The sequence below is a fragment of the Bicyclus anynana genome, chromosome 19, assembly GCF_947172395.1.
Source record: "Bicyclus anynana chromosome 19, ilBicAnyn1.1, whole genome shotgun sequence".
In the NCBI taxonomy this organism is placed as follows: domain Eukaryota; kingdom Metazoa; phylum Arthropoda; class Insecta; order Lepidoptera; family Nymphalidae; genus Bicyclus; species Bicyclus anynana.
The window spans coordinates 4440514-4512602 of record NC_069101.1 but is presented as its reverse complement, the minus strand read 5'-3'; the positions used below and the strand labels follow the sequence as shown (position 1 = coordinate 4512602).

General features: G+C 36.6%; 2 protein-coding genes and 1 long non-coding RNA gene across 4 annotated transcripts; all 3 read left to right on the top strand.

Moving 5' to 3' along the window:
* Positions 1 to 33244: 33244 nt before the first annotated feature.
* LOC112051896 (hairy/enhancer-of-split related with YRPW motif protein 1) lies at positions 33245 to 36784 on the top strand. 2 transcript variants are annotated; one of them, XM_024090731.2, is made up of 3 exons: positions 33245 to 33398; positions 33700 to 33840; positions 35106 to 36784. In XM_024090731.2, exons 2-3 carry the CDS (start codon positions 33709 to 33711, stop codon positions 36138 to 36140), a joined length of 1167 nt encoding a protein of 388 aa, XP_023946499.2. In that variant the 5' UTR covers positions 33245 to 33398; positions 33700 to 33708; the 3' UTR covers positions 36141 to 36784. The 2 variants fall into 2 exon arrangements, with proteins under 2 accessions (XP_023946499.2, XP_052743236.1); XM_052887276.1 differs by lacking the exon at positions 33245 to 33398 and adding an exon at positions 33418 to 33526.
* Positions 36785 to 38418: 1634 nt separating this feature from the next.
* On the top strand, positions 38419 to 56555 carry LOC112051894 (uncharacterized). Its single transcript, XM_024090729.2, has 3 exons — positions 38419 to 38796; positions 47302 to 47522; positions 55535 to 56555. Exons 1-3 carry the CDS (start codon positions 38679 to 38681, stop codon positions 56432 to 56434), a joined length of 1239 nt encoding a protein of 412 aa, XP_023946497.2. The 5' UTR covers positions 38419 to 38678; the 3' UTR covers positions 56435 to 56555.
* On the top strand, positions 38807 to 39984 carry LOC128199146 (uncharacterized). The gene is made up of 2 exons (XR_008251825.1): positions 38807 to 38979; positions 39143 to 39984. It is a non-coding gene; the product is annotated as an uncharacterized LOC128199146 (long non-coding RNA).
* Positions 56556 to 72089: the final 15534 nt, after the last annotated feature.

Sequence of the window (72089 nt, the reverse complement as noted above, 5' to 3'; positions counted from 1 at the left end):
ATAACATCTTACCTATATGCTACCTTCTGATCAGTTTGAAGGCGGTGCCAATCTTGTGTCATGTTTTAATTCAAGCCGTTTAAATTACAAAATATCTTTGGTTCTTTCAGAAAGAAACGAAAGTGCACAAGATTTATAACTGGGGTATTACGATAACACTTAAATAGTTATAAAACATTAATTATTCCAAAAATAAAAACAAAACCCACATTCGTTCTTGATGACCGTAACATTTCACGGCGTTTTTTCAACCCGTTGTTAGTTAAGATAGCGCTTTAATTTAGGTACAGTTGTTTAGATCTTGTTAAGTTTATGAGTTCCTAGTACCTTCCGACTTTTGATGAGCATCGTAAGACCAGTTCAAAAAGTACCTAGGTATACCTTATTAGTTAAGATAGCGCTTACCGAAGTGAACGCAAGCGCTTTAAATTAGGTACAGTTGTTTAGATCTTGTTAAGTTTATGAATTCCTAGTACCTTCCGACTTTTGATGAGTATCTTAAGATCAATGTAGAGTCCAAAAGTGATTATTACTCGTGTTTAGTTCGAAATCTCTGAGCTATACATAACAGGGCAAATTAAATATCAAAAATAAAATAAAAAGCAGTATCCTAAGATCAATGTAAAGTCCAAAAGTGATTATCACTCGTATGTAGTTCGAAATTTTTGAGCTAAGCATACATAACAGGGCAAATTAAATATCAAAAATAAAATAAAAAGCATGTACGCTCTATATTAATCCCTTATTAGTTAAAATATAGCGCTTACCGAAGTGAACGCAAGCGCTTTAAATTAGGTACAGTTGTTTAGATCTTGTTTAGTTTATGACTTCCTAGTACTTTTGATGAGTATCGTAAGACCAGTTCTGTGTTATTGCACTATCAGCAAAAGTACCTGGGTATACCTTTAAGAGATACATACATAACAGGGCAAATTAAATATCAAAAATAAAATAAAAAGCACGCACGCTCTATATGGTGGCTGTAACATTTCACGGCGTTTTTTCAACCCCTTATTAGTTAAGATAGCGCTTACCGAAGTGAACGCAAGCGCTTTAAATTAGGTAGGTACAGTTGCTTAGATCTTTGTTAAGTTTATGAATTCCTAGTACCTTCCGACTTTTGATGAGTATCTTAAGATCAATGTAGAGTCCAAAAGTGATTATTACTCATGTTTAGTTCGAAATCTCTGAGCTGTACATACATAACAGGACAAATTAAATATCAAAATAAAATAAAAAGCATGTACGCTCTATATTAATCCCTTATTAGTTAATATAGCGCTTACCGAAGTGAATGCAAGCGCTTTAAATTAGGTACAGTTGTTTAGATCTTGTTTAATTTATGAGTTCCTAGTACTTTTGATGAGTATCATTAGACCAGTTCCGTGTTATTGTACTATCAGGAAAAGTACCTAGGTATACCTTTAAGATATACATACATAACAGGGCAAATTAAATATCAAAAATAAAGTAAAAAGCACGCACGCTCTATATGGTGGCCGTAACATTTCACGGCGTTTTTTCAACCCCTTATTAGTTAAGATAGCGCTTACCGAAGTGAACGCACGCGCGCCCAGGAATTAGCTCGCTCCATTGTAATTGGGCGGCGTTGCGTGCGCGGCCGTGGGAAGCGGTGAAAACGTCTCGGACCGTAGCCCGCAATTTGTGTTTAGTTATGGCCGTGAGATATTTGATTTAAGTGTAACAAAACAAAGTACTGTTTGCTTCGAAGCGAAGTGGGAACTGGGATACTGCGGGAATTTGTTTCGGATCAATTATCAACGTTTGTGTTCTAAACTTCTAATATCACAGGATTTTGGATCAAGAATAACAGCTAGGCATCGTTTCATGAAGCCTAAAACTATGACAGTAATTGGTAAGTAAGTAACTTAGGTAAGTAAGTACGGTAGCCAATTATAGATGGACTATCGTGACTTCTCTTTCCGGGCTTCCCGGAAAGCGCAGTGTTGACTCCATTTCACCATCGCACTGCAAGACACCGGTAGGTACAAGATAGGTTTGCATCCCTGACATTAACATCCCTAGAACTCGTGCCAAGCGTTTTGCTTCTTCATTTGTTATACGCATGGCTAGGGTAACTCTCCCGAAGGCGGTGCATCCTAATTCTTTCAACCTAAGGATCTTTGAGAAAAGAGTGAGAAGGCATTTAAGCAAGCGCGTTCTACCTTAGGCCTGCACTTACCATCAGATGAGATGGTGGTGAAATGCGAGCTTAGACCTTGTACAAAGTAAAGCTTTTTATAAAATTAACTTTAATTTTAACTTTTCGATTTTAACTGTCACTATTACCTACTCGCATCTCATAACGTAACTAGCTGGTCTATTTACACCATTTTGGTCTTAATTAACAACAATAAAAATAAACATTAACTCAATTCACAAGATGGCATTTATCTACTGTGTGATATCCACCAGTAAGCACCGGATGACATTTGTTACATAGAATCTCAAATTCGTATATGTCAACTAGCATACGCCAAACAAAGTGAATGAGCTTGCAGTCGTTTCAAACGTGCTTGTTAACTAAGCCTAATAGATAGAAATGAATTTTAACTTTGTTTTTGAATTTGTAATACAGTTTATCCGGGAAATTATAGCTAATAGTTATTTCTTTTAAAACAATGAGGCTATTTCCATGCAAGTGGAAGAAAACGTAGTATTAATTGTGTCGGGACTGCAATGTTATATGAAACTATTATACCTTATAAAGACATTGTATTGATTAAGGAAAAAAGATCAATATCAAGTCGATCGGGCAAAAATAGCTATACAGCTGTATGTACAACTCATAACATACCTAGGTACCTTTGTGCAATAAACAAAATTTGCTGTTTTAAAGTAAAAGTAAAACCAAATTACATTAAAATTTGTTTCTTTGAGATAATCCCTTACTACAAGCTCTTATATCCGTAGCGATTCCATAATGTCTCGACATTTCGTACCTTGAGGGCGTATCAAGCTTATCGCAGGATTGTTTTATAGCGATTTAGGACGTCATCGACCATTTCATTCACTCAATTCGTACCACTACGAGTTAACATTATTTACGCCCTTAAATAAGATTGCAGGTATCATGATGGTTTTGGAAAAAGTTGTATTAAGCGTGAAGTAGGAGAAAAATGTTATCTTATAAATACTAAGTTTTACAATAAAAAAGTCGCAGATCACCGTTAAAGTAGGTTGGTTGATTAAGCGGAACCGTTTGAGTTGGTTTGTATGTATGTTTTATAAAAACGCGCATAAAGTAAAGTTTAAAGTACAGACTTACTTTAAAAGCCTAAAATGGACGGGGAGGAACAAGAATGAAAACTTTGAACGAAAGTCCCACCTTTAAAATTCCAAACCTACCTTTTACATGCGGTCGAAATCGCTGGTGTTCGCTAATATATAACTAGGTGACGCCACGCGGTTTCACCCGCGTGGTTCCCGTAGGAATATGGGGATAATATATAGCCTATAGCCTTTCTCGATAAATGGGCTATCTAACACTGAAAGAATTTTTCAAATCGGACCAGTAGTTTCTGAGATTAGCGCGTTCAATCAAACAAACTCTTCAGCTTTATAATATTAGTTTAGACGAGGACGCTATTTCGATATTGTGTCTCCATTAGATACATTAGTTAACCTTACGCAAGTTGTCTTTATATGTACCCAAACAATGGCCGCCTCTAATCGTGGTGAAACATAAAAATACAACTAAAAAAGTAAAAGTCAGGTGGAGATATCAAACTGCTACCGATTTTACGTAACCCCACGATCAAAGCTTTATATTACAAACGTAACGATATTACTTTCTGCACTATTGTTAGTCTTGAGGAAACTAGAGACACGATCATAACTCGATATGATCAATACAAATAGATATCTTAGGTATTCGGTATAGCTGGTAGGTAAATATCTAAATTAAATTGCAGTAAACCAACAATTAAAACCGGAGGACACCTGATGAATGCAAAGTTGAGTTTTCTGTATGCTTATATTATTTCCAACAAACAAACTATGATAATAATATCAGTGACTAGCCGACGCCCCGCGGTTTTACCAGCATAGTTCCCTTTCCTGTGAGAAAACAGGGATAAAATTTAGCCTATGACACTCACAAATAACGTGGTAAAAGAATTTTCAAATTTTTAAAAACCTAACGGTTTAGTAGGTCCAGAGACTGCCCTGTACAAATCCACAAATTTACTTTTAATACCACTAGTATAGATTAATGACACGCACACACCACAAAAATGATTTTCTTATGATAATTTTGTACGCAAAATTAAAAAGCATTGCCTATTATATATACTGCATAAAAATCAATGCGTTTCGTCTCGATAGGGAAATTATTTTTGAGATTCGAGAGAGTTTGTTAAGTTACCTATATGGGTCCCCATTCACCATCAGACCCTCTCTATGACAATCACGTCAAACATAATTTAATACTCCGATTTGGAAGTCACCGGGATCTCCTATCAACGCATCGCAATATTAAATAGACAATAAAACATTGTGAGCGGCTTATATTTGTTACCATATACAATAAAAAGCTTTCGATATATTTTAGCAACGATATTTTATAGGTACTATTAGATATGGCACTAGCGGTGGGTTCGAATCCGGTCCGGGGGATGCACCTCCAACTTTTCAGTTGTGTGCATTTTAAGAAATTAAATATCACGTGTCTCAATCGGTGAAGGAAAACATCGTGAGGAAACCTGCATACCAAAGAATTGTCCTAATTCTCTGCGTGTGTGAAGTCTGCCAATCCACATTGGGCCAGCGTGGTGGACTATTGACCTAACCCCTCTCATTCTGAGAGGAGACTCGAGCTCAGCAGTGAGCCGAATATGGGTTGATGACGAAACACAAAATTGAGCACGTGTGCACTCAGTAGAAAAGCTGTTTGGAACACATTTTGCGGCGATTTTATAGGCACGTTACATATCTAATGGTATAAAATATCCTTGTATTTTAAGCTGTGTTTTGGACAGTTTTAGATAAGAAACCAAACCATGGAAAGTGCGTGTTGACAGGTGTGAAATTTATGACTCTGTTAAAATATATCTAGTCGGTAGCTACTTATAATGTGTGTGTAAAACCATTATGTTGTTCAACAAGGTATAGTTGTTGGGTTGCTTGGAGGTCTTGGATTCGATTTTCTTTATTCATCGAGAAGTTTTTCCTTGACTGCAATCTTATGTGATAGTACTTACATCGTATACAGAAATGCTAATTTTGAAACTACAAGAAGTGAAAAATATTTTTTTTCAATTAAATTACGTAATGGGAAATTTAAGTTTTTTTAAAAAACTTTATTTCCTTATTAAGTCAGTAAGGAAGTCTTAACTTGAGACTGTCTAAGAAATTTTTCAAATAGTCGGTATACATCAAAATAATTTAAGGTGACCTAGCATTTTTACTAGAGATGCGCCGAGTAACACTTTTGCCGAGTAACGAGTACCGAGTTTTACTCGGTTAATTTTATTTTCAACCGAGTACTCGGCCGAGTAACTCGGTTTAATCAAATTCCCATTTCGCGCGCGTAAACAAGTATTAATTCAATTCAAAATTGTTTTTTTCAAGTAGGCTTAGTTTACAAGCACTTTTGAAACGTCAAGTTTGACTATTTATAGTGACTCTACCACCAGCTCAGAAGGCGCAGTCTCCTGTTGAGAAGAGCGACGGGAAACTCAACAGTTGCTCTTTTAAATCTTTCATTTTAATTTTATTTAAATTTAATTGAGATTTCCTAAATTACTAAGAAATACTTTTTGATTAACACTGTTGCTTTAATTATATGTACCTAAATAATGCTTTTCTGAAACAAGGTATACTCGGCATTCACCGACCGAGTTATTCGGCCGAGTACGAGTATCAAAAAATCCGCCGAGTACGCCGAGTACCGAGTATCAACCGAGTACTCGGCCCATCTCTAATTTTTACCAACATTCGTGGGTATAAGGAAAAAAATACATGAGAACATTCTATTAGTTCGCAAAATAGCAATAATTCTGGTCACGTCACAAATAAATGTAGTTTTTACCACAGACGTGACTTTATTCTCGTATATTGGTCTCCAATAAAGTTTCCTCTACACGTCCAAACAAGTTGGCTAACTGAAATTTTTATCTGAGTTGGCCAACTAGCATAGCGAAGAAATAAATCTTATTTTTAAAAACTAAACACCTAGAGGTTTTTATCAACGACGTTATTATTTTTGCAGTTATTTTATTATGAATATTATTTAAATTACATACCACGGTAAAACGACGACATTTTTAATGTTATTAGTTATTTTATAGTTTACCAATTGTTTTACAAAAGTAGAAAAAGTTGATATTACACGAATGTTATACTTCACAAAATATTGCCATCTCTAATATTGTAGTATAATAATAATATTGATTCATTAATTAATCAGGATCACATTGACATTCGTGATAGGGCTGGGACCTTCTTGTAAGTACTGAACCTTTATTATAAGGTCCCAAAGTATAACGTAAAGCTTATTTTAGAACATTTCGAGTGGTTATTGTTGTAATTAAAAAAAAATATAATTTTCGATGTTATAACTTTTTTAAATTCTTGTTTTGAACAGTAGGTACCTACTATCTATCTACATGTAAATATTATATTGAAAGTTGCATTGCTTAAGTTAATAATTTTCCAAACGAAAACATCTGACACCATTTTAGCAAGCACGTGTTCTTTGTTTCACACTTTCACAGAATTGGTAATCCTATTTACTGTAAAGTCACAGTTGTTAATTGTTTTTTACAAAAAAAACAATACCGACAAAGCACATTGTCGGCAAAGTCTTAAAGTCGGCAACTTATTTACCTTAGGTACTGTTATCTATTTTTACGAGTATAATTATTATTATGTCCAGGTACTGTATTATATTGTATCGTGTGAATGAAACTTAATAAAACTTCCGTAGGAAATAATTATGAGGTCTTTATAAGAGACTGGCTTTTATTTTTTTTAATCAATTACTTGACTCCGCAGCCGAAGTCCGATCTGCGAAGGCGTCGGCGGTCGGCCATCACGTTTTTCATTTTATATAACTTTTTTTTCACTCAGAAGTGAGATGCACGTTTCTATATAATATTTTAATGCGTAGCTTGTCAGTTAATAGATTTGAGAGACAGCACTTAAAACATCTTGTAACATGTTGTTTATGAGTGCTGAGAAAGCTATTCAGTATACATATCATTATTTAAAAAAGATCCTATAGACTTTGGAGCATGGATGCTTTTGAAAAGAACAGGTAGCAAAGGAGTAGACCCGCAATCGTCCTAAATAAAAAAATCAAGTGTAATATTTTTATATATGAATTATTGAATGAGGAATTCGTGATTTCATCATCATTTTTGATCCCCGGCTGGGCCGATTTAAGGTTTTCTTAATTGGTCCAGGTCTAGCTGGTGGGAGGCTTCGGCCGTGGCTAGTTACCACCCTACCGACAAAGACGTACCGCCAAGCGATTTAGCGTTCTGGTACGATGTCGTGTAGAAACCGAAAGGAGTGTGGATTTTCATCCTCCTCCTAACAAGTTAGCCCGCTTCCATTTTAGATTACATCATCACTTACCATCAGGTGAGATTGTAGTCAAGGGCTAACTTGTAAAGAATAATAAAATAATAAAAAAATAAACATTTATTGATCGTGGTAATCCTCAAAAAAACACCGTTGAAGGTTGGCACATAGGTTACAAATCCCATCCGTCCCAACGTCCCTCCTAAAGAGACGCTCTTAGAATGATTCAGGTTGGTGGGCTAAGTTAGGGCATTAATACCATTTAAAGGTAACCTGCACTATAAAACAAATGTTAATTGTTAATGCTAGTAACCGAGAACAACGCTTTGAAGCGCTTCGAGGTACTGGAGCATCACCAAATTCCCAACTTAGACTGCCACAACTTGACCAGGTCCACGCACCCAGTACCTCCTTAGACCTTATGATACGAAGTCTTAAAGGCGAAGCACTGTACCTTGCATCAAACCAACCAATGCTATGTTGACACATACTCTTACATACTATGTTGATATTTAACTTGATATTTTACAAGTTAAATATCAAAATAATATGATAAACATCTAATATTTCGCTCCGGGGCGCAGATTTCGGTCGCGTCGAGCCACGTCAAGCGTCGTGACCGCGGCGCGCGCCGTCGCCGGCGTCACGCGCGGCCTGCACGAGCGCACAGGGCCGGACTCTACACCATATTTATAAGAAAAATTCCATTATTAGTTTATTTTAACGACCTACTATAGTGCAGCCTGACACTGGAACCAATTTTTTTTTTTAATAAATAAATATACTTAAACAACATCACTATCCAGCCCCAAAGTAAGCATACAGAGTAGCTTGTGTTAGGGGTACTAAGATAGTTGATATTATAATATTCATATACATTTATATACTACATATAAATACTTATATAAAATATATATATATATATATACAGACACTGGAAAAAACCCATGTTCATCACACGAATATTTTCCAGATGTGGGAACCCACGGCCGTGGATGCAGAAAGCAGGATCACTACCCACTGCACCTCGCGGCCGTCAATAGGGATGATGACAGTTTTTTAAATTGTATATAAATTAAGAGTACGCTAATAGTAAAGCAATTTTGTAAAAGTAACAGGGTATCTGCGACCATTACTTTCGGAGCGACAGGGATTTAAAGGGTCAGATTTGCGGCGCTGTCGCGGATCCCTGAAAAACGCCCCATACAAAATGGTACGCACTTATGACGTCGTAGGCAATTAATGATCGTTAGATTTGTATGGGCGTTTGAACAAAATTACTAATATCTTTGTTATTTTTGCGTTTATGTTTATAGTTCATATATTAAAAAATGTTACATTTAATGTAAGGAAGCTAAAACTGTATGAATTTTCATCTAATTACGATAAACTATTTTTATTAGATTTTGAAATTTTATAATCTTATTTATTTTGCAAATATCCAGTCAATCTTTGCTTTTTATGTATAAATTAGTTAACATTGACCTTATTTACTGGAATGTATCATAAAAATCAATATATTCAAACCTAGTCATCATCCCCATTGACCATCAGGTCGGCTTTCTGAGATCAATTCTATCATTATTATCAGTTATCGTTGTTGCGAAGTTATTATTGCATCTTGCCTCATTCAGTATCAGGCCTATCCTGTACTCTAGCAACACCGGAGGGTGTGTTTGGAAGTTCCTTTACGCGACTTACAGTAGATCGATACGATTTATCTTCTCGAATGACTCAATATTATTATTTACGTAATAAGAGGCAATCGAAACGAACTTTTCAATAATTCAATACAGTGGTTTTAACAATGAATTTAACGTAGCTTTACTTATAAATTAACGAATAATCACACCAAAATTGAGGTAATTTTTCAACTTGGACAAACCGGATTTGGTTGAAATAATAAATCCAAGTCCGGCCCTGATCACGCTCGCCACAGGCGATAGTTTTCCCACGGTCTCGGACGGCCAAGTATAGCCCTGCCATTTGCATGTCCGCCCCCCACTGCCTACCGCTTAACACGACCAAATTACGGAGCACACCTATCAAAGCCACATCGCAACAATAAATGCAATATCATACATAGCTGGGTAATACAGCCAATTCATTTGGTACTTTAGATCGGACAGTAAAGCTACTTAAGAGGCGGCTAGATAATATACCAATTACGCGGCGATATATAATGCAACATAATCGGTTTTGGACTTGCTTTTACATAAATTTTATCCAAATTAATGCGTAGACTTTTCTTATAGGTAGGTGACCTATAAGAAGAAAAGCCTATTACGTCATTACTGATTGTAACAATACGTCTAAAGTACCTACATCCGGTTGTCATAAAACAATGAAGCTCCAATAGCTCCGCTGTTCAGGGGTTGGGCTCAACACTGAAAGGTCATAGGTTTGATTATTAGTTCCTATCCACTAGCACAGTATTTACGACTAATTGGAGAGGAAGGTGTTATTTTTTTTTCATTAGATGTACCTAATATCAATCTAAAAAAAATGTCATAATCCCTATTCAAGTCTGTACTCAAACTAAAGTATAGACTAAAGACTACTACCTAGATTAGAATTAGACTAGAATTAGGGTAAAGTATTGACTCTACCACTGGTTAAGAAAGCAGATAGGTTTTTCGTTTTACCTATACGTAGTGCCAGGTAATCTGGCAAGAAATTCAGCAGATGTCTTTTTAGAAATAAGGACTAATGTTACAATGTGGTTCAATTTACAGTTAAATACTAAATATATTATGTCTGAATGAAACTCGAGGTCTGAATATAGTAGTAAATAATAAAAATTTTAATAAAAAAAATACAACCTACTTCAAAACCTAAAAACGTACTTTTTTAAACCTTTGTAAACCTTTTTTACCTGCTGTAAATCGCCGGGGAGTTCCCTCGTCTGTTTTATGACTCCATCATCAGATCGATTTTAAACCTTCATGAAATTGTAGTGCTTAAAAGTACTAAATGGAAAAGTATACGAACACACTAGACACTCATATAATTTTCGAAAGTTCCCCTCAATTTCTCCAGGATTCCATCATCAGATCTTGACATGATGGCAATGGGACCAAATGGGGACTATACCGTTTCAAACAAAAAAAGAATTTTTGAAATCGGTCCACGCGTCTTTGAGTAATCGGTGTAGGTACATACATAAAAAAAAAAAAAAATACCGGCCGAATTGAGAACCTCCTCCTTTTTGAAGTCGGTTAATGAATTCTTTGACACAAGAACTTCGTAACTTTACAAAATTTGAAAGTTCTGTGTACAAAACGACTAGGTCTAACCATCATAAACTCTTTTAAATCGTTCCATCAGAACATCTCTTTCACTTATTAAATTATAATTATTATACTCACGTGGGAAAGCATCCGAACGAACTACAGTAATTAGTGTCTCCCGGTAAACCGAGCCACGAAATTGGACGTAATCTTCTCTGTAACGCATCAACACAGACTAATAGCACGTTCTCGAATAACATGTCTACTAAAGAAGCTTTTCATTATAATTAACCCGTGCCGCCCATTTGGATCCCCTTTCATACTTCCCACACTAGCGTATTCGAAACGCACGTTTTTATTGAAGCGGTTTGATGGAGCTTGCATTTTACTATCGCATAAATGGGTAATAAAGATAAAATGCGCTTATATGAATTTATATAATTACTACTCGTACGTAAACGATGTCTTGGACACTTAATAAGCGGGTTGGTTCGCTGTTTCTTATACGCACTGCAAAGATATGGAATGCCTTGCCAGCTTCTGTTTTGCTGTTAAAGTTCTAGAAGTAAACTTGTAAATCAGTATGAGGCACGTGTAGTTACTTAATCTGCATAAATTGAAATCTACATTTCTTTAGCGGATAGATCATAGTAGGTATAGCTAAATGTCTTATCTGTAACTCCAACTTCACAATGTACCTAAGAACATTAACTTAGCTCTTAGATGTCGTTTGGGCTACTGCGCCTTCTTTCGGGAATATAATTGTTACGAGTATAACATAAATATGAAGACGACAATATAATACATAGGTTAATGTAGACTCCGCGCCATGAAAGAAGTCCCACGGCTTCAAGCTAAACTAAAATTGACACCTCACACAAATGACAATAAGTCCGCCATTACCAAATAACAATGAGCGCCAATATGACATTAGCGCCGCGTCTACGGGACTTGTTTCGTGGCGCTGATTATAACCAAATGATTATGAAATAAACAGCTGCGGTTTATAACGCTAGTGTAACAAGGTATTCCTCCATAATCAGTAATCACATATTAAATTAACGGTTAGCATCTTTCTAGTAGATATCTGCCATCAAATTTATTTTTAATGAATTATACTTACAAAAAATGTTTTTGATTAGTTACCTAAACGTTTTTCAAACGCCATCTTCATTATATGTTATTGAGTTGTAATGCAATTATAAATTTTACAGGTTTCAAATAAACTTTGATGCCTGCCTAAGTTTGGTTACTTTTTTGGGTTTATGTATGTTTGCACCTATGTATGAAGGGTGGGTTATATGTAGGTATAATAAATAGCTCAGGCTACATACCCCACATTGTTATCCACCCATATTTGGCTCACTGCTGAGCTCGAGTCCCCTCTCAGAAAGAGAGACCAAATAGTCCACTACGCTGGCCCAATGCGGATTGGCAGACTTATCACACGCGGAGAATTAAGAACATTATCAGGTATGCAGGTTTCCTCACGATTATTTTCCTTCACCGATTGAGTCATGTGATATTTAATTTCTTAAATTGCACATAACTGAAAAGTTGGAGGTGCATGCCATATTCGGATTCGAACATACACCCTCCGGATTCGGAGGCAGAGGTATATCCAGTTATCACGGGCTATCACGGGTATATCCAGTTCAATTTCCCTCCCTCCTCCTCCTCCAAAATCCCTCACGAACCAAGACCTTGTACTAAAATTGACAAAAAGCTCATTGTTTTTAGACTTTTTTTTAATGTCGAGTCTAATAAAGAATTACACTCGACATTAAAAAAAAATGACTATTTTATCATCATCGTAAATTACCAACATAAAACAACACATCATCGATTTAAATAAAATATTAAAATGAAGTCTATACAAATAGCAATCACGGACAAAATCTCAAAGAACGATATCCACTTCACGCTAAAACGATTCGTGGAGCCGAAACGTATAAAAAAGGATTGAAAGTATCACTATTAAAAAGATACATTCGCGATTTATTGAGAAAACTGATCGCCTCCCGTTCCCACGGCTAAGTTTCCGGCCGCGGCGAATTTTGACAGATAACCACAGACTAACTGCGCCGGTACAGATAACAAAAAAGATAACGCGAGTTTATATTAATTTTTTTTCATTGTCATTCGAGATAGCTGTGATTCATCCTATTTACTAATAAAATGTTCAATGTTTAAATGGATTTTTTTACATGGCTACGTGTAGGTAAGGTAAGCCGTGATAGCCCAGTGGATATGATGGACCTCTGTCCCGGAGGGTGTGGGTTCGTTGTGTGCATTTTAAGAAATTAAATATCACGTGTCTCAAACGGTGAACGAAAAATATCGTGAGGAAACCTAGCATACCAGAGAGTTCGCTTAATTCTCTGCGTGTGTGAAGTCTGCCAATCCGCATTGGGCCAGCGCGGTGGACTATTGGCCTAAATCCTCTCATTCTTTCAGACTCGAGTTCAGCAGTGAGCCGAATATGGGTTGATAATGATGACGACGTCTAGGTAAACAGCTGATGTCTACCACTATACAAGATTCAAGTCAAATCTATACTACTATTATAAAGCTGAAGAGTTTGTTTCTTTGATTGAACGCGCTAATCTCAGGAACTACTGGTCAGATTTGAAAAATTCTTTCAGTGTTAGATAGCCCATTTATCGAGGAAGGCTATAAGCTACATATTATCCCCGTATTCCTATGGAAACGGGAACCATGCGAGTGAAACCGCCCGGCGTCAGCTAGTTAGAAAATATAAAAACCTGAATTGATCTCCCATCTTTACGAAATTTTAGTATGTAGGTACCCTTCCTGATATCCTTTAATATTTATGTTATAATATGTATTTTCAAATATTTCATTTTTAATATTTTTTTGCTATCGCTCAAATCAGAGAAGAATGACCATCAATTAAGTGCACGGGCGCCGCAGCAAACTAGTTCTGTAAACTATCGTCGATACTCTTTTTATTGTGAACGAACGATACATTCGATTTTAAATTTTTAATCGATTTTTTTGTTCAAATCTGCCGGATAGTTGTCGCCTTGTCTCATCATAAGTGTCTACAGTTGCACGCTTGTATTTTTTACAGAATTCAATGTATTTTAATGATGATTAAGCGATAAATGGTAAGTAATGTATTGGAAAATATAGTAAGTGATACTTGAAATTTTCACTAAACTTTTTAGCCGACTACTTGCTAAATGGCAAGATCGTATTTTGAAAAATCTTTTTAAGTATTTAAAAAACTAACGACTAGCAAGACTTTTACCGCGTTCTTAAGTAAATTTTGAAAAATAAAGCGTTAGATAACCTACTATTTATTTTCGTGGTGCGTTACCGTAGTGCCTTGATCTGTTAAAGAGATTTTTTTTTATTCTTTACAAGTTAGCCCTTGAGTATAATCTCACCTGATGGTAAATGATGATGCAGTCTAAGATGGAAGCGGGCTAACTTGTTAGGAGGATGAAAATCCACATTCCTTTCGGTTTCTACACGGCATCGCACCGGAACTCTAAATAGCTTGGCGGTACGTCTTTGCGGGTGGTAACTAGCCACGGCCGAAGCCTCCCACCAGCCAGGCCTAGACCAATTAAGAAAACCTCAATCGGCCCAGCCGGGGATCAAACCCAGGACTTCCGTCTTGTAAATCCACCGCGCATACAATGGCCACGGAGACCGTCAAAAATTCCGCTTAGAGGTTGCGTTTTTGACAGGTTGTGCGAATAGTACTAATATATTCAATTACAATAGGGTAGTTGACTACTCAAATTTAATTAATATAAACAATGAGCGAATATGGGTTGATAATGATGATGATGAGTAAATATACTCAGCCCGAAGTTGGGAAATCGGTGGTGCTACCTTGCCCCGAAGAGCACTTTATTCCATCGGTCCCGGATATCATTAATATCTAGACGTTAAAGTGTCAAACATTAACACCCTAAGCACGCCAACCCCCATTGAAACAGCGTGGTGGGTCTAACCCCTCTCCTTCGCCTGGCCCTGTAGTCGCTGTTAATGATGAATAATGATTTTAAGAACATTGATATTTAGCACCCATGACCCATTCAAAGAAATAACATGATTTTTATGGTTGAGTCGTAAAACTTCAAAACTTGATTTCAAAATTCAAATCCATCGGATATTAATATGTATTGCCTAATTCCATTTAATTTATGAATTAATTTTTAACCTTACGGCAGGTACGGAGGCTGTAAAGCCTTAGGCCTATCGCGGACACGCGTTGCTCAAATTAAAGCCACTTTAATTTATTATTTATACTTAACGTTCATTTAAAAACGGATGTTCTCAATTACTTGGTGCTATTTTACATATTTTTTTTTTAAATCAAAAGCAATGTGAATGTCACTTAACTATCATAGATACAATGGTATTAAACAGAGTAGTATTAGAGCTCTTAGAACTCTAGCAAAATATCTTCTACCGCCATGTTTAGTGCTTACTTCTGTCGGTTAAAAGTATTGCTGTATTCATGTCTTAGCCCTCATTCGCACAAGTGCTTTTATAACGGACGCTAAAAAAGCGTTCAAAAATTAAACAAATGCATTTAGCGTTCAGGTACGGTGCCGTGTAGAAACCTTATTTTTATTATAAATTTTAGGTACGTGTCCTGGATTGGTCTAAAAATATTTTAGCTTCTTTTTCTTTCTCAAAATACTCAGTAGCAGAAAGTTAGTAGGTAGTTACCGCTGTACCTCCTGTATGTTACGTCATCGGTAGTCATTTATCTATAGTTACATTTTTTTTATTGTTTATAAGTTAGCCCTTGACTACAATCTCACCTGATGGTAAGTGATGATGCAATCTAAGATGGAATCGGGCTAACTTGTTATGAGTAGGATGAAATCCACACTCCTTTCGGTTTCTACACGACATCGTACCGGAACGATAAATCGCTTAGCGGTACGTCTTTGCCTGCAGGGTGGTAAGTAGCCACGGCCGAAGGCTCCCACCAGACAGACCTGGACCAATTAAGAAAATCTCAATCAGTCCAGCCGGAGATCGAACCCACCTCCGTTTTGTAAATCCACCCCGCATACCACTGCTCCACGGAGGCCGTCAAAACAGGGTCAAAGTACCAATTCTCTAAGCTATGCCAATCTGCAACAGCATAACGGGTCTAACCACCAAATCTCCTCTTTCATAAGGTAGGAGCCCTGGGCCTGAAGTTGTTGAGGGCGATTAAAACAGTTATTCTGCCTCATGGACCAAGAGGAAATATTGATTAGATCATCATCATTATATCATGGACGTCCACTGCAGGACATAGGCCTTTTGTAGGGACTTCCAAACATCACTGAGCCACCTGCATCCAGCGAATCCCTGCGACTCGCTTGATGTCAGTCCACCTGAAGCTGCGCTTACTAGGGTCCGCCAACACTGCGCTTACTTTCGCCAACTTGCGTGGTCGCCATTCCAGCACTTTGGGTTTATTAATTAGATATACCTACTTATTCAAGTGAAAAAGATGGTGGCACATATTAAAACACAAAACATTGGAGCAGCGTCTCATAGGTTGCTCACAGCTCAATCTCCTTTAGAACGCCGGGCCTTAACGAGGAGCATTATAAAGTTTGTCTTGGGAAACGAGAATCGAAAAATACCACAGAGGCGCTCTTTGAATATGTACTATGAACAACATTTTAGTAGGTATTTTATAGTTTATCACGTGGATAGGTAATAAATTGAATATGCAGATTATGAATTAACATTGACGTCATAGCAAATGCCACGTCTGATATATCTGCTTGATTTACTAAAGCCTACAATATTTGTTTGTAAAGCAAGGTTTACATTTCAAGGCGAGGACGCACGTCACCTTCAACACTCAGAGGGAGACGAATATCTTGGCAAGGTTAATAATGTCCCCGGCCGACTTTCCGGCTGTCCAGTGACTTCCACCAGCCAGCTTTCCGGGCTGTCACTTTTAACCGACTTCCAAAAAGGACGAGGTTCTACGTTTGGCTGTATGTATGTTTTTTTTTAGTGGTCGAACGTACGTAGTACAAAAACGGAACACTTATAATCTCACTTGCACACATTTTAATTTATGACACGAATATCTATATCAGTGAATTACCGTGCAGCGTGGCAAAGAGAAAATCTCCGAGCAGAGCTCTGAACTTGTGACCAATTGTTGTAGGGTTAAGGATAGCCATGGACTTGTGACCAATTGATGTAGGGTTAAGGATAACCCTGGACTTGTGACCAATTAATGTAGGGTTACGGATAGTCCTGGACTTGTGACCAATTAATGTACGATTAAGAATATCCTTTACAGATAAATAACTCTCCCCGTCTCCGCTCGTGCTTAAACCTACAAGTATGTATCGAATTTATAATTTCAAGTAGGTACTTTTAAAAAGTCAGGTTTCTTCTGTCTCTCGAACTTTTTGCAATGACTCATATATCAGTAGTCCGTAGTAGTAGTAGACTCTGTTAGTAGAATTATAGTAGTTTAAGAGTATTAATAGAGGGAGTCACAGTATGGCACAATCAATAGTGAAACCGGTAAGAAATACAATAGTTGCTCATCTATATACTTAGATTTAGTGTCCCATATAGGAAGTGGTTCAATTTAGAGTCCAAATGTGACCCATATCCAGTTGGTATGGGTCACATTTACTGTCTCATTAAATACACTTAATTAAGAGCAAGTTAAATAAAAGTTTATAATAAAGTGCATCGCACCTCAGAGTCTGTAATACCTTAATAACTAATGCATTCACAAAAAAAATCGTAATAGATTTAAATGTTGGTTACCTTGAGGCGCGATGAATATTTAAATTCTTATTGTTTTTATATTAGCAATTATAATAAATATTTATTATCTATTAAGCAGAATGACGCTAAATTCGCCACGAGATTATCCTTTTCCTTTTCACCTTATCCTCAATAAATGAGTAAAATTTAAACTTCTAGCATATTAATGTCCGTATTTTTATTGTCAAGGACAATATTTAAATTTTAGTCACCATCTTTATCTTTATAGATAATAATTCTATAAAACTGAATATTTTATCTATGAATACGATAATCCCAAGAAAACCAGTTCGATTTGAAAAAATATTTTTGCCTTAGCCTTACTATACATTTATTGATCCTAAAATCTGGTTTCTTGTGTAACGAGCGGCTCAATAGTTCAGAAATAAGAAAGGAAGAAGGATTAGTAGTAGCACCAGTAACCTAAGTAACAAGCACGAATAATGCAATCTTAACTGAACGAGGAGTAAACGCGAACTTTTTTAGTCCTCAAAATGAACATCAATAAAGTAAAATAAAGTAAGTGTAAGCAGTGAACATCAAGTAAAATAGCCGAATAAGATCATGATTTTTTAACCCTACTTATGACCTGCTTGTAATAAAATTGGATACATCACTTGAGTAAACGCGAACTTTTTTAGTCCTCAAATCAGAACACCAAGTAAAATAGCCCAACATGATCATGATTTTTTACCCAACCTCAGACCTGCTTGTGATAAAATTGGATACAATCACCAAACGGGATGAAGTTCTACACTGACAAAGACTGATTAAGATACAATGGTTGGACCTCAACACGTAATAGAAAAACTTGCGGATAAAATCGCAGTTAAAATAAAAAGATACATAAATCCTATTCTTAAGGAATAAATCAGAAGTGGTTTGATTGGAAAGCCTAAACGTGATTGCGCAGTGAATTTGAAAACCAAAAATCTTGGAGGTGAGGGAATATTTTGTAACACTAAAGCCGTTCACGAGGCACTTTTAACATAATTAAATAATAAATCGTCAGCGTGCGTCATAGTTTAAAGTACTGGGCCTGTAGCCATGTGGTACATCGATTCTCTTTCTACAAACGCTAACGCTTCGTAAATTAAAAAATATAAAAGTGACATTCTCTATCGACAAGTCACGTGATCAAGTTGTCGATCGGATCTGTCATTCACATGCATTTTGTTAGTTTTTAAAGCGTTAGCGTTTGTAGAAAGAGAATCAACGTGCTCCTTGGCTACGGACTGGACAGGCAAAGTTAAGGCGGAATTACATTTGTCTGACGTGTCGTGTCGTGACGCATCAGAACAGAATCGGTATCATACATTTTGTATGTGACACATCAAAAGCCATCACGATATGTCACAACACATAAGTGTAAACGTTGCCATACAAATGTATGATACCGATTCTGTTCTGATGCGTCACGACTGGATAGACAAATATAATTCCTTTAAATATAAACCTTTACGATAGAGATGCTTTGAGTTTTGTAAAAGATCTAGTGAAGATTGCTGAGCGGAGCAACCGACGATCCGATTTGCACAAGGGTGTTCGGTCTGTCCTTTATCCTACCTATATTATAATGTTATAAAGCTAAAGACTTTATAATTTATATGTTTGTTTAAACGAGCTTATCTCAGGAACTACTGATTCGAATTGATACTTCTGTAATGAATAGTCCATTTATCGAGATATACTATACCGCTATTACCTACATGAGCGGAAGATATCCAAAATTGGGATAAAAACGGGACGAAAATAATTAAGAGCTTTTAAGAGCTTAAAATTACGCAAAAACTAAATTATTGCCCTCAAAAACTTACGGAAAAAGTCCTCTATCAAGGTTTATTTCTATCTATCTTTCAAGGATGATTGTCGAGAGATTTCACGCGAACGAAGTCGCGGAGATAGCTGATGATAAAAAAAAAACTAGTAATTTCTGTCTACTAAGGAGTGTGTAACAGATACCAGCAGCAGAGCATCGTCGAATGATAAAAGAACATGGTTTGATGGTTGAAAAAATTAATCAATACTAGTAGATAGGTACGGAAGTTTGAAATCATAGGTACCTATCCAATAACAAAACATTGTTATCAGTAGCACGCATATCAAAATATTTTTTGTTTATATATAACAAGTAACTGTAACATGATCCATCTGCAACCCACAGCCCCGTACCTATCAAACGTTAGCAAAGGTATCGTATAACATTCGTTTTGCTACGAGTATAAATATGATAGTGGTTCATGAACGGCGTTTCGTGATCATCGTCATCATCATCATCATCATCATCATCATCATCATCATCATCATCAATCAAATCAAATGTACGTCTACTGGACTTGCTTAGACATTCAAACACCACGGTCTCGAGCTCCAACCATCCAGCGGCTCCCTACAACCCGCTTGATGTCTTCTTGATGTTTCGTGATCACTGGTCCCTAAATGTACCTACTTCTTTAAGTAGTAGATGTGCCGAAGAAAGGATTTTGATTTACGTACTTAAACATGTGATAGTGAAGTCCTATAAGGGTTAAACAAGATACCTAAACATTACTAAGTAGTCTTTGGCAAACATTTTGTAACATTGTTTAAAGACCTCCTAAACAATTAAGATCAACTAGTCTATAAGATCCTATGCAGAACCTCGAGAACCTGCAGTTCTGATTCCCGTGGGAATAAAGGGATAAAATATTGCCTATGTTATTCCCCGATAATGTAGCTCTCTATTGGGGTGAAAGAATTTTTTAAATCGGTTCAGTAGTTTTTTTTTATTCTTTACAAGTTTGCCCTTAACTACCATCTCACATGTGATGATGCAATCTAAGATGGAAACGGGCAACTTGTTAGGGGAAGTATGACACACTCTCTTTTCGGTTTCTACACGACATCGTACCAGAATCATACCAGATCACAGTTTTTGAGTTTCTTCGTCACACATACAAAAATACAAATCTTTCCTCTTTATAATATTGGTGTAGATTGTAGTGTATGTAAGCTAAGTATGAACGCACAGACGCATCTACTTATTATTAGTATGTATAAGCCACACAAAGCGGTGTTTACGTTTCGTATCGAACTTCAGACACGCGATGTGAGAATGTCAGCCGTGGGTTTCCCACGCGACGGAGATTAAACAAAAACTCTCGACTGTCGTCTTCGGCTAATTATAATGAAGCAATTATACCCCACGTGTGGACACCGTTACGTCAAACTTGGAACATGATCTAAGAGACTGTAGCAGCCAGATCTTCTTCAATACAATCTGAAAACAGCAGCATGTTACGAAAGAAACAGAGTCTTGTTTCTTGTTCTGTGGCTCCCAAAGGTACTTAAAAAAACGTACATGAAAGTAGTTCAGGTAGTTAAGTTACTCTATGCTCATTAGTAAGGTGGATAAGCAAATTCAAATTCAAATTCAAAATTCATTTATTTCAATTACGCTTAGTTTACAAGCACTTTTGAAAAGTCAGGTCAGGAAAGCGTGAAGTTTGAATCATGGTTTCTTTGGGATGTAGCAGGTTTCAAAGTTCTGGTGTAAAGTGTATTTTATATTTTCTTCGGAGTGGTAAGGGGATTATAAGATTTAGTTTTGTGGCATACTTTCAAAGAAACCTCGTTAAACTTTAGCGGCTATATTTATAAAAATGGATTGAAATTTAAACCAACAACTCTACCATTATCCAAACTACAAAGTAAAAAGAAAAACTACCTACATAGTAAAACTAAGGACTAATAAAAAACTATATACTAATATTACAAAGAGGTAAAGTTTGTGGTATTGTAGGGGTAATCTTTAGACCTAATAAACTGATTTTGAAAATTCATTTACGTTAGAAAGCCACATTTTTAACCGACTTCCAAAAAGGAGGAGGTTCTACGTTCGGCTGTATGTATGTTTTTTTATGAGTGTCATAGGCTATATTTTATCCCCGTATTCGCACAAGAACAGAAACTACGAGGGTGCAACCGCGGGCGTCGGCTAGTTATCTATAAATTTACGGAGGTCTGACCATCACAGTTCCTCGTTCTACAAGTTACTTGAACAAATAGTGGCGAGTTTTATTCGTGTTAATTCAAATTCACAATGTTTTATTCAAATAGGCCTCTACGCGTCGGTGAATTATTGTCATGCTATTTGTTATTTTACAACATTGACTGTCTATTTGTAAGTATATGTATATTACGTCCTCGATTAATTATTGTGATCGATGTCTAAAAATATCTGACTAATGCTAGCTGAGCGAATGCTAAAAAATCTAGGAAGAATCGCTATACATCATCGGGTTAGCACCGCCTTCAAAGTGATCAGTAGGTGATATGATAATGAAACAATATGTATAATTTATTGTAATAATATATATAATTATTTTTCGCTTTTTAGTCAAGTCGGCACGTTTTATGTTTTTGAAGTCGTTTGTATTTTTTTATTATTTATTTTTATTTTAAGTGATGTTGAATCTAAGGTCTTTAATCTTTGAGCTCATTGAGATCTTTGAGACACTTTTGAGCGCTGTTTAATCCAAAAAAAAAACATCTTTTGTTACAGTAATAACTAAAAGCCAATATGCTCCACATAAGTGGGATAACATCGACGGTGGAAAGGCAAAATATTAACCGCCACTTTATGCGTTACATACATTATTTTTTAATAAATGTATATTTTTTATATAATGTGTATATTTTTTTGACGTTTTTCAAACTTTAATTGTTTCTCCTGAATATTTTAGTAAATGGCGGTTAATACATTTTGCCTTTCAATCGTCGACATGACCTTTATGAGCAACACTAAACAGGAGATGCAAGGGACATGTCAAAATGCCGTTGAGTGTCCATCAACCTGCGTACTTACGTTGGTAAGTGTTATGGCTCAAGGCTAGCTAATCTATTTTATTTTTTTATTTTTATTTTTATTTCTTAGGGATAGTTAACATTTACATATTATTTCTTAAATCTAAAAGTAAACGTAAAAATAGTTTAAACATGTAAACAACAATACTATCCACGAATACACATACGAAAATAATGGCGTCACAAAATACACAAACAAATCTATTACAAAAAAAAAAAACAAACAAACATAAATCTATATAAAAAAAAAGAGAGAATTATAACAATAATAATTAAAAATACAATGAAACACAAATAGGTAAGAAAAAAAAAGTAATAATAATTATAATAAGAGATCTAATAATAAGAATTAAGACACTATTACTACTCAGGTACTTAATTTTTGAAGAGTGATTGAGATGGCCTTTTTATATTGGGGTTCGGACAAGGCAAATACGTCCACATCGTCAAATAGCTTGTTGTAGGTGTCCACAAGCCGACGCACAGGCGCGCGCTTTCCAGCGTTGGTTTTACAGAAATTGACAGCGAATAAATTATAAGCACGCACCCGACGTTGACCTGCGTACTTCAAAACATTTAGTGATAATTTACATACTAAGTCAGGATAATCGTATTTATTATTGATGAGTCCATGCAATACCATTGCTTCAAGCAACTTGCGTCTAGATTCAAGAGTAAGAAGATTGTATTTAGTTAATAGCTCAGCGTAAGGGAGTCTTGATCTATAGCATCTGTAGTGCATTGAACGGAGGAACTTCTTTTGGACCATTTCTATCTGGTTTTTGTATTTGTCGTAAAAGGGGTTCCATATACAACACGCATACTCTAACTGAGGCCTTATTAAAGACTTGTATAAAGATAAGTAAGTCGAGGGTTTTGAAAAGTCTTTTGTTGAACGCATCACAAACCCATATAGGCGGTATGCATTATTTACGATTTTATTTATGTGTTCGTCGAGGTGTAATTTGGAGTCGAGCTGAACACCGAGATCGCGTACGGAAGAAGTCTTTTTTAAATTTACATCGACGAGCATATACGAAAAATCAATCGGGGTTTTTTTTTTCGTAAACGTAATGGCGTGACATTTTGGTAGACTTAAATTTAATTTATTCAGTATGCAGTATTCTGTCAAACGCTTTAAATCCTCTTGAAGTAGATGACAGTCTGTTTCTTTGTTAATTTCTTGGAATATTTTTAAGTCATCAGCATATAATAAGAATTGACTATGTTTGAAACAACTATGAATATCGTTTATGTATATTATGAAAAGTAAGGGCCCTAATATGGAACCTTGTGGTACGCCAGACGTCACGGATACCCAATTTGACTTGAAACCATTTACTACGACACGTTGACTTCGACAAGTGATGTAAGATGCAAACCACCGCAAAAGATTTCCTCGGATCCCATTAAAGGCAATCTTTTGAAGCAGGAGTTCGTGATCTACCTTGTCAAAAGCTTTACAAAAGTCCGTATAAACAGCATCAACTTGTTCACCCTTGTCCAGGCTGTCAAAAAGGGCGTTAGTGAAATGTAACAAATTTGTGACGGTAGATTTCCGTTTAACGAATCCATGTTGTTCGGGTATGATAATGTTATGAAGTAATGGGTACAAAGCATTGTGCACTAATCTTTCAAAAACCTTCGATAAAATACAGAGCAAGGATATGGGTCGATAGTTAGCAACATCATTCTTTGGACCACTTTTATAAACGGGTACTACATTTGCTTGTTTCCAGATATGAGGTACGATCGACTCCTTAAGACATTTATTGTAGATGAGACCTATGGGCCAGCATATAGATTTATATGTATTATTTAAGAATATTGCTGGGAGGTGGTCAGGACCCGCTCCTTTGGAGGTATCAAGATATTTCAATTCTTTACAAACTTGTTCTAGGCTAAACTGTAAACTGTCTATTAACAACTGGTTGCAACTATCGCCATCAGGAGGGGTCCAGTTCTCCAAGCATAGTGATCTAATTACTTTAAGTACCTATACGTACCTGATACTGCAAGAAAACCAAAGTCATATTACCTACACATAAACACAGACAAACCATTTAGAGCAGGAGCTTCCAAAGTATGGGTCGCGCCCAAAAACTAATCTTAGTGGGCCCTGTAACACAAGATAACTCGACCCATCGGGCTAACAAGCGCAATGCCACCTGCTAATTATAAGTAAACTAGCTGACGTCACGCCGTTTCAACCGCGTGGTTCCCGTTCCCGTAGGAATATGGGATATATATACTATATAGCCTCTCTCGATAAATGGGCTATTTAACACTGAAAGACTTTTTCAAATCGGAACGGTAGTTCCTGAGATTAGCGCGTTCAATCAAACAAACAAACTCTTCAGCTTTATAATATTAGTATAGATACAAAAATTAAATTAAATTAAAATAAATATTAATTGTTGATGATGAAAATTTAATGACAAATTAAAAAAAAAAGTACTTCTTTGAACGGAAAGTATATCAACTATTGTTATACTTTCCGTCGGCGAATAATTTTTATCCCTGACCATAAAGCCTAGAAATCTGGTGTTACCAATAAGTATATTTTTATGCCCCCTTTTTAAGTCTGCTTAAACTTATTTCATTTTTGTTAGGTGGGTCGGAGCCCAATCAAATTTGGGAACCACTGCTTTAGAGTATAAACAACTTTAAATGCCAAGCGCTTGAAGCGTGTGATGGCAAGTTTTTACGCCTACGTGCATGCATGCGAGTCAATCAATAGTCTAGCTCGCGTTCAAACAATCCTCAGATAAGGATAGGCCGGCTACTTACAGCATAGCTGCATGATTCGTTTTTATTAGGCCATAGTACCATAAGTTATGTATTTTCCCATAACATTGGACAAAGTTTACATATCAAGCAGTTAGGCTTTGTTATTGTGTAGTTTGTTTTCAAATGGAGATTGGTTGTTAAACTTTTGAAGGGCTATCCTCAATATCTCAGTATCTCTATAGTGGACGGACTCAAATTCGGTCTTAGGCAGAGATTTTCAATTATTAGATATGTTACGTGCCTACAAAATCACCGCAGAAAGTGATCCGAACTTAGCTACTCCACTGAGCGCACCGACACCTGGCTTTCCGGTGCAGGGTCGCCATTCAGCACCTTGGTACCTCAACGTCCATCGGCTCTTGTGGCCTGCCCATTGCCACTTCAGCTTCGCGACTCGCTGAGCTATGTCAGTGACTTTGGTTCGTCTGCGGATCTCCTCATTTCTGATTCGATCACGCAGAGAAACTCCGAGCATATAAGCGTACATAGTTTTTACATTTCTTTAACACACAACTCGACATTGTAGACAATAGGTACGTATTATTTTTTAAAATAAAATTTATATAATGATTTATTTATTTTGCTATCATCCGCGAAAATTCGGCGAACCCATGCGACAACGTCACCCAGGTCCGACAAAATACTCTCTACGTACGTTTCACTCCGAAACCGGAGCATCCTCAGGAGATGTTGACTCTACAACATGCAATTGCACGTTGTAGAGTCTATTAGCGCTAGTGATTTAGGTAGCTATCAGGGGCGACGATCCCTAACAACGAGCTTTACTGACGTAAATAATTTAACGTACTCAGCCAAACACATTCAGTCTAAAAACCACATGAACGGGTTATATGTATAAGAGAGAATTTCAGTCTTCGCTACTGGTAAGTAATAATATAAAATCTTTGGTCTTAGGTTCAATATTTACCCATTTGAGTATTGTCATATTTACACGTCAAGGTCACTTAATATCTTCCTTAAATCTGCTGTTAACTTTTGTCCTCTTGTTAGAATAAGGAAAAATGGCTGCCTCGTGCCATTAGGCTCTTGTTTATACAGGGTGTCGCAAACGGTAGATACACTTAATTATCTAAAACTAATTTGAATAGTTTTCCAAAAATCCGTAGGGTGCCCAAGTAATATTTTTTTTTTTCGAATTTTTCAATTTTTTTTATCTTGAATCACTTTTTTCAATGCTTGTATGATATGATAATATGATTTGAAAGATCTGATTTTTATTAAATACTACGAAATAAATTAGCAACGTACTTTAATACTATTTTTATAAATAATGTTTTATTTGTTTCGTAGAAGAAACTTTGAGTGCAATAATTATTTTTCCTTCATTAAGATGATACGTTTAAAAAAAAATATCCTGTTAAAAAGTGTATGGGATTGAAGTGTACCATCATTCTAAAAACTATTCAAATTAGTTTTAGATAATTAGGTGGTGTATACCATTAGCGTTTTATCCATCAATTACGGGACACCCTGTATTTAGCATTTGAAACTGTAAAATAGTTTTTCATAATTATAAATGCAGTCAATTTGGTTACCATGAGATTTTATAGGTATCGTACGTATCGGGTGCATCGCATCAAACGGATTTACGGTGGATAAAATCCATTCGATGCGATCTGTACTATGGGATTCAGTGGACGCATTTGTAGACTTAAACAAGCCGTGATAGCCCAGTTGATATGACCTCTGTCTCCGATTCCGAAGGGTGTGGGTTCGAATCCGGTCCGGGGCATACACCTTGCTGTAGTAACTGCAAATTTAGCATTCCGGGCTCCCTACTACTACTTTTACTATATCTTTTCTAACGTCGCTATTCACTTTTATTAATTGATAGCATATAATACCTTCCTCCGCTTCATTAAAATCTATTTATATATTAGAATGCGATACCACAGCAGGTTTCTTCTGATGGATTTTGAAGTTGTAATAAAATCTTGTTATTTAAATTACTTATTTTCGAGTCGTATTTATAGAGTCACAAGGTTATCTAGACTAAATTTAGAAATATCTAATCTTGGTGATCGAATTGCAATTTTGAAATTTGAATAGTATATCGTCCACGTTTATCAGATACCGGTTTAAATTATTTTTGTTATAATATTGGAAAATATTTAAGCCAAACCCATATGATGTCACAAACATTTGGTATTCTGCTTATATACCTAACAGATAACATCCTAGACCCTAGAAGAATCAATCCATATTCAGCTCACTGTTGAGCACGAGTCTCCTCTCAGAATGAGAGGGGTTAGGCCAATAGTCCACCACGCTGGCCCAGTGCGGATTGGCAGACTACACACACGCAGAGCATTAAGAAAATTCCCTGGTATGCAGGTTTCCTCGCGAGGTTTTCCTTTGACACGTGACACGTGATATTCAATTTCTTAAAATGCACACAACTGGACTGTTGGATGTGCATGCCCCGGACTGGATTCGAACCCACACCCTCCGAAAACGGAGGCAGAAGTCATATCCACTGGGCTATCACGGCTCAACTTATTTATTTATTTACTTTAATTAATTTTATCAATTTAACATATAATTAACTCTTTTTAACCGACTTCCAAAAAGGAGGAGGTTCTACGTTCGGCTGAATGTATGTTTTTTTTTATGTATGTCCAGCGATAATTCCGTCATTTATCGACCGATTTTGAAAATTCTTCTTTTGTTTTAAAGGGTTTGATTCCAGGGTGGTCCCATTTTTTTCACGTTAGGATCGAAAATCGTAAGATGGCTAGTGTCAGTGATCAGTTTGAAGGCGGTGCCAATTCAGTGTTATGTTTTAATGAAAGCTGTTTTTGAAAGAACCACAGAAATTTTGTAATTTAAACAGCTTGAATTAAAACATCACTGGCTTGGCACCGCCTTCAAACTGATCAGAAGGTAGCACATAGGTAAGATGTTATTTTTTGCTTTTTAGTTTAGGTTAATTTATGAGTCGGTTGATTTTTTTCTTATTAAAATTTTTTGTGTGTCTACTTTGCAAGGACTATGAGCGAACACCAAAGCTAAAAATAAGTTTTATTCACTGATTCTTGATTCTTCCTGGCTATAAAAATATACTTTTAATTAAGACCATTCATATTTGAAAATATCTCCATAATGATATTGAAATTAGATTCATCTATATTTAGCTCAAATTGTTTTTTGTCACTAAAAATATACGAGCGTGTTTATAAATATTCGAGTAAATGTCAAGAGTTTAGAAATGTCGTTGCAGAAATGTCAAGATATATGCTATTTTTGGATGACTTTTGAAGTATTTATAGTTCTACAACAAACAAACAAACAAATAAGCCTTTTATTCGGACCTTATTAAGGATATCTTACAATAGTATATACAATACAAAATATTACATACATTTAAATACTATATCGTTTATACATTTAAAATTTTTCGTATATTTCGTTTTTATTTACTTTCTGTAGGTCCGTTTGCCAATCGGCAAAGGCCTCCTCCAACCTTCTCCATTCAGTTCTTTCTCTGGCTACTCTAGTCCAGGTTTTCCCAGCAACCTGTCTGATATCATCTTCCCATCTTTTTTGTTGCCTTCCTCTGTTCCTTTTCCCTTCTCTTGGATACCACTGTGTAATTATTTTGCTCCACTTGTCCTTTCCTCTGATCATGTGTCCCGACCACTTCCATTTTAGCCTTTTTACTTTTAAGGTCACACATTTATAGTTCTAAGTCATTAACAAGTGTTATTAGTCTATCTTTAGGTACCTCACTATAAGACTTTAGCGACTGAATGGTGACTTTAAATAAATAAAGTTAGTAATAATATAATACTTAAATCTTCGTCGTCATCAACCCATATTCGGCTCACTGCTGAGCTCGAGTCTCCTCTCAGAATTAGAGGGGTTAGGCCAATTGTCCACCACGCTGGCCACTTAAATCTTACTAATTTTATAAAGAAATAAATAGATTTAGTCTGGATCTACCGCCAAGCAATTTAACGTTCCGGTACGATGACGTGTAGAAATCGAAAGGGGTGTGGATTTTCAACTCCTAACAAGATAGCCCGCTTCCATCCATCCATCCATTCCATCTAAGATTGATTCGAGGGTTACTTTGTAAAAAAAAAAAACGTTTGGCACTCGGGGGTTTTCGCGGTTATACTATTGTATAACATAATTATTTATTTACTTTATCTATGCAGTATTTTTTTTTCCTTGATATTAATTATTCCACTGACTGATAAAATAAGATACATTTTTTTTTTGATTGATATATTGATTAAATGAGAAATAAAATAAAGTCACTTAAATATAACATCAAAAAGAATAAATGAATAAAAAATAAATAATAAATGTCTTTACGTTTAGTTGTTGAGTTTTACACCACTTGTCCAGTTGAGTCGATATGATAATGTCGAAATGTGTTAACTTGATGCACGACTTGGGTGTTAGGTTACTTTCGTTACGAAATTTCTCGATTCGGTCACCGCGTACAAAGCTTGAAAAATAAAAAAACCGATATATTTTCGATGTGTGAGTTTAGCTTGTCGCCCTCAAAAAACGACAAATAATTTTGTTGGTGAACGTGAGTGAGAGTATCTCCATTTCTAATTCCTCTAAGCTGCCACTGGACTCTCTATGGGTACTAATATTATAAAGCTGAAGAGTTAATTCAAAATTTCAAGTAGGCTCAGTTTACAAGCACTTTTGACACGTCAGTTGACTATTTGTAAAGATTCTACCACCGGTTCGGAAGGCAGGTTCTGCTGAGAAGATACCGGCAAGAAACTCAACAGTTGCTCTTTTGAAATTGTTAATTTGGTTGAACGCGCTAATCTCAGGAACTACTGGTCCGATTTGAAAAATGATTACAGTGTTAGATAGCCCATTTATCGAGGAAGGCTATATGCTATATATTATCTCCTAATTCCTACGGGAACGGGAACCACGCGGGTGAAACCGCGCGGCGTCGGGTAGTCGGCTATACTTAGAATTGAAATGTATTTAGTAGGCAGTCTTATACCTATTGTTTAGTCTATACCTAGTTATCATCACCGACTCCACATCCTTCTGTGCTAGACAAAACAATCGCATTACACAGTAAGCTTTGTATGCACAGGAAGTAGTGATGTACCTACTAATGTTATTGTTGAACGATTTTATACCGCCGTGGGCGCGTTGAATTTATCTTGACCACTTAATAAAAAGAAAAAAGCATTATGAAGGGCGAATGGTGGTTTTATGTAACGGTGCTTTTATCTAATGATTATTAAATATTTAATATTAATCCTACTAATATTATAAACGCGAAAGTTGTGTTTGGATGTTTGTTACTCTTTAACGCCGCAACTACTGAACCGATTTGGCTGATATTTGGAATATAAATAGATATTAAACACATGGTTTTCTGAGATTTGCAAAAATCTGTCGATTTTGGTGGTATGAATGTTTGTTACTCTTTCACGCCGCAACTACCGAATTAACTCAAATTTGAAATAGATATAGATTATAGACTGGATTAACACATAAATTACTTTTTATCCCGAAAAAAAATAAAGTTCTTTTTTATTTATTATTATAATTATTCTTTACAAGTTAGCCCTTGACTACAATCTCACCTGATGGTAAGTGATGATGCAGTCTAAGATGGAAGCGGGCTAACTTATTAGGAGGAGGATGAAAATCCACACCCCTTTCGGTTTCTACACGGCATCATACCGGAACGCTAAATCGCTTGGCGGTACGTCTTTGCCGGTAGGGTGGTAACTAGCCACGGCCGAAGCCTCCCACCAGCCAGACCTGAACAAATTAAGAAAATCTCAATCTGCCCAGCCGGGGATCGAACCCAGGACCTCCGTCTTGTAAATCCACCGCGCATACCACTGCGCCACGGAGGCCGTCAAGTTCCCGCGGGATTTGCGAAAACTGAATTCTACGCGGACGAAGTCGCGGGAGTCTGCTAATTTTTTATAAGTTTCGTCATTCGTCTCCTTGACATCCGCATATACAAACTTTTTTCATCATTTTTATTTCAAAATTTAACACTAACAACAATTACGTAAATGAATTTAATAGGTAATCATAAATTACCAATAAAATAATAATATCGTCGAAGCCATTGAACAATTTTAAAATAAATAAAAACAATAAACAATTAATTTAAATAAGTACCCCAACATTTAATTCTATTATCCCATAGAGTTTTAAACTTTTAACACAGCACAGGCACAGGCTATTTGAGAATTCGGGTCGGCGCGCGCTAATTTCTACCTGCTAAAAAAAACCGAGGACCAATTTAAACTTGTGCCTCCTTTCTTGCATTCATTTGTTAAGCTTTTTTGTTGCCTTTTGTCCTTTGACGCAGCACGCCGCCAAAGTAAAGCGGCCTCTTAGATTTTAAAACCGTTTTGAAAATCGAATACCTCTTTCTACTCTACTGTCATTCGTTAAACGTTTACAGACATTTGTGTAATTACGGGTGATTTGTTTTTATTTAACTGCGGTAATCAGTTTAGGGTGGAGGTGTCATAAAATATTTATGTTTGGCAATTATTTTACGGTTATTTTTAAAAAAAAAGGCTTCACCGACATAGATATTATTGCTCAGGCACAGCAATAAAAGCAGTAATATTTTTGTTTTTACAAAAGGTTTATATAGTGTGCTAACGGTTTTTAAATTTACATAGGACTAGGTACTTCCTAGTAGGTAACAAAATAATCTTAATATTTACTTGCCTTTTATAAAAATTACTTTGTTTCAAAAATCGATGTTATTATTTAGTTTAATGTAGATTTTAACTACTAAGTATACGGAGTTTTATTGAGCCTGCACGGAAGCCTCCAGACATGACTTCATGCCTTTTTCCGACATTTTCATAAGTAATTTTCAGCCACTAAAATGAAATAAGTACATATATAAAGCAAAAAGCACCAAAATATACGTAAATAATTCATGAAATTGAAAACAGCAGGAAAATCAATACAATTAATTGTTTTAGAGTTTATTGGGTTTACATATGCGACAGAAAGTTTTCAACACTGATATCTATAGATGAAATATTTGTATTTTTGTATGTAACGAATAAACTACTGCATTGATTTGAAAAATTCTTATCAGGGATTAAAATAGGCTACATTTTATTCCCGTATTCCAACTGGTATAGGAACTACGCGGCTTATACGAGGTTGACATGACATTACACGTGAACGTATATTCACGTGCCCACTAAGGTGTTACAATGTGTTATTGGGTTAAAGATTACTTGAACGATGTCCGATGAAGTTAATTTACGTGATATTTAGGTATAGATATCAAATCATTATGATAATTGTCTTCCTTTGACTAAAATAGAAAATCTCAAAATGTTTGTTTGGGTAAGTATATTAAGTAACCTGGGAAATCGAATTAAATCATTGATGACTAATAAGTAGGTCCATAAGTACGTACTTTATGTACCTAATCTGTGTCAGGAAATGCAAAAAAAAAAATGTTAAAGGGGTTTTTAAATGTTTTACTTTTTTTTTGTTTTATTTAATATTTTTTAAACTTTTGCTATGTATTGAACATATTCTTAATTTAAAATTATTTAACTACCTTTAACAGGTTATTTTAAAAACTATACTACAACCTTTCTTGATGAGTGTTTCCAACAAAAAAATTAAAAATGAAATTAGAAAACGCATGTCATTTCATAACTTATTTATTTTAAATTATGTACGGTTTGCTTATAAAATGTTATATAAATTATATTAACCATATCTAATTGGTTAAAGCTTACTAATCAAATTTATTTTCATTCATTTACGAACTAGTTAATTATAATTATTATTAGGTGTGAAATGACTGATTTATACCCTCATTTCTAATTTGTTTGTTGGTAAACATTATTCATCAAGAAAGGCTATTTATATTATACTAGGTATATAACAAGGGCATGTCCAAATCTACAAAAAAAAAAGAACGCTAAACCCAAGACAGTAACTCCTTCAAAGCTATTTTATGGGTACCCCAAACAGCGCTCAGGAGACACGCACGGTAAATTGATCCCATGACCACACGTGGCTATGAATGGCAGGGATGGGACGGGAGGCACGGGACGCGGGGAGGGTGAAGGGAAGGCTTTTTTCAGGCAGTACCACTCGAACCTCGGTCGGCGACGCGCGTGTCGTACGTAGAACTAAACGGAACATTTAAAATATCGACGTGTTTGTAACAAGGTTAGCTCACTAAAATTTCTATACAAACTTATATCTGAATGAACTCGATCAGTGCATATATTTAAAGGTTTTTCACTTTTGATAAATTATAATCGTTGTCGTATTTTATATCAGTGAATTTTAATATTGTAAGTGTTATAGACGTATTTAAAGACGCGCTCCAAAAAGTAGCCTAACAACTTTTAATACATTTTTAAGAGCTGAATTTGTTAAGTATAAAAAATAACTCCCTGAGGAATTTGGAATTTAATAGTGATTATAATTAAGGTTAATAATTAATAATAAATTACTGTGTTGTCAGGTAAATAAAATGGATCCGGCGCCTTTGTCGAAGACGGCGAAATACAAGAAAATAACGAAGCCTTTGCTCGAGAGGAAGCGACGAGCGCGAATCAATAGATGTCTCGACGAGCTAAAAGATCTCATGGTCGGGGCTTTAGAGGTAAGTTATTTCAATATATGCATTTCTATACTATGATATGTTTATTCTATATATCTTTTAAATATAACCAATATTAATTTTTCTAACTAGTCGTAAAGACATAGAATTGAATGCTATACTGGTGTAACAGGATGGTTTCGAACCTATGATCTTTAGGTGTTCAGTCCGACCCCTATTACCATAAAGCTAAGGTTAATAAATACTAGAAAATAGCAGTTTTATAGATTATAGTTTAAGCTTTATTGGGGGAATATAATGATTGTAATGTTCTAACAAATAATGGAGTTGAAATGTTTCTTATTAAAAATAATGAATTTGAAGATTACAAATTTTTTTGAAGCATAATAAAGGGAAACTTTGCTACGCGAATCTCAGTGTTTGCTAAATATGTGATTATAATTCAAGATAAGACTTTCATATTTAGGTATACCTACCTACCTAATTTTAGAAATAAGCATTATATACATTTAGTGTTGTGTTGTAGAGATCATATTGTTAGTTTTTCAAATATAAGGTAAAATTAAATGGGACGGACTGACGGGAATGTAACAATAGCGCATTATTTATGTCCCTTGGAATTTTTACCTGAGACGCCATTTTTATTGTACAAGTCATCTTCAACGTTTACGAAGATTTTGCAATGATTGTAAAATAAAATGAATATGATCCATTAAGTATGCATATTCTATGTATTTAACTAAGACAAACGAATATTAGATATACCTAAATGCGGAAGTATTTTAATACATTTCATCTCTTAACCGTTTTTAATGAGTTTTGGTATGGAGATAAGTTGGATCTTGAAACAGAACTTAAGCTACTTTTTATTTCGGAAAATCTATACTTAACATGGGATTTGTTAAAAACAGAATCTCATATGAAACGAGCCGCAGGCTTCCACTAGTGAAACAATAAAGCTCAATTCAAAAACTTAAATAATTCCAATACAAAAGTTAACAACAATTCAAAATTCTTACTGCCCATTAGCGGAGACAGCCGTAATTTATGTAAACTTATTAAAAAAACACTTACTCGAGTCGTCAAAGCGCAATCCATCTTACGTTCGCACGCCATTTATTTATATCAAGGACCGGTTGTCCTTTTGTTTATCCGAGAGCCTATTTACAGCGAGACCGTAGCAAACTGGAAGCAAGCTTAAATGTCCGTTAATAAACAGGGCAACAGTTATATTAATGTGACGTTTAACTCCCGTAACATGAGACGCACCTGCCCTTTAGTTCAATCTATTTTATTTTTGTCCCCAGATCGATGACGACAACCTGAGCAAGTTGGAAAAGGCAGATATCCTTGAGTTAACTGTTAATCACCTCACAAAGTTGCACAGGCCTAAAGATCCCGTTATAGAAGCGAAGAAGTTCCAAGCGGGGTTTGGACAGTGTGCTGCGGAAGCATGCAGATTTATAATGTCAGTTCCTGACTTAGATTCGAAAGTGAGTCAGAATCTGGTCGGACATTTATCGAGGCTGATTACGTCAGAGCCTTTGACTATTCAAGTACCAGAAAGACCCACGTTTTCACCACCCGTTTCGCCATCCTCTGTTGTGTCTGACCGACATCATTATTACAGCGACCACGATAGATCTTCTTCAGACGCTGAAGATTCAGTTTACTCAGACAGCGCTTCCAAACAGTGGTCGTACACGCGCCAAAATAAACAAAACGCGCCTATTGCTGGCCTACTGACTACAGTTGACAAATTGGCACCACACCACACAGAACACGGCCCAGTGAATGGCCACCGAAACGGGGCGTACTTCAACAAAGTCCCAGCTGAAGCCAAAGACATTATATTGCAGAAAATCAGACAACACATAATGGACAAACGCGGTCATGAAAACATTTCAAACATCGACTTGAACGCTATCCCCGAAGTACATCCAGAACAGAGATACGTTCGCGAAGAAATGTACAGAGATGACGCCGCGTATTACCCGCAAAGTTACCCGAACAACAACGACACTTTGGATCTAAGGAAAGTCCGCTCACCGGCAAAACCAACGAACGTAACACATTCGCCAAAAGAGCAAGCTGCATACGAAACGATCAAAGAAGTAGAACCGACAGTAGAAAGAAAATTACCTATTCCAGAACAATGCGAATTACCTATGGATTACAACAATTTGCCGCCAAAAAAGAAAAGGAAACTGATCGAGTACCAGGAATACAAAAAACAAGAGGAGGCGAGACGGCAATTAGACGCTTACTACGCAGAGAAAAGAGACCGACTTGAAGGACCGGTGGACCACGACATAGAAGCCAATAAGTGGCGTCCTTGGTAGATCTTTCATATAAGTTATCAACAGTAATTTGAGAAACTAAAACTCAGCATACCACTTGAAGACTGAAGTCCGTTATTTAGAGATAAGTAATATAAATGAAGACCCGTATGAGGTTTATTATTTAGGTTCGTCCCTTCTCGTGCGAGGAAACTATTGCGGCGATGATATTTAAGGGATGATGCCATACAAAATCCTCACAATTCTGCTCTTGTTAATGTTAATATAATGCGATGTTTTATTGAATCGATTGCATTATTGAAGTTGACTTTTACATTGTGATAATAATTCTTCCATGACAAAGCTTTAATTCGTTATAAATTATAAATATTAGTTGTTAGTTCACAGATGTGCCTTATTTAAGAAATTTAATTTACTAAGTTTAGTACCTATAGTAAGTTAGTTGTATAAATTAAAGATTTTTCACATGTATATGTGCCATGTATGTTGATCTCTATGTCTTCCCAATAGATTTGAAATCATTTTACTATGATTGAGAATATTCTTGTGTACTTTGTTATATTGATTATGTTGAATTAAATCTCGATATTGATGATTTAGACAAAAATGATAAATGTTTTTATACGATTGTGCTATTCATAATTTTTGATGTGTATTAAAAAATACAAAACTAATAACCTATATAACTATATTTTTTTCTTTCCCTATCTCCTTTCCTTTTCTGTAGTTACCTACCTAACTACTTTACTATTAAAACTTTGTAAATTTCTTATTAGTTCCCATATTTCAAGATATTAAATTTTTGGCTGAGTAGGTACTTGAAGAAAGAAATTATACTATTATGTACTTACCTATTCTGTGGTTAAAGTTTAACATTTTAGTAAACAAGTTAAAACTTATTACCTATGTAGATACCTATACTACAACCCTATTTGATGTGTACTTACTGATTACCAACAAACATATTAAAAATGAGGGTATCAATCTAGTAATTTCACACCTAAAAATAATTACATACTTAAATTAATTAGGTACATCATAAAATAGGTTGTTACAAAATACAATACCTAGCTAAAACCAAATTGAGAAGGTAAGTGATACCTCCCTATTCTGGAGTCGGTTTATACCTACGTAATCTAATTTATAAAGAGCATTGCTATCGAATTTCACACACAAAATATTTGAATTAATACCTTGGGCACCACAACCGTAGGTAAATACATCGTTGGTACGATGTAGTACCTAGATCTCAAACAAATAAGCTGAAAAGGAAACAAGTATGTACATAATGCGTATAATGTAGGTATACTTACAAGAATATAATTGATATTAGATAAATCGTTAACACAAAGTCATCAACAAAACTGTAATTGCAAATAATCTTGAAAAAAGATTTCGAAGACCTACGTATTTACCAAACTAGGTAGGTAGTAGGTACTTAATTTATAGTGGTAATCTAGAGTACTAATTACCACTATTAAACATATTTGGAGTCCCAGATTGCCTAAACCGATATGAAAAAAAACCGTGCTTACCGAAATGATCCAAAACAGTAGTTAAATTAAAATCAGTGAGACAGTGAGGCTCAGGCTTAACTATGTAGGTTTTGTTCAAATTAATACTGCTAGCGGCATCTGTTATTACATCATGCCGAAATGTTATTTGGTTAATGCTGCCATCTACATGAATATTTCTAAATTTCAAATAACAGCAACACTTTTACCACCACCTAGTTTGAAATAAAATAACTACGTCAGCGAGTTTGTAAAAGTGCCATCTGTTCATCATTGTTTACACTAAGTTATGAAGGTAAAATTTAGTAGAAGATTGGTTCACTATTTAACAATAGATGGCGTTATTTATAATAGTTAATAAATATAATATTATTAAAAACAATTTATACGCATAATATTTAAAAAAATAATGGTATTGTTTGTAAGACTTATAATTATTAAAATTTTAAAAAAGTTGGATTAAAAATAAATTGTTTAATTGTTTATTGTTTATTTGCAAGAATACAACATTCCACTAAATTAATAGTGTGCAAATATAAAAAAATACAAATAGTCACAATTACCAAATAAAAGGAAATGAGATTAAGAAAAAGATAAATACAGTCACAATTACTAAATTAAATTAAATGAAATTACAAATAAAAAAGAAAAAATAACACCAATAGTCATAATTACCAAATTAAATTAAAATGAGAATACCAAAGTTATTTCTATTATCTACTCGCTCATAGATGGCGCTAAAATATGAATTACAAATCGTAACGTAGAATGGAGGGGCACGACCGCACGAGATCACAACACAATTTCATTCATTCAATAACATGACGGTTTGTCGGTTAGTTGGTTCACGACTTTTTTCTCGTTCGCGGGTCGCATAAATGACAGGCGAAATGAACGCGCAAAACATAACGAACTTATTCGAAATTTAAATCGATTTGACAGTTGATTATTATAAATATAATCTGACGTTTGCAATCTTGCGTTTTTATGTCTTGAAATAACTTATTTGTGTCGATATTTGAGTGGAAGTGGAGTGTTTATTTATAAAATGTTATGGTGATTGGAAATGCTTGTGGGTGAACAGTCTCCGGCGCCCAGGGTGGTAGCCGGCTTGCTGAAACTTCGACCTGAACTGACGCCAGGACCATTTCCTACTCCTGCAGACCCAAATCTTCGGATATCAGGTTAGTCTAATCACCTTGGAACGTTTATTTATTTTTTAACCCTAGAAGCCCAATCTACGTAAATTTTACGTATACCACGGCGAAATATCTCTGTCTCTTTCACGTTTACCGTCCGATCGTCGCTAACTTCTGAACCAACTCAGTGGCCATTAAGACCTCGCAGGACGCAGTTGCGTTATCTCGGTAAGTGCCGCCATTTTGTTGTAATAGAGAGGTTGCACGTAATTTTGACGTATAATTGGGCTTTGTGTAACTTTTGAAATTGTTTCTAATTTTTATTTTTGTGATTTATTTGAGTTAATCTTAATGCTTCGTTACATTTTTCATATGATATTAATATTTTCAGGTTGAATACAAAATGGAATCCCGTCAACAGCTAAACCAGGACGAAATAGTTGCAATTTTAGAAAATGATGACGATTATTCTCCGCTGGATTCGGACTCCGAGGAAGAAGATCTTGTAGTTGAAGATGATGTCTGGAGTGATAACGAGGACGCGATGATCGACTTCATTGAAGATACAAGAAGGCAAGAGGGCTCCGATAAAAATATTGCTTCTCGGAAATTGCCTAATCTTGAGGTAACTTCATTGACTAGACACAGAATAATTTGTTTGCCTCAGCGGTCAATACGTGGAAAAAACAACCATATATGGTCAACTACAAAGGGACGTACGACGGGAAGGACTTCGGCTATCAATATTATACGCACAAATAGAGGACCAACGCGAATGTGTCGGAATATTGTTGATCCATTGCTCTGTTTTCAACTTTATATAACAGACGAGACAATATAACAAATGTTTTGAAAAATGTGGTACCGCCATCTCCGGAAAATATTAGTGATGAGCCAGAACCAAAGAAACGACGCTATTGTGGATTTTGTTCATATAAAAAAAAGCGGATGACCAAAGCGCAGTGTTGCAAATGCTTAAAGGCTATATGTGGAGAACACAATATTGATGTTTGTCAAGACTGCATTTAAAGACTGTTTTTTTCTAAGAGACTTATATAGTATTATTACAAGTTTATTTGATTTTATGAAAACAATTAAAACTACTTGATTTTTTTTTATAATTACGTAATTTTAAGAAATAGTGTTAGAAGCTTGATGTTTTTGTTGATTTTTTTCCAAGATTTGATTAAAGTGCCATAATTATATTAATAAAGAGTATTTTTAACTTAAAAAGTATTTTATTTATTAATTAAAACTTAAATTATGATAACTCATGCAAAAATATAGTTCATTACCAGAAAAACATTGGAAAACTCTGAAATTTATTTTTACACGTAATTTTTACGTATGATTGGGCTTTATAGCTATTTAAATATGATTGGGCTTCTAGGGTTAAGGTACCCTGTATTTTATTTATTGCTGACTCGGTGAAAACCTACCTACCTTTTGACTAACTTTCTTGTTTATAATTACCAATATGTATCGATTGTTTTGATAGGTAAGGTTGTTTTTTTGGTTTCCATAAGTTTTTGTTTATGTAGGTAAAGGTAAACGACATAAAGTAAACAAAACGTAAAAAAAACATTTATATCAGTGTAGCTGTTTTTGGTAGAACCACTGTTAAGTAGGTACCTATGTAGATAATCTGTATTAAATGTTAGAATTACGAGTACCTCTATATACATAGTATCTGTTACTTATCTGTTACCTATCTGTTGAACATATTACTATTTTTCAACTGTAATTTTGCTACAATTTAATCGAAAGTTATAAAACTTAATTAGGCCAATTAGATTATAATAATTATAAGTCATCGAAAGAGTGCATTGACCTTTATTATGCCAACTTAGTATTGTATGAATGATTAATTATGATTAAGTATAATTTACATGCATTATACTGCATACAATACAATTAATTTTAATTATTTATTTTGCTTATTTTATTACGTTAACCTATACCTCCATTTACATACAAACATACCTAGGTGCCAAGGTAGTGGGTCGTCGTCGTTATCCAAACCCATATTCGGCTCACTGTTGAGCACGAGTCTCCTCTCAGAATGAGAGGGGTTAGGCTATTCTACCAAGCTGGCCTAATGCTGATTGGCAGACTTTATACACGATTTGAGGGACAAGATGTACCTAGGTATATAGATTTTACTCTGGATTAACACATAGGCTACTTTTTATCCCGGAAAAATCCATGGTTTTGCGAGATTTGCAAAAACTGATGATTTTGATCATATGAATGTTTGTTACTCTTCACACACACACACACACACACACGCCTCGACTACTGAACCGAATTAGCTGAAATTTGGTATTGAGATATATTATAACATAGGCTACTTTTTGTCCCTGAAAAATCCATAGTTTTCCGAGATTTGCGAAAACTGATGATTTTGATCATATGAATGTTTGTTACTCTTTCACGCATCGACTACTGAACCGAATTAGCTGAAATTTGGTATTGCGATATATTATAGCAGGAATTAACACATAGGATACTTTTTCCCGGAAAAATCCATGGTTCCCGAGGGATTTGTGAAAAACTAAATTCCACGCGGACGAAGTCGCAGGCGTCTGCTAGTGCATTATAAATCTCAATGCATCTCCGTGGGCAGTTTATCGCGGAGTGGACAAACTCAAACTAGCCCAAGAATGCTAAAGGGCGCCTCAGAGAGCAGCTGTTAGTGATAACAGTGTAAACAACTGTGATAAGCGCTGGCTGCGAATTGCAGTGGGTCCATACATTCGTCTAACTTATACAAACTAAATAAAAACTTAACTAAATAAAAAAAAAAAAAATTAATAGAAATATCCTGTGATTCAGCATTGAAATCAAAGAATCAAGTTACTGGTTGAATGTAAAGACAGATTATAAGGAGATATCGGACGAAGCACTGAAACATTTACAGCTTTTTTCAACTACATACTATGTGAAAAGCATTCTTCTTTTGTATATACATATATACAAAAAACAAATACAGAAACACATTGCAAGTAGAATCTGATTTGAGATTATAACTTAGAAGCAACGCCAAACTTCACATATTTTTTTTTTTCATATTTATCATAATAAACAGCTAATAAGTATAAATAAGTACCTATTTTGTATCTGTAATAACTAAACTGAATACTTACTAATCGGAATTTTTTTTACTGATTATTTTATTAAGGGGGTGCTCGATTACCTAGGGGTACGGAAAGGTTAGAAAACGCTGCTGTAAGCTTGCGATAACGACATAAGTAAAGTATTTACCTAAATCTCGTAATGAGAAAAAGACACTACCAGACCGACCGGCTGCTTATGCTAGCGACTCACTATCCAATAAGTCCACGTGCCTGCAGCGCTACCAGCAGGACATTCGACCAAACTGATCGTATGTTGATCGCTATCAACACACGATTATTGGGAGGTGAGTAGCTAGCAGCGGCGAAGAGTTTTTTCAAGCTGATTCTCGCCGGGTTACCTAAAAATCCATTCATTGTTTCTATTGTATCTAGATATGTGAGAAATCCGAGTTTGTCACGCTGTATGAATTTCCTTTTAATGGGACTTCATCTAAATTCCATCATCCGCCACTGGTGGTTAGCTATACGTGCTCTACAAGGCACGGGGATATAACCACAACATCCCAATTCCAAGCTGAGATCTAATAATGATATAACCGAAAGAAAATCTCAACATTTCATAGTCCGACTCAGGCTCTCGTCATACGAAAGCACATACTAACTACCTAGGTTCTAGACCATTGATTCCCAAAGTGGTCCAGGTGGAGAAACTCCTTGGGGGTCTACGTCAGCGTGTACAAAAAATGGGGGTCTACAATTCGTTAGCGGGGGTCCACGAAAATTTATCTGATTTTATAATCAGAATTATGGCTCCTCATTTCAATGAATTGATTGATGAATTGATTCCTTGTACTGTACATAAGTAGACATCAAATAGTAAAGTTGACTGGAATCACTTTTTAGATTGGCAAACATTATTTTTTTTTTAATTAATGAAGAATTTTGGAAGGCAAGATTTTATGTAGAAATATAGCAGAGGTCCACCGGAACCACGAAAATTTTGAAAGAATGATGATAAAATGAGAAAAAAAGTTTGGGAACCTCTGTTCTAGACCAACAAGGCAGTTTGGTTCCGCGATATTCTAAATGACGTCACAGTCAAAACTAAAAAACCATAAACAATAAACCACCATCCAAACGCCATAAATCGCATCGTTTTGTACAGAACATCTGTTCGCAGTGGGGCGGAAAGGGATATTAACATCTGGTTTCGTTTGTACTGACTCATTGTTTTATTATTTTAGATCGAACTGAGACTCCTTATCGCTTGGGGTCATGGATATTTATTTATTCAGTACCTACTAGCAGACCCCCCATATGAGTGACAAAGCCTATCCCACAGCTAGCCTATTCACTAATTTTGTAACTTTAATAACAACCTATTAAAATAAACATCAAAAATCTATTATAATGTCATTTACGAGTACCTACATACAGTATGATATCCACGAAGTGTTGTCAGTAAGCACCGGATGACATTTGTTACATAGAATCTCAATTTGGATTACTTATTTTTTCTATTCTTTAAGTACTCTTGACTACAATCTCACCTGATGGTAAGTGATGATGCAATTTAAGATGGAAGCGGGTTCACTTGTGAGGATGAGGATGAAAATACACATCCCTTTCGGTTTCTACACGACATTGTACCAGAACGCTAAATCGCATGGCGATACGTCTTTGTCGATAAGTAACTAGCCACGGCCGAAGCCTCCCACCAGCCAGAATTAAGAAAACCTCAATCGGCTCAGCTGGGGATCGAACCAAGGACCTCCGTCTTGTAAATCCACTGCGACACGGAGGATGTCAACTAACATACATCAAAGTTAGTCAATTAGGCTGCTAGTCGCTTTCTTAATGATGGTGTAAAAAGATGAAAGAATGAAAATAAAGTGTATAAAAAATACAAGGTAACTACAGAACCCTATTGCGGCTAACACAATTCGCACTTGACTTCTTTATTGTTTCGGTATGCAGCGTTATGTGCTTGCATATTCGAGTAATTTTTTACTTAAATTACGCAGAAGACAAAAAAATTACCTTTTATGATAATTTTAAACCGACTTCCACGAGTCATGGAGTCATGACCCAAATATTTGTATTATCTTAATAAGTAAGAATTTTAATAATAACTCTATTTAATTATGCAATTAAGAGACTTGTAATGAGTAATTATGTTTATAGTACAGATAAGAATTTTTAATTCTGTTGAAGTAATTTATGCGGAAGACCCTTGATTCTCAGCTTTTACTAAAATTTGACCAGTTTTGGTTTGAGGAAGGACTGCGCGGGTGTGAGGTCGTGCGCGCGGGGGAGGGTAGGACTGCGAAACAGGTCCATAGTCTAAGTAGTCAAAGGCTTGGCTAAGTTTTGAAATTTCCTCCAGATGTCTGTGATTTTACAACAAGAAATATTGAATATATACTAGCCGCCGTACCACGGTTTCACCCGTGTAGTTCGCGTTCCGTGAGAATACTGAGATAAAATATAGCCTATGACACTCACAAATTACGTAGCTTTCTAGTGGTACAAAAATTTTCAAAATCCATTAAGTAGATCCAGAGATTACCCTCTACAATAACACAAAGTTTACTTAAGATCGTAATGAAACATGTTTTCATATTTAAAAAAAAATCTTTGAAAATCACACTTTCTTTAAATAAAATCAATCTCTTTTAAAAGCCGTGATAGCCCAGTGGATATGACCTCTGCTCTGCCTCCGATTCCGGAGCGTATGGGTCCAGTCTGAGGCATGCACCTCCAACTTTTCAGTTGTGTGTATTTTAAAAAATTAAATATCACGTGTCCCAAAACGGTGAAAGAAAAACATCGTGAAAAACCTGCATAACAGAGAATTTTCTTAATTCTCTGCGTGTGTGAAGTCAATCCGCATTGGGCCAGCGTGGTGGTCTCCGGTTTTCCTGACCCCTCTCATTCTGAGAGGAGCTCAGCAGTGAGCCGAATATGGGTTGATATTGATGATGATGACGAATCTCATCTGTTAAAGATCGTACCTAATTGAGTGTAAATAAAACCAATATCGTGTCGCTCGCCGCCTCCGCGCTGCGTCCAAACCAAGGCTTAAGTGGGTTAAGCTGACATTTGCTACGTCATCATGTTGTCGTCTAAACAGCTCCTTATATAACAATCATTTGTATTACGGTTTGTTTACAAACAGTTTAGCTATTTTTGCGTATCTAATTGATTCGTTTAAGTTTGTTATGATTTAAATAGATGTAAGATTAAGAGGTGAACAAAATTACGCCTACTTATGATACTACATAATTGTAATGTCAATTTTCGTTTTCAAAAATACCATTAATCTATTAAGTACATTTGAACTTGGAGCTTGCGACTACCACACTTATTTTTATTATTACTTATTATTTACAAGTTAGCTCTTGACTACAATCACCTGATGGTAAGTGATGATGCAATCTGAGATGGAAGCGGGCTGACTTGTTAGAAGGAGGATGAAATTCAGACCCTTTTCGGTTTCTACACGACATCGTACCGGAACGCTAAATCGCTTGGCGGTACGTTTTTGTTGGTAGGGTGGTAACTAACCACGGCCTAAACCTCCCACCAGCCAGACCTGGGCCAATTACAAAATAGTCAATCGGCCCAACCTTGGATAGAACCCAGGACCTCCGTCTTTTTTTATGAAATAATAATATATTATTTACTTATATATATAGTTTTACAATCACTGATGTGGCTGAGACCTTATTCCAAGTAAATACCTGTGTCAGAAAGTCTCATATCAACTCATATGATACGTCTACGTCATACGATACGTCAAAAATTTTAAACCTCATTTTATAAAGATTGAAAGTTTGCTTGCTAATACGCAAACTTAAGGGCATAACATATTTAAGGGCTATAGCCTATTATGGAGTTGAAACAGTTGTAGCCCCAAAGGTCGGGGGCATTCACCCTTAGATGTTTGCTCAAAGGGCCATGCTTGATCCTAAAGAGCCTCCTATGTTGTGCATCCGCATGAGTCCATCGCCAGTAATTGTATTAGGACGCGGAGTCAGTAATATTTTTAAAGGTCGGGCCGGGAGCGTTTACTCTTGATGGCCTCCGTGGCGCAGTGGATTTAAAAGACGGAGGTCCTGAGCTCCATCCCCGCCTGGGCCGACTGAGGTTTTCTTCAATAGTCCAGGTCTGCCTAACAAGTCAAGGGACAAGGAGTGAAAAGAGAAAATAACTTGTAGGGAGTCAAGAAGACGTCGCGGGAACACGCAAAGAGCAAGTACCGGGTTCGCCCTCCCTCGATTCGGCCCAAATTACCGAGAGGTTGAAAGGGCCATGGGAGGTGGTGGGTTGTACCTGAGGTCTGCCTAACAACTTTCTTAAAAAAGTCCCGCCTTGACGCACCCAACGCATGTTGTTATTGTCTGCAGGTGTCCTTCGTCGTTCACCAGTAATACAATCAAGACGCGGGGTCAGTAATATTTCAAAAGGTTGGGCATTTATCCTTAGATGTGTGCCCAAACGCCCTGGCCTGAACTTAAATATCCTTAAGAGTCACCTACGAGTAATAGATATATTGTGATTGACGTTTCCATAAGTCTGGAACCTTTACCCTTAGATGTACAGTAGAACCCGTATAATACGATTTCGCAGGGACTCAACTAAAAACGCGTCTTAGACGGGGTATCATTCTAAAGACTTTCTTGGGAACATTAGTTGCAGTGGTTTCCCCTTGCCTTCTGCACCAAACTTTTTGGAGATGATTTGTCTCTCCAGGCTGTTGAAACCTCATCTGACGGGGTATGAAGTGGCGAATGCTCGTGAGGCGTATTACATCTGCCTCCAACACGTCCTAAAGACCACGACCGCTCTGTCAAGAGCGCAGCGACAAAGAAGAAGACGGGGTATGGTTGGGCAATAGTGGAAAATTACGTAGTTATAAAAAAATGTGTATTTGGTGTAAAGACTACATAATTATGCTACATAAAGTACCTAATCACTTATTTTAGTAGGTATGACAAAAAGATTTTGATGCATTAGCAATTTTCAATTTACTTTTGCAGTGCGTCTTCAAAATTTTCAGTTCAGAATCGCATCATCATGTCAAGGGTCGTTTGCTGTTAGAGTCTTTCAGTTCTTTAAGGTATTATGTATTAGTCTTGTCCTGCAACCTTGTTTAAGGACCTTTATGATGTCCTGATCTATCTGTTGTAATTTATTTGTCGCATTTGGAATCACACGCGTGTGACATGTAGGCGTATTAAACGGGATGACGAATCGTTAAGCGTTAGGAAATGTATGAGAAAATGGTTCTGTGAAATTGAATCAAATCAAATTGATTTGTGAAGGGACTGGCGTAAAATGACGTATTATCCGAGAAATCGTTTTAAGCGTGATCGTCTTAAGCAGATTCTACAGTATTTAGCTGACACGCGTTGTAGGGGACCTCTACGTGCGCAAAGAGTCCACTAACGTATGTTATGGTTGTCCGCAGGAGTGCTCCGCCAGTACTACAATGAGGACACCCAGTCGTGGGCGTGGGTGCACGCGGCGGTACGCGGCGGCTGCCTGCTCGCGTGTCGCGACGGTACGCTGCCCCGCCGCTCCGCTGCTCGCCTGCCGCTGCGTCACCTGCACCTGCGTGCTGCCGCCACGCTGCCCAACGCCTTCCAGCTGTCGCGACTGCGGGACGACGCCTCCATTGCCACGTTCCAGGTAATGAACAGCAAAATGATCATTATTTCAGTATGTCACACATGAGCAGAAATGGTAACATGTGACCATCATCATCATCATCTCCTTACCCTTATCCCACTTAAGTGGGGTCGAAAAAATATGTCAATCTTTTCCATTCGTGTCTATTACTCGTCAACTCATCATCCACTCCTTTTACACACATGTCCTCTTTTACACAATCCAACCATCTCTTTGGCCTTCCTCTCCTCTTATGTCCTTCCACTTGCACATTCAACATTTTTCTAGTAATACGACTTTCCTCCCTATGCATTACATGTCCATACCAAGCTAACCTTCTACTCCTCAATTTTTCTGTCACTTACGCCACCTTCAGACTTCCTCTACTCATTCCTTATTTTATCTATTCTTGTCACACCACACATCCATCTCAACATACGCATTTCGTTCACATGCATTCGTTTACTATCTGTCCCTTTCACCGCCCAACATTCTGATCTATACAGTACGACATCATCATCATCGAGCCATATTCGGCTCACTGCTCGAATCTTCTCTAAGAATGAGAGGGGTTAGACCAAAATAGTCCACCACGCTGGCTCAATGCGAATTGGCAGACTTCACACACGCAGAGAATTAAGAAAAAAAACATTTTGACCAAGTGAAGAGAAATAGACAAACTGTCGTCCAACGGCGGAGTTTTTTTTCTTCTACTACCAACAAAATGTATGGGAATAACAGATCCGATCGACAACTTGATCACGTGACCTGTCGATAGTGAATGTCATTCCCATACATTTTTAATTTTCGAAGCGTTTGTAGACAGATAACATGGCTGCTGGCCCATTTCCTAAAACGTTATGCGAAGTGTTGCTCTTTGTTTTTGTCGATGGTTTTGCATAGTAGGTATGCCTATTTGTGTGGTAGGTACACTTTTACCTACTAAGTAGAAATACCAAATAATTTTCCTTTTCCCGAGGAGGAGACCAAACACGTATAACACATGCATGAAACATATGCACAGCAATTTTATTCATTTCATACATGTATATGTACATAAATGCAAGACCTATAGACTACAAGCCCTTGAACAAAAATTACCTGTGAAATGTAATGTGTAATGTACTTTACCCGTAAACACCGTACATATTTCTAACGCAGGAGTCGAAAGATAAGGGTCGCAAGCCTTATTCTTCACTCGCGTACTCACCTGTACCGCTCAGAAATGACGGCATAGTGCTCAGAGTTATTTTCTGATATAGTAACAGCCTTCTAAGCGATATTCATGTTGGTTAATTTCACATGTAATTTTTGTTCAAGGGCTTGTAGACTATTACTCTAAACATTTTCTTTACTTCCTTATATTCCAATATAGAATTTACATTCTAAAATGTAATTTATTTTCCTTAAATAAAGCACGTACGAATTACAGTTTTGCTTAGCCACAAAAGGAAAATTTCCCAAGTGAACAATTTGTTTACTTAATAGAATAACATGCCACATGTCACGTTTGAGATCATTGCGTGTTATGTGGATGTTTTGTTATTAACTACATACCTAATTGCATCTTAATTGTAACATATAAATTACATATACAAGTAATACATTTAATTTTTTTTCGCTATAGCTTGAGCTCATTTTTAATATTGCTAAGGAGTTTCTTGTATTGGGCACATAAATGTCGCGATGGTTTACAGACGCGGCCACGGGTACGGTGTTGTTCAAATCCTTCAGTACCTGATCTAGGTATTAAAAAAACTGTCAATGTCCACGTCTAACAAAAGTCGCAGTGTAATACGTACATAATCTGTAGTCTATCTATTCGCAAGTGGCAATAAAACTATCAGTGCACAGTATTGGTTCATTTAATTATAAAAATCAAAAATCAAGAAATTCAAGGAACCTACAGGGCCTATACAGGTGTATTTACAATATAGGTATTTACCTATTTTTCTTTTTAAGCAATTGACTTAATAAGAAATTTCCTTTCGATCTGACTTTTAAGTTGTTCACAATTATGATCAATGATTATGCGTAAACTCAAAATCCTTTTTTTACTTTTAAAAACGAGGATCTTTATTCAACCACTCGTATACCAGAACGAAAATGTCAGCGATTTTGTTTTGACAAAAACTGGTCTGACACCTATATTATTTATTAAAACGTGAATATATGTAACGTTAAAGAACAATGGGCAGAATCTGACCTATTTTTTTAATGAAAGCCATAATTAAATAGCCCCGATAATTAAATTCAGTAAACAAAAGTCAACCAGTAGCGGCCCATAACGTCTTAAACTAAAAGATGATTATTATTATATCTGTAGAGGTGTAGACCATTGGTGTATTTTTTCATACTGAAGTGCCAATTAATTTTTAAACACTTCTCATTTTGTGTCCTATAATTACAAAGTTCTCTAGCTAGAGCACTCGTCAAGGCTCTAATTGTACAATTACACCTTAACGAAAGCTATTTATATAACATATTTATACCTACGTTGGTGGTTAGTTGAACAATTATGTGTTTAAGACGATCGCACCTTGTTAGTGGTTACCAAACGATTTCTTCATCAGGCGACGTTTTACCGTGAACCGAACACCGGTTTCGACACTATATGTTTAATAGTATAGGAGACAAAGAGAGGATTTTAGGATTTACTAGAGCAAACATAAGGGAAGATACTTACACTGCAGCCTTTCTTGATGAGTACTGTTTACCAATAAACAAATTAAAAATGAGGGTATAAATCACTAGTCATTTCACACCTATTTTTAATTATAATGAACTTGTTCTTAAATTACTTAATGAAAATAAATTTGATAAATAAGCTTAGAACAATTAGATATGGTTAATATATTTTATATAAAATTTGTTAAACAAACCATACATAATTTGAAATAAATAAGTTATGAAATGACATGCGTTTTCTACCTTCATTTCTAATTTCTTTGTTGGTAAACATTACTCATCAAGAAAAGCTGTAGTATAGCATGTTGTTGAGTACCTCTAACAAGTATGAGCCTGACAAGTATGAACAATATTAAGGGCTTAAGGCAACCCAAAAAAAACAACTTAAAAAGTATTCCACCAACTCGTTAGTTTATTATTTACCCTAATAGGTTAATTTAATTGTTATCTAAATAGCATTATTAGCATTTCGAAAATCCAATAATTTGAGTATAACTTAGGGGAGTTAAGAGTAACAAAGACCCTCGAGAATCGTTATTTTTTTTTTATTTGAAGTAAATAACCCCAGATTATTTTTGTCTGTAACTGGTGTAATAAAAATTGTATTTTAATCTGCAGATGCTTTTCGTACCATTGAAATCGGAATTATTATTAGAACCATTTATTTTTCCTATCTTCAAATCTATCAAATATAACAGTCCCCGCCGCGCTTCAAGTAAATCCTTATTTAGAATCATGGGCTCCCATACTATAAGGGCAATTAGATCCACAAGTTTACTTGGTTGTGCATTTTTCTTCTTAATTTCAATATAATAACAGGCGGCAAAAACTTGTTCCGATCCGTCACTGTGATACATAAGTAGCGGAATATTTTTTGCATACAAACAATTAAGTGTTTTTGCATATTCACAACAAAGAGGAATGAGAAAAATCGTTTGTCGAGCAAGTAACATGGCTAGAGCGCTGCCATGTTACATATAGATTCTGTTTCTACAATAGCTATCGTTTCGAAAATAAAAACAAATAGGAATAACGACTGATAGGTTGATCAAGTGACCAATCGATGTGTATATATACACATACTATACATTTTTAGTATGGGTATACGAGTATAAACGCAATAGCATTGGATAACCTTATTTTGATGTAGGTGTCAAATTTGACACGTAATTTTGAAAGAACTTGAGAGTAAGATTACGAGTATATTCAATATTTGAATGGCCCAGATGCTATTGGACTGTAATGGCCACACCTTCGACATTTTGTCAAAGCTAAATGTTTGTCGACTCATGCTCCGACCATAGGGTAATTGACCACCGATGTAGTGATCAGGACCTACACGTGTCACGCAAACCACCAATTTTCCTTAAAGTAGTTTTTCCTGATAAATTCTTGAATGAAAGAAAAGCTTCTTCAGAGCATTGATCCATAGCCACATAGGCTAACAAAAAGATCAACGAGGCAGTCAAATAAATTTTGAAAATCTGCACAATTCTTTAAACTTCAGCGTGATTATTGTATGTTGCAATTGATACATACTTAATAGTCATGAGAACAATATTTCAGTTATTCCAAAGCCATTTATCGTTTACATGACACAAGAATCCACCGCAAACCGGCACCCATTGTCCTTGACGACCAGTTTAATATTGCAATTATTTGATATAATAAATATGTTGTACACGTGTGTGCACTAGTGATGTACCTTAGCGCTTAATCAGACTAATTAGTCGAATATGTACGGTTACATCTAATTGCACACATTTAATTAGTTTCCCTCGCGTAATTATTTTAAATGGATGCATTTTCTTGAGATTTCTTTTTATGAATACAGGATGTGCCTAATTATTTTTCCAATATTTCATTTCAGTTATTAAATAAAAAAACAGTTTGTTGTGCATATTTGTACATTATTATTGATGTAATTTATCTCCATATCCAACTTTAATTAATAGAATATTTCCGATTACGTATAATTCGTTTTGAACTCACGATAGCATACATAATTAGTTTTGATTTTAATTAGAATTGGACCAATATAAAAAGATGCATAATTGCAGGATGTACTAGTGATTATCCTTCATATTGCTTCACATTCAAATTTCTAAACAAAATAATTCTCAATACATATACCTACATACTTAATGTATTTTTAAGTGACTAGCCTCGACTTCAAACTCTCGTGTTTCGACTACGACGCTGAATAATATGTCTATGGTACATCCCTAATAGATGATCTAGTCACTCATTGTCTATGGTTTACTTTGCAATTAACCATGATTGTACAGCTATGGCATTAATGTAGATGTTAATTATATTGTTAACATTCCCATCACATAGCAATAAACAAGTATAAGTCATAACTCAATTAGTCATGAAGCAGGGAGTTTACATTTTGAGCGACGCTTCCGATCTTTAAGCAATATTGTGTTACATAATATCATATTACGTTACAAAAAATTATATTCATTAAAAAGAAGGGGCCTTTGAACTGCTGTGGGTCATGATCATGAAGCTACTGAACTATAATAAAAAAAAAACTTATCTGACATCTCTGGTACATTTGGTAATGCTGTGGTTTTCAATAGTGTCCTGGTCCATAATGTATAATGCCGATGTACGTCTTTTAAAACAGTCAAAATTTACTACCCAAATATGACCACTTACAATGAAATAAATATTATCATCTGAAGTTGTTTCTGAAACTTAAAAAAAGTCGTGTGAATTCATCAACTTACTTGAAGTTTTATTCCTAACTAGCGGACGACCGCGACTTCGTCCGTGTGAAACTCGATGTAAACTTTCAATTACCCCTACCCTACCTACCCTACCCCTACCCTACCCCTACCCCGTTTTCTAATTATTATTAATATGAACTTTCTACAATAACAATATCAAATTGACTACGTTTTAGTTGGAAAACATTTGTATGAGAAAAAGAAAAAAGCTATTTTTATAGTTTTTCCGGCTATTATTCGAATTTTTCTCGCCGTAAAAACAATCCTAGAACTTCAACGAACATTTTAAAAAAAGAATTGGCCAAATTGGTTCAGACGTTGTTGAGTTATGCGCTTCCCAACGCATTTGGCGATTCAATTTTATATTCCTAATATTGTAAAATACCGTTAGTTTAATTTTAAGAAATTAAGCTTATCAGACGAAAAAACTAAAAATGTAAAGTTGTGTAGGCTTAAAAGTATACAATGAATAAATTGATATTCTAATAATTCTATTTTTATTCTCTCTAGCTCTTTATTGACTGTAAAAGGACAATTGTCTGACTGTAATAAAGACCGTTACGAAAGCCAACGAACTTTGCATAAAGGGTCCGCGAGCGTGGGTGAAACACGAGACCAAAAGACCCCTGAAAGTAATAGGAACTCCCTCAATCGGGCCTTAAGAGGAATAACAGCTTTGTTAGTATATAGCTTATTGTATTGCTCACAACTGAACCTGAGTCAGACCCTTTTTAATACAACAACTTTGTATGGTCATTTAGTTTTCTGTTATTTTATGACTAGCAGACGCCGCGCGGTTTCACCCGCATGGTTCTAGTTCCCAAAGGAATACGGGGATAATGTAGCTTTCCAACAGTGAATGTATTTTTCAAATCGGTTCAGTAGTTCCAGAGGCTATTCAAAACATACAAACAGCAATCAAATCTTTTCTCTTTATAATATTAGTAGAGACGCGTAAAATTTTCGTGTTCCATAGTATTCATCCACCTGCATAGTTTCCGTTCCTGATGGAACTATCGGGAACTAGGATAAAATATGACACTCATAAATAATGGGCATTCTGCTGGTAAAAGAATTTTCAAAATCGGTTTAATAGATCCAGAGATTAACTGTACAACTTTACAAACTCACTAACTCTCTTATGAAAATATAACTAAAATTGTTCATCTCTTTGTTTATTGATAAATTGAGTAAATTCATGCCTTTTTTATTCAATGACAAGCTCTTGAATGATATCTTACCTGATAGTAACTGACGATGCATTCTAATAAATAATATGGGTTAATTGAAAGAGGTACGAGTTTACTCTGTATATACTCAGAGGCACAATTATCCGCCCACTTTATTATGAAGCGAGTAGTATAGTAGTGGTAGTAGAAGTGGGCGGATAATTGTACCTCTGAGTATACCTTGGATGGTTTCTACGCGTCACTATATAGGAAAGATAAATCCCTTGGCATACCACCTTGGCAAATCAGATTTGAGCTAATTTAGAGAATATAAAATCCCATATTGAACTGAGCTGGGAATTGAAGCCAGTCAATGAAAAATCACAACATACCAACTGCAGAAGTAAAGTAAAAAAATGAGGTCTAGCTTGAATTCAGCTTGTCCAGAAGATACCTATTTCGCATAAAACGGTATTTTTAAAGGGGAAACTATTTTAGTAGGATTTTAAACACAAGGCCATTGAACAGTGATCAGTAAATGTAGCCGGTACTTGATCGCACGTTTACTTCAAACAGAATATACCACTGTGTGGCATTCAAAAAGTCACGTTTACCAACAATACATCGCCAATAATTTATGGAAGTATTGTTGCTAAACAATGCCCTGGACATGACCATAGCGCATATTGGCAAACTGAAGATAATTCGTTACGCACGCCACGGATCGTATTATTTGTAATTTGTTAACAATCATTAGTATCTAACAGATTATAGAAGCAACTCGTGATCCAATAACTACTTGAAACAACTTAACACATTGAGTAAGGCACCACATGATTGGATATATTACGCGGCATTGAGAGGAAATATTGCTAGATACGAGTGGATACTAGATCTATACTTAGACTAAGTAAAATGATTATCAATAAGGAAACAATATAATATCAAGAATCTAAACGTTAAATGAAATAGTTTTCAGATGTATTTCTCAAATGTAAGAATTTCTTGCACAATAGGACAACAACATCTTGCAAGAAGTTGGAAGCCCCTTCAAAATTCACCTTTCTCACGACTCGCTCGATTTAATAGACCTCAGTAATGCGCAACACTCGTAAATCATAGCTTCTTTGTATTCCGCGATCCTTTGATGGCCCTGTTTAACATAAGAAGGGCTAGATAGCGAAGGTGTTGACACGTAAAGAAACACGTTATGACGAGAGGAAATCCTTGTCCCTCTACATAATGGTACAAATAGTCTTAAACTAGTTCTTGAAATGCACACGAAGCTACCCTTCGATATTTTTAATCTATGAGACTATTATACGTTTCACTTGTAATTTTGGGTACCATTCACATAGGTTTAACGATTGTGCTGCTCGTATAATAAATCTTACGATACCATTATGGCTGATAATAATTTTATTTTCGTTTGTTGCAGGCTTGCAATGCGACGGATTACGCCCGATGGGTACGAGCACTGTGCGTTGAAATACTTGGGCAGACACCGTTACCACAAGTTAGATTTTTGGACGTGTTACCAGCAGCGGACACGTGTAGTAAGGAACCAAAGAAAGAACCCCTTCAGGAGACGCCTGCCTGTCCTCCTAGACCGCCGCCGAGGGCGCGGAGAAGGCTCCTGGCAGCCACAGAGACGCAGCTACCTCGGCGAGACCACTCCCCTGTCGCTACGGACGAGGGCATCGTAGTAGAAGACTACGATTATGATTCATCGTCCGATCGCAGTCTCGACCTATCCCTTTCTCTCGACGCTCTGAAAACAATAGACGTTGTCGATGCGCCCGTGCGGAAAGCTGAGATCATCAAATGCGACAACTGCAGCAAATTGAACTCGATTCCGCCGCAGCATCACACGTTACCGCGTGCGAGGGCGAACGATAATGAAATAGGTCGACACCGGTATCTGAAAAGATGGGAGGGTCCAATGGGCAGACCGGACAGAGGCAGATTTGTGGAAGCAGCTAGGAGAAAGGCGGCTTCGTTGGAGAATCGGGCGAGGTCGTGTTCGCCGAATGCTCACGAAGCTGTGTCTCAATACGTGCCAGTGCGGGAGAGGCGCGCCTTGTTCGAATCGTTGTCGCAGAGCGGTGGTAGCTTGGCGCGGAGTAGCGAGCAGCTGGCTCGGCCGCCGCCGGCGATGGAGACGACGCCGCGCCGTGCCGCGTCGCTGCACGACCTCCAAGCACCGCCGACGAGGTCAGTGAGCGACTTGCGGCAGTTCTTCGAGGCGGTGGCGCGCGGCGCGGGCCCTTGCCTGCAGCGTCACAGCGCTCCCCCCAACCCTGTGCCGCGCGCCTTCACGTCGCTCACCTGTGCTTGATCGAACTCTTTGTACATATTGTATATAGGACTCACGGCGTTGACCGCCGCTCGTCTAAGTCGTTTGTTTTAAGACTGTTAAAAGTATTGTTATAAAGTACCTAATATAAACGTATTAACTATTATGTTGTTTCTCTTAATATACCTACCTACTTACAAGTTCTTTTGAAACGTCAAGGTTGGCTATCTGTAAAGACTCTGCCAACATTTCGGAAGGCTATAAACTCAACAGTTGCGTTGTAGGGACGCTCGGCTAATCGTTTTTATAACGGGCAATGACCGAATACAGTAATTTTAATAGAAACTAATCATTTTTATTGCGCACTGCAACGTTCACGCATTGTTTGCGAGTAAAGTACTGATGTTCTTAATAGTGTTTTGACAGCAATAGTCAGTTAAAATGTCACTCACCGAGTCTCAAAGGTCGAGTCACGGCCCGTAGTCCTTCGCACGATCATTGTGTTGTAAATCTATTACAAAACCTATCTAGTAGCACGTTCTGCCATTGTTAAAATAGTTTGTTAGCCTATTAGTATGAGACCATGTCTCTATAAACGTATAAAAAGTACGACTTTCTGCTCGCCCACTGTTACCTCACAAGGAGAGATATCTTCGCGCCGTCATCTTTTTATCCTTGATCTGAATCACATAACCTTTTCAAGCTAAACGGATATGAGTATGTAACAGGTATCTGAAATAAACAATAAACACAGTAGTTTTTTTACTTTCGGAAGTTAATTTGGCTTTATATGTTAAGAGTAAGGACTCAGGAGTAAATTGGAGGTAAATGTTGATTCGCACTCTGCAACGAGAATGATCTACATGGCTGTTTACGAATTTACGAAAGATTTTTTACGAGCTATACCTACTCCACCTGGACGTGGGCTATTTAACTCGCGATCTTCGGGGGGCCCGGACTGATCCACGTTTAAGTTGAGGTCCATGTCTCAGAGAAGACGCCCATAGAGAGTCGTTCCTCCTATCTCTTCTGCTTCTGTCTTCCATCAGGCGATGCTTCGCCCAAAACCCCCAGTGACGTCCCAGTAAACTATAGCACTTATATGATCAGAAACAAAAAGCTTTTTTGCGCCGTGAATGTGGAGCGCCTTTAATACCCATGGCGCCAAAATATTCGTCATTTTGCAGTAGAATTTGTAAGTACCTATTCAAATGAATCAGTGTATAAGAGACCTCGTCCCAGTCACCACATATACATGCGGTCAGTCATCACTGAATCCGCTGGTTATCACCATACGTAATGACAAACCTTCCGTCAAGCGCTTATTATTCGGAAGCATTTTGTTGTATAATCTTATCTCGTTTCTATCGTTCCCACATACCAAGTGTCTTTGTTATTTTTAGTGACGCTAAAACTGCTTAATCAGTTATCTGTATTCATTAAAAGCTTTTATTTGACTTGCCTTGTTAGTAGTTAGTGTAGATTCATCATCATCATTACCTAACAGCCGCTTGACGTCCACTGTTGGACATAGGCCTCTTTCATGGACAAAACTGCCTCGAGCCGCCAGTTTCCTTCGTTTTATATAAGTCATTATTTTAGTACGATTAAACTATTTACGAATAGAACCTTTTTCGTTTTGTAGTAGGCTAGTACTCGTGACAGACAAAAATTAAAAAACAAAATTATATTAGACTTGCTGGCTTTGTTAGGCTGAAGCTCGTTTAGCCCCGCTGTGAAGTGGTAATATGACAGTGTTATTGAACAAGATTAGTGTAAATATCTATGTATTTGCCATCACTGTTTTTGTGTCATTAAAGTTTTCAAAATCTGAATGCTACATTGCCATTTGTTGCTAAACAAATTAACATTCCCATAGTTAATTCTAAACACGACAAGATCAGAAGTTAAATTGAAGCAATTACGTCCCTAATTGAGACATAGTATCTACTGAGATGGGACCAACCTATGAGACTGTTTACGTAAATTTAATTGATGTGTACCAACTAGGAAACATTCTTCATTCGCACTAATTAGCGAGAACCTACCATCACGTATAATCCTAATAGAGCTTCTAGTGCCTTTTTACGTAAATACATAAATATGTTTGGAAAACACGAAAATTTTCCAGTTGTGGGAATCTAATCCACATTCATGGAATGTTAAATGCACCTACTACTCGTAACGTCGAATGTTCGTCAAACTACGGATACGAAATTGGATCGACTGGACTGAAATCGAAGAAATATTTTCTGTTCGTTTGATTGCATTGGAATATGTTCTTAAAGTCTCGTTGGATTTTAGGTTTTTTTTTATCATCAGAACTTTTTCATCAGCCTCAAATAACATTAAAAATATTTTAATCAAGTGCAGAATCAGTAGCTCTATACTGAAACGATGTCTTTTTAACTCGACACGAATTTGACATTTTCGATTAAAACATAATTCTTTAGGTACTTGTAGGTACTAACTAATAGGCATATATAAAAATTCATTACTTTGCTATTATCCGAAGAACCCATCTGACTGATGTTGACTCTACAACGTGCAAATTGCACGTTGTAGAGTCAACATCTCCTGAGAATGCTCCGGTTTCGGGGTGAAAAGTACGTAAAGAGTATTTTATCGGACCTGGGTGACGTTGTCGCATGGGTTCGTCGGCTTTTCGCGGAGGATAGCAAAATAAATAAATTATTATATATTCATGATTCATGATGAACTTATCTATCCAATATATAATAGGCGTTGTTTATGAAAGCAAAGAGATTACGAGAGTACACCTGTTTGCATACATTTGTGCACTCACATCTTGTGAAACTGACCGCAAAAATGGATAACCAATGACACAAATGTGGTTAATAAAGCTTTATTTAGGCATACATAGTTGCTTCTGATGTACGCTAGAGCCGTGATAGCCCAGTGGATATGACCTCTGCCTCCGATTCCGGAGGGTGTGGGTTAATCCGGTCCGGGGCATGCACCTCCAACTTTTCAGTTGTGTGCATTTTAAGAAATTAAATATCACGTGTCTCAATCGGTGAAGGAAAACATCGTGAGGAAACCTTCATACCAGAGAATTATCTTAATTCTCTGCGTGTGTGAAGTCTGCCAATCCGCATTGGGCCAGCATGGTGGACTATTGGCCTAATCCCTCTCATTCTGAGAGGAGACTCGAGCTCAGCAGTGAGCCGAATATGGGTTGACGACGAGTTGCTTCTATTAATTAACATGCAATGGATATTTGAACTATGCTATTTACCATCTGCCTCAAGCGAATCCTTGAATATTTCGGACATATTGCCTGAAAGACGAAGATAATCTCGAGAAATCTATGGTCACTGACAAAGAGGCAACGGGGCATAGCCCGATGCATTGGTCTGATCAAATCCACATCACACTTGACTCTATTGCTAGGCAACTTCGTTCGTAACACTCCCGATGGTCCGCGCGGGCCGGGGGGTGTGTAGCGATGAATGAAAAACCCACGACTGTTGCACCTCACTTCCCCGCATGCACGATTTCACACGCAGTCTTTCCCCCCGTCACCCGCATATCATGGGAGTGTCATCAACGAACTTGCCAGACTATAGAGTCTACAATGCGCTCCCAGTGGCCGAAGACAAGACAAGATGGGCAGAGACAGTGAAACGCAAACACAAGGAGGTGGTCACGAGTCACGATCTCCATATTTGTGAGGAACACGACTTGGGAGGGTACTAAAAACAACTCCACGAAATTACCAACGTTTTTAAATCGTCCCAATTCTGTGCCAACATATAATACCTTTCGGACGTGGTCGTTATCAACCCATATTGATGCTGAGCTCGAGTCTCCTCAATGCGGATTGGCAGACTTCACACACGCAGAGAATTAAGAAAATTCTCTGGTATGCAGGTTTCCTCACGATGTTTTCCTTCACCGTTTGAGACACGTGATATTTAATTTCTTAAAATGCACACAACTGAAAAGTTGGAGGCAGAGGTCATATCCACTGAGGAACACGACTTAGGAGGGTATTAAAAACAACTCCACGAAATTACCAATCTTTTTTAATCGTCCCAATTCTGTGCCAACATACAATACCTTTCGGACGTCACAAAGTTTTAATATCAAAGAATTAGCAGCTGGAATGCGACCGCGTCGAATGTTGGATGCGACCGCACAATCCCGTAATTCAATCAACAAAAAATCTCCCCGACGAAGCGAAGGGTGGAAAAAATTATAAAAGGTGCTGAGGGATGAGTTGACACAGGTAGCGATGGTGATGGTGTCGGGTTTGTATGTATAGCTACGAGATACATGTTACTCACAGATTAAAGAATATCCAGAATGATTATTTACAAGCAGCGTGGTGAAGCCGGTGAAAATAATAAAAAAAACGTCACTGGTCTCCTTGACATCCGCATATACAAACTTTTTTCATAATTTTTATGTCAAAATTTAACACTTTAACAACAATTACGTAAATTAATATATTAATTATAATTACCAATAAAAAATACTCTATCAAAACACAAAAACTAAAGAAATAGTTTGGTTTTTGTGAACAGTTTTTAAAGAAGTTCTTATTTTTTTGAATAATATTGAAAATTAGTGATGCAACGCTTCGTGTCGTACCTACTGACTCGACAATTTATTTAAATTTAGTATTTAGAACGGCTACGACACAGTTGTGTTCCGTGCGCTCTATCTCCCTGTTATTCTTTAATCTGTGATGACTTGTAACTAATCACCATGGGCAAGGGCATACAGGGCAAGTCTTCATTCCTGATAGGAGAGATAGGTGATATGGAGGTTAGGCCTACCATGCTGCTGGAATGCGGGTTGGTGGGTTAAAATTTTAGGTAATCGTTAACGATAATTTATCAGATGTTAACGGTATTGAACTATGCCGTGCTCTTTGAGGTACGGGATTGTAACTCGACTAACTTTACTACCCCGAGCTGAGATTTTTTGCTGAAAATGATTAAGAAGAAAGAATCTCTTTTAAAACTGTAGCTCTAAAAATGAAGGACTTTCCATACAAACTTTCAACCCCTATTTCACCTCCTTCTATTTTAATTCTAGGGTCTAAAAGCACCCTATGTTTTACTTCTAGGACTTATTTACTGTTATACCAAAATTCATCTTAATCCGTTTAGCCGTGAAAAGGTAACAGACAGACAAACTTACTTTCGCTACTATAGAAATCATACTTCTGTATATTGGAAAAGAACAAAAAAAAAATGTGAGGAATTATAAAGCAATATGATTTTATAATTACCTACCCAAGTAAATAAATATTATTGTTTTCATTTAAAAATCAATAGCAATCCGACCTTTCAATGCTCATAAAGCATTTAAATAGCGAACGGCCAACGATTTTATTATCCCGAAAGGTAAACAACAAACAGTATCTATTTTTTATCACCAGTTCAATCAAATACCTACATTTTCTCGGTGAATCATGTTCAAGTGACTGGCGTTAGTTTTTTGGAGTAGTTCTCGGTACAAGGCCGCCATTTAATAATAAGGTTAGGATTTGTGAACGTATAACAATGGAGGCTTTTTTTTAATTGTATTTAGGCTCTAAAAAAGATTATTGTAGTATGTGCTGGGGTTTCGGAGACCGCAGAAGACTAACCATAGTTGAGCCTGAAGACTAAAGTCAGAACGTTTCTTAGCAGCGTCTTCTATATGCGCTTTGGACTTCAGGGGAACGTTGAAACAAATGGATTTGTGGACTGAGTAAGCCCTGACTGGGTGGAATGTACCATCTGAAGTAAGAAATTGACGAACTAGCAATGTGGTAGACAATGTATAATGTTTTTCTATGAAAAATTTCTTGTATGAGGACCCAAACGGATCGAAAAACATACATCATCATATTAACAACTTATTTTACGACCCACTACAGGACCAGGTATGATGGCCTCCGTGGCGCAGTGGTTAGCGCGGTAGATTTACATGACAGAAGTCCTGGGTTCGATCCCCAGCTGGGCTGATTGAGGTTTTCTTAATTGGTCCAAGTCTGGCTGGTGGCAGGCTTCCGTAGCTAGTTACCACCCTAGGCAAAGATGTACCGCCAAGTGATTTAGCGTTCCGGTACGATGTCGTATAGAAATAGAAAGGAGTGTGGATTTTTATCCTCCTCCTAACAAGTTAGCCCGTTTCCATCTTAATTTGTATCATTAGATCAGGTGAGATTGTTTTCAAGGGCTAACTTATAAAATTAATAAAAAAAAAATAAGGAAGGAAGGAAGGAAAACTTAATATTTTATAATTCAGGACTCGAATTCAAGACTTTGTGATCCAAAGCCACTAGGCTAACCACTGGGCCAACGAGGTAATTGGTGCAGTCGTATATGCACTAACTAAAATGCATGAGTTTACTGTAGTAAAGACCATTTCACTACGACAATTTTAAACAATCGTCTCTCTATTGGCAAATTACGAAAGCCAATCTCATTGATCAAGCAATATAATTTGTTACTAACTCCTCCGCTAAGAGAAAGCAAATTAATAAGGCTCGATGGAAAATCCACACCAACATTCTAGTTAATCAAAGTGGTCTAGTAACTCTATAATAGACACCAAACTGGCGCTAAACCTGTTACTTGATCGCGATTCCAATTCGTCCTTCGCGAACCGGTAAAATAGAGAAAATACAGCTGTCTACACCACAGAACAACAAAAACATTAGGCTAAAATCACCCTTAACTCATTCCATTAAGAACGATATTACTTTATCCTAATTGTTTATAAATAACACAGTGGAACGGTATCCATTTAACTATGAGAAAGGATCTAGTTGTAAGGATTAACTCTGCATGCCGCCAGTAAAAGGGTAAATGTACAAAAAGGAAACGGATAGGAATAATGGATTTATTCTTACGTCATTCTTAAGATGGCTTCCAGCAAGTAATGCGGGTCGGTCAAAGGGGACAGATGTGGGAAACTAATAACAATTAGTACCGTCCAATGACACAATGACAAACTATTGTTAAAGAATGGACATGGAAAGGACATATCCCATAAAAAACTTCATACATATGGCGCGTATACGTTGAATTGTTAAAGATGTGGGATGATGACTAGGTATGAATATATTGATTTTTATGATACATTCGGGTAAATAAGGTAAATGTTAGTGTTTGGATATTTGCAAAATAAATATAAAATTTCAAAATCTTTTGTGTAATTAGATGAAAATTCATACAGTTATAGCTTCCTTGCTTTAAATGTGACACTTTTTAATATTTGACGATATAAACATAAACGCACAAATAACAAACATATTAGTAATTTTGTTTGAACGCCCATACAAATCTAACGATCATTATGTGCCTACAATGTCGTACCATTTTGTAGGAGGCGTTTTTAAGGATCCGTGGCAGTGCCGCAAATCTGACCCTTTAAATCCCTGTAGCTCCGAAAGTAATCATCGCAGATACCCCGTTAGTTTTACAAAATTGCTTAACTATTAGCATTCTATTAATTTACATACAATTCAAAAAACGGTCATCATCCCTATTGTAGATACGAGGTTCGTAATATGTTTACACAAAAAAACATATTTAATTAATTAGCAGTATCAGTATCAGCCATGAGAGGGATGCCACTCTCTTTATAGGAGAGGAAATATTCTGCTGAGACTAACGACGCTGCTCCAATGCGGCTTGGCGTTAGGGCGATTTTGATTATTTAATGATCACTGTCAAACTTTAATTATAATCACAGACTTGCCACCCTACCGGAAAAGACGTACCGCCAAAAGATTTAACGTTCCGGTACAATATCGTGTAGTAATCGAGATCGGAATCCTACTCCTAATCCTTAGAAGTTGACCCTCTTCCATCTTAGATTGCATCAACACTTACCATCAGGTGGGATTGTAGTCGAATTATTGGACCCTGGTCCTCATAATCCTCAGCCAATGGTCAAACATTGGACCATTGAGACAGTCAATAGTATATTTTATGCAATACACACATCATACAGAAAGTTAGTACAAAATAGAAAGCCTCTGATGTTATAGGCGTTTTATCTCTGTAGGTACACAATATGTTAATTGTTTCCTTATGTGCATTGTTAGTTTATATTTGACTAGCAACTACTTCCATATTTACGTAAGTAACATACCTACATATGCATACACAGGCATATATTACATATGCATGCATATTCATAAGAATAAATTAATTCAAATAATCAAATAAAACATAAAATATGTACCCACCTAGGAAGTTATATACACCAAATTTTATTATTATATCCTGTGGTAACTTTTATATTATTCATTTTAATAAAATGTTCAATGTACAAGCCGTGATAGCCCAGTGGATAGGACCTCTGCCTCCGATTCCGGAGGGTGTGGGTTCCAATCCGGTCCGGGGCATGCACTTCCAACTTTTCAGTTGCATTTTAAGAAATTAAATATCACTTGTCTCAAACGGTGAAGGAAAACATCGTGAGGAAACCTGCATACCAGAGAATTTTCACAATTCTCTGAGTGTGTGAAGTCTGCCAATCCGCATTGGGCCAGCATGGTGGACTATTGGCCTAACCCCGCTCATTCTGACAGGAGACTCGAACTCAGCAGTGAGCCGAATATGGGTTGATAATGATGAATAAAATGTTCTTATAAGTGATGCCAGTGATAGACAAGTTGACGAGTTATCCTGGTAATCCTGGTTATCCTGGTAAGGGCATGTCCCAATGGCAATAAAAAAATTGCAAATGGAAGGAAAAAAGAGGAAAGGAAGGCCAAAGAAGAAATGGTTGCAATGTGTGAAATAGAAGTAGATTATGTGTTGTAGTATGACAAAAGAGAATGGAAGAGAATAACATAATTTGTCGACCTTACTTAAGTGGGACAAGGACAAGAAGATGATTTGAAAATTAAAGACAAACAGCACTAAGTGGAAGGGGTTTTGTACCAACTGATGAAGATAACAGTCAATGCAAAACTAAAAAAAAATCTAAAATGTCCTTAACAGCAGTGCCGAAATTTGACAGTCTGCATATTTTATTTTCAAATGCAGAAAGTTTTTAACACTATAAGGGACCTTTTCCAAGTAGTGTAACCTTTTAGCTTTTTCACAGACAGTTGAAAAAAGATAAATACAATCAGATTAATATCTTTTTCTAAAGATTTTCTCTTACTCGTTATAATGTAGAACAATTAAAATTATCTATTTATTTATTTATTTAACTTAGATCAACTACAAAGAGTATGATAATGACATGGATATTATTCATTCGTAGAAAACTACATTTGAATTTAAAAATAGAACAGTTAAAAGCAGGAAACCAATAACGATTTAACTTCTAGGCGTACGGCAGTGTTCATGCCAAGTTAGATAAAGAACAGGGCGGCGGCGTATGTAGGTTTAACAGAAATAATATTTCGAAATACTTTTAACGTACGTATTATTTAAGTTAATAACCTGAAAAAAAAATAAAAATAAAAGTCCACTTTTCCACTCTTGATACAAAGTTTTTTAAAATATGTTACGACCTATTATCGTTCTTAGAATTAGTATTGCTCTTGTAACATCGCTTTAAAAATAAATTTAATATTATCTGTTGCCTAGGGCTTATCTATTTTATTTTCATCTTTAAACTTTGTACGTTCTTTGGCTAAAAGGCTATAAAAAAAATTCAAACATCCGTTTCTAAAAAGGACAGATTATTTAAAATTAGATGTTTAGATGTTTATGAATACAGTTACGTACACTTACTTTGATAAGTAAGCTTAAGTTTACAAGCTTATAGTTTTTATAAATCATATAGCTAATAAGATTAATAGGTAGATTTGACGGACTCCGTGGTGGCGCAGTGGTATGCGCGGTGGATTTACAAAAACGGAGGTCCTGGGTTCGATCCCCGGCTGGGCCAATTGAGATTGTCTTAATTGGTCCAGGTCTGGCTGGTGGGAGGCTTCGGCCGCGGTTAGTTTCCACCCTACCGATAAAGACGTACCGCCAAGCGATTTAGCGTTCCGGTACGATGTCTTGTAGAAACCAAAATTTCATCCTACTCCTAACAAATAAGCCCGCTTCCATCTTAGACTGCATCATCACTTACCATCAGGTGAGATTGTAGTCAAGGGCTAATTTGTAAATAATAAAAAAAAAACAAACCATGCCCACGTTTGTGTTTAGAGTGAGTTTGCTACAACGTACATTGTTTGCAACGAACTTGGCTTCTTTTCACACTTATGGTTCAGTAAGGATATACCTTTCATCGATCCTGATCTTTTATGATATAGAAAGAAGTAACGCGTATCATCAAACAAAGTAAAAAATATTTAATGTCTGTCGGGTTCTATAACGGATGTTTGTATACTAATATTTACTTATAACGATATCGGTTCGAACGATGTCCCGTTAACGAAATGGTTAAAAAAAACAAACAAATTAACTTGATGTAGGTGCTTATTGTCTCTTCTTAAGAAAAACTAAATGACTTCGTGATTTTAATAATGTGTAGAAAGACTAGAAAGTACATAAGTATGTAAATTGTTGTTGAATGACATTTTACACGAACGAGTTTAAATAAGTGCACTACTTGTGATTTACTCTCTAGTAATTTACCTGATAATGAGAAATTTTCTCGAGTTATTACTTTCTCAGATCATTAACAAAATCAATACTCGTTATATGCTGTTGTAGTGTCTTGTTAAATTGTTAACAAAACACTATTTTTAAAAATCTTGGTAATCCTACTAATATTATAAACGCGAAAGTTTGTATGGATGTTTGGATGTTTGTTACTCTATAACGCCGCTACTACTGAAGCGATTTAGCTGAAATTTGGAATGGAAATAGATTTTACTTTGGATATAGGTTACTTTTTATCCCGAAAAAATCCATGGTTTCCCGAGATTTGCGAAAACTGATGATTTTGATGATATGAATGTTTGTTACTCTTTCACGCCTCAACTACTAAACCTAATTAGCCTGGATTAACACATAGACTGCTTTTTATCCCGGAAAAATCCATGGTTTCCGAGGGATTTGTGAAAAACTAAATTCCACGAAGACGAAGTCGCGGGTTTCCGCTATTTCCGCTATTTCCGCTATTTTTATATTTTCATTATTAAACTTTAAAAATAATTTCTTTGACGTGTCACAAAAATAAATTATGATTTATTGGGTATTAAAATAGAAAACACGTCATTTCTCAATTTAGATAAATTAATTTGTAGCTTTAGATCATGAGGTTCAAGTTTTGAAGCCACATTCTGAACTCAAAACTGAATTGAATTTTTCTTTGTTTCAAGAAATTCCCAATATCATTACCAAGCAGGTAAGGAGTTTGGAAGTTGGTAGTTTTACACGCACGTGCCTGAAAGATTACGTTAAAAGCCAGCTCAGTAATTATCATTACCATCTAATAAGCATTAGAACAGTATGATGGATCTAGGATTAAAATTACCATAAGATGCAATGACCATTATCTTTGGCTTTAAAAATAGGTTGACAACGATGACTGTACCAATAAGATAACCGAATTGACCTTAACAAGATAAAAATAACACTCAGACAGATTCCAAAAAGTGGTGCTATTAATTAAACAAGTCATTTTCAGTTAAAGAACATGTGTGGGCTCGAACTGACTCAAAAGTTAAAAGAAGCAGTTTTGAGTCAGAACGATTCGTGTAAGAAAAGAATACGTTTAATGAGTCAAAGCTTCGACCAGCACATAAATTAATCGGGTCCGACAGGCGATAGATGGGTCACATGAGGCGTTGATTACTCATCATTTATTTTTGTGCCCTAATGTGGGTGAAAAGAGGTCACGGGTATTATGAAGCTTAATAAAGGAATGTATGTAAGTTCCTTAAGCATTTTGAGGTTATAGGTCCTTTATTCTTATCCTCGCGCGGTTTTACCTGAGTGGTTCCGTAGCCGTAGTATAGGCTATATTTTGATCGAATGCGGAATTAAAATATAGCCTATAATACCTGGTGTAATGGGGATGGTGTAGCTTACCACAAGTTAAAGACTTTTAAATCGCGGTTCAGTAGTTTTGGAGCCTATTCAATGCAAACAGACAATCAAATCTTTAATCTTTATAATTGTATAGATAATCAAACAGACCCATCTCGCTGCTAAGCCATGTTTACAAATTGTTCTCGAGAGTCATTACGAATCGTCTCGCTAATAGGTTTGACGACTTCCAGCCTCCCGAACAAGCCGGTTTCCGAAAAGGTTTTAGTACCATAGACCACATCCATACGCTGCGGCAGGTTATACAGAAGACTCACGAGTATAACCAGCCACTTTGCTTAGCGTTTGTGAACTATGAGAAAGCCTTCGATTCGGTGGAAACCTGGGCTGTGCTAAGGTCATTGCAGAGATGCCGAATTGATTACAGGTATATCCAAGCGTTGAAGTGCTTGTACGAAAACGCCACTATGTCAGTCCGTATTCAGGATCAGACTACGAGGCCAATCCAGTTGCAGCGAGGAGTGCGTCAGGGAGATGTGATCTCTCCGAAGCTATTTACCGCCGCACTGGAAGACGTCTTTAAGCTTCTGGACTGGGGCGGACTTGGCATCAACATCAATGGCGAGTACATCACTCAACTGCGGTTCGCGGACGATGTAGTCATCATGGCACAGACTCTGGATGACCTTAGTACCATGCTCAATGACCTCAGCAGCGTTTCTCAACAGGTGGGCCTGAAAATGAACATGGGCAAAACAAAAATAATGTGTAATGCTCATGTATCGCTCCACCCAGTTATAGTTGAGAACGCTGCACTCGAAATTGTAGACGAATACATATACCTAGGACATATGATCCAGTTAGGTAGGTCCAATTTCGAGAAAGAGGTGAACCGTCGAATCCAACTCGGCTGGGCTGCATTCGGGAAACTTCGCGACATCTTTTCGTCCGAAATTCCTCAGTGCCTGAAGACAAAAGTCTTCGAACAGTGCGTGTTGCCAGTGATGACCTATGGTTCCGAGACTTGGTCGCTAACTATGGGCCTCATAAGAAGGCTCAGAGTCACACAGCGGGCGATGGAACGAGCTATGTTAGGAGTATCTCTGCGTGATCGAATCAGAAATGAGGAGATCCGCAGAAGAACCAAAGTCACCGATATAGCTCAACGAGTTGCGAAGCTGAAGTGGCAATGGGCGGGGCACATAGTGCGAAGAGCCGATGGACGTTGGGGTCCCAAAGTGCTGGAATGGCGACCCCGCACTAGTAAGCGCAGTGTTGGCCGACCCCCCACCAGGTGGACTGACGACATCAAGCGAGTCGCAGGGATTCGCTGGATGCAGGTGGCTCAGTATCGTGATGTTTGGAAGTCCCTACAAAAGGCCTATGTCCTGCAGTGGACGTCCATCGGCTGATATGATGATGATGATGATGATGATGATGATGATGAGATAATCAAAATGAAGACTCGGTTAAGGATTCAAGCTGAGAGGTTGGGTTTGATGCCCATTCGCTGGACTAAACTGCAGAGCGACTCCTAGTACGGACTTATTTAGAGAAAAGTATTCATCTTTTTTGTTCCTAGAGCCGTTATAGTCCAGTAGATATGACCTCTGTATCCGATTACGGAGGGCATAGGTTCGAATCCAGTCATGCACCTCCAACTTTTCAGTTACGTGCATTTTAAGAAATTATTAATATCACGTGTTTCAAACGATGAAAAATCGTTGTGAGAAAACCTGCATACCTGAGAATTTAAGTATCAGAATTAGTTAGGGGGGCCCAATTAATGAAGGGTAAAGATTTCTCACAAAAGAAATAAAAATGCTCGCTTAATATAAATAAGACAATGTCTTATTTATTATAGGATGTTTCCAATTTTTGGGCGCACGCATAAGCAAGGAATTAAGCGTACCCTTATTTTACCCTGTTTGTTACCCATTACCTTGTAGTCCGGGGGCCCCATACCATAGATACGGTGGGAGCTACGCCCCTGATTACTGCATACTATGCCTTATACTTATAACAACATAAATCGTGCTAAAAATTAAGTATTCGGTAGTAGTAAAGTTTATATGCTAATTTCATCGGAAGTCCGAATAACATAATTTCTAGAAAGTAATCAATACCTAACCGTGTTTAGTTTGTAGGACAATGGCCATTGGATCTAGTGATTTGACATTTTGCGCCATAGTAAACTCGGTTACAATTGTAGACATTATTTTAATTGAATGTAATTTTAGGGGACAGGTTTACCTAAGTCATTACTAACCTTCTTTTTATAATCGTCATATAGTTAAAGTAAACCTTGTCATATGCCGGCCTAAGTCCTAGGATTATAGCATGACGAGGATCTAAAATTACATTCTCACAAATTGGGATCTTAAATGAATAGTCATGATTTAGGCAAGTTAAGCATATTCTGTGTAAGTACACTCTATATGATGAGATATAATAATAATTATAGTTCAAATTATGCATTTTTAATAATAGTTATTAGTTTAAATTTTAACATGATGTCATTTATTTCGAACTACAATAATATAATCGTTGTAAGTAATTTTAGTAAAATTAGAGTAAGTATTTAAGATTTTTGATAAACAATGTAATTTAGTTATAAGATTTTGTTCATGCTACGAGTATTTTGTAGCGAATTTAATGCTTAAACATTTGTATCGAGAAATTTTTATTTACAATTTGCAAATATTGAATTTGAGATTGCGGTTATCTTCTAGCAATAATAGACGAAGTAACCAGATGGCCCACGTGATGTTAGGTGGTCGATAACAAAAATGCAAGGAACACGACCTTAACTGGCTGTATGTCCTTTAGGCTAAAGCTTATTTTACCAGGAACCACATCCTACAAATGCTGCTGGTTAGAGGCAGTTTTGATTATAGTATGGATAACCCAAGTTGTAAAGAGCTGTAGGTAAGTCATCATCATCATTCACCAGGCGATGGACGTCCACTGTTGGACATAGGCTTGTACTAGCAACCCACGGTGCTAGCCCACATGCCTATAGCGCTAACGGCATGACATAAATAAAACTTATCGTGTGTTGGAATCGCAATGTGCATGACGGCTCGACTTAAAGCGAAAATTAGTTGTCCCAACACCATGGTCACTGCCCAGCATTCAGAGGCTCCCAAACCGCGTGTCATCGGTCCACCTGTGGAGGGTCTAATCATGATTACTAACCCATATTCGGCTCACTGCTGAGCTCGAGTATCCTCTCAGAATGAGAAGGGTTAGACCAATAGACCACCACGCTGGCTCAATGCGGATTGGTAGATTTCACATACGCAGAGAATTAAAAAAAATCTTTGGTATGCAGGTTTCCTCACGATGTTTTTCTTTCAACGATTGTGACACGTGATATTTAATTCCTTAAAATGCACACAACTGAAAAGTTGGGGTGCATGCCCCGGACCGGATTCGAGCCCACACCCTCCGGAATTGGAGGCAGTGGTCATATCCACTGGGCTATCACGGCTTTACCTAATTACCGTAGGTAATACCTACTAGTAAATCGTGATACTTTTACGCATAATAATAGAAACAGATCGTTCCATAAACACCTGTCTACTACGTATCGTGTTTATGTAATTTAATTATTATCGATGCTATTAAATATGGTGTTACGTATAATGTTTTTTTTTATTGACAGCAACTAACAGGTTTAACTGCGATCTCGTCCCAGCTTAAGTATCTAATGGTACGTGAAGAAGTAATGATACGGAACACTTAGCGGTTTATAATAT

Coding starts and splice junctions, on each gene's coding strand:
- LOC112051896 (XM_024090731.2), top strand. CDS start 33,709: ATGGATCCGGCGCCTTTGTCGAAGACGGCGAAATACAAGAAAATAACG. Junction 33,841..35,105: donor TCATGGTCGGGGCTTTAGAG/GTAAGTTATTTC, acceptor TTTTGTCCCCAG/ATCGATGACGACAACCTGAG.
- LOC112051894 (XM_024090729.2), top strand. CDS start 38,679: ATGCTTGTGGGTGAACAGTCTCCGGCGCCCAGGGTGGTAGCCGGCTTG. Junction 38,797..47,301: donor CCCAAATCTTCGGATATCAG/GTTAGTCTAATC, acceptor GGTTGTCCGCAG/GAGTGCTCCGCCAGTACTAC. Junction 47,523..55,534: donor CCTCCATTGCCACGTTCCAG/GTAATGAACAGC, acceptor CGTTTGTTGCAG/GCTTGCAATGCGACGGATTA.